Source organism: Alexandromys fortis, unplaced genomic scaffold, assembly GCF_014885135.2.
Source record: "Alexandromys fortis isolate MF-2015 unplaced genomic scaffold, M_Fortis_MF-2015_v1.1 scaffold_93, whole genome shotgun sequence".
Classification (NCBI taxonomy): domain Eukaryota; kingdom Metazoa; phylum Chordata; class Mammalia; order Rodentia; family Cricetidae; genus Alexandromys; species Alexandromys fortis.
In genome coordinates this window covers 687,761-759,849 of record NW_026067970.1, presented here as the reverse complement: position 1 = coordinate 759,849, position 72,089 = coordinate 687,761, and the positions used below count along the sequence as shown (strand labels likewise).

Sequence of the window (72,089 nt, the reverse complement as noted above, 5' to 3'; positions counted from 1 at the left end):
ATTCCAAGAATTCCCAGGGGCGTAGGAAAAGAGTAGAAGCATGGCTAGTTTGACCTTAACCGGCTGCTTTTTGAGTAATGCGGAGAATTTTCTAAGCCTCTCACCGACAGCCTTCGAGGCTCTTCCTCACCGTCTCCCTCCTCCCCAACTACAGAAATGCCCGCCCTAGAAGAGGAGAGTTGAATGACTGTTATCTCGGGCTGCGATCTTAGGAGCTGGTAGCTGGAAAATAAAGTCCCGACGAAGTGTCAAAAAAAAAAAAAAGTACCCCCGCAAGAATAATAACAAAATCCACCCCAACCAATCCACAAGCTGTCACCGCGCTGTCGGATCTGCCATCTACGCCCCCCCAGGTCCGCTGCCCGGCCGGCACAGAAGGGAGGAAAAGGCAGGCACCTTTCTGCTTCCAGACAAATGTGCCCAGGCTCCGAGAGCACGCGCTGAGCGGCGACCGCCCCCGCAGAGGCGTGTGCTCGCCCACGGCCACTTTGGCCAAACAACTGGAAACCTCGTGGCTCAGAAGTGGCAGCCGGAGTTGCAACAAGCCGCCTCCCCGGGAATCTCCGGGCCCCCAAAGGTGTCAGTCAGAACCGCCCGCCCGTCCGCCCCGGTCCACGCTGAAGCGCCAGCGCCGCAGAGGGAGGCGGCCGGCCCCGCCCGGAAGGGGCGGCCCGCGGGGGCGCGTGGGGGCCAGGGGCGCCGGCAGGACACGCCGTGGCTCCCGCGCCCAGGTGGCAGGGGCGGGGCCCGCGTGGCGCCTCCGGGCTGGGGCGCTCGAGCCGGCCGTTACCGCACCGCGTGGGGCCGCCACTCACCGGCTCACACCTCGGCCGCCTCCGCGCCGCCGCTCCTCTCTTCAGCCGCGGGTGCCGCGCAGCCCCATCTACCGACTTGGGGCTCGCGGTCGGGCGGGCGGCTCCCGCCGTCCCCGCCGGCCTCGCCCTCCGCCCGGCTCCGGGCGCCGCCGCTGCCCGCCGGCCCGCGCGGCCAGCCTCTCTCAGCCGCTCCGCTCCCGCCGCCGCCGCCGGGGCGCGCTCCTCCTGGCCTCGCGCGTGCGCCGGACGCCGGGGAGCGCGCGGGCTCGTGCGCGCGGAGCCCCCCCCCCCCCCCACCGCGCACCCGGCCTGGCCCCGCCCCGCGGCCGTGGCCCCGCCGCCAGGTGCTGCCGCCAGAGGGCCCCACGGCCGGGTCCCTTAGGGTCGCCCTAGCCGGGCGCGCGTCCGCCGCGGTCTGTGCGAGACGAGCGGGAACGGGCCAAGAGCTGCTCTGGCACAAAGGAGACGCGGGCGTCCTGGAGCCTGCGCCCGCTCCCCCTCACACCCCTGGCTCGGAGGTGGACTTGGCGGGGGTCTGGGTTTTCTCCCAAAGGCCCACCCCGAGAGTATGGCTCACACCCGACCTACGAAGGGCCACCAGCTCCGTTCAGAGCGCGGGGGCTCGGGCGAGATCCTGAAGCGGGCTGAGCCAGACCCTCCGAAACATCCGGCCTTCCCTGACCTGGAAGGAGGCGGTGTGCGGTGCCTCCAGCCGCAACCCTGCACGGAGTCGGGTGATGGTTGATGGGTGCCCTCTCCAAAAGTGTTCTTTTGACAAGCGTGTAGCTTTAATTTTTCAGCTGAAAGGAACTGAGCAGTTCAATGTAGCAGCAGACGCTTCTGGATAGAAACAGCCAGGCAGTGCGAGAGCTTCTCATGCCCGCGGAGATGAGTGCGAGCCCGAAGAAGCTGTCGTGTTCTCCCTAAAATTGAAGCAAGTATTACATGTTCTCTCAATGGAACAACACGTGTCCTCAGTGGATGCAGAAAGTGCAAGTAAAACTCTGTGACCATACATCCGGTGACTTCCCCTGTGTAGCCTCGCCTGCCTCTGAGCAGTGTGCACAGCCCCTCCACGAACTGGCAACGAGATTCGGAGATGGACTTCTGAGACGAGCTGCAGTGTCTCCTTCGTGAGTGTAGCAGGCATGGAAAGAAGTGGGGGAAAGAACACTGACTCGCTGTATTAAGAGGGCCCCAGTGAGTTTTGTCTTTAGCGTCAACCAAGCATCAAAGATTAATTTGCTCTGCCATGAGGATCATTAATTTTGCAAACCAACATGTAGGGGGACTTTGTAGAGCGTTAATTTAGAACCTTCTTTCTCAGAACAGCAAACCTGAGAAAGGGAAATTGGAAGCAATTAAGCAAAGTGGAGTGTGCCAAGAAGCACGGAGTGACTTTGGGTAGGTATTATGGCCTCCTGAGGCTAAACCTGCCTGGTGAACTGTGTTGGAGTGAGCCAGAAGCCCCAGTGGTGGGTAAGGCGTGGGCAAAAGGGCAGCGTGGTTGTCCTCTCAAGATGGCGTGGACTTTTCGGGTCTTCCTTACGTTTCTGGTTGCTCAGTGACTCCTGCCTGCAGCACCCTACCCCAGACCAGTCAGCTTTTCCCTAGTCTCCCTTCTTTCCGATTCCTACCTCACCACACTCTTTTCAACCCAGTTCAGTCCCTGCCCTGAGCTGCTCTGGAGAGGGGCAAGGAGTGAATGTCATTTCTGGGCATGTTGCTGCTCCCCGTGTATGTATTTTATTTTCTCAGAGGTCTCCTAGAGACAGTGTACTAATCTGTCGCACGGTACTCTCAGTCCCTACAAACAGATGCAATGACCTGAGGAAGTCTTGAGGAGCAAGCTGAGTCTTTCTCTACTTGTCAAATCACAGCATGTCGATTTTCTAGGTAGGACCAGCCCTCGCCAGCATCTAAGAACAGAAGTGTTTCATTCTCTAAACACTGACAGCAGTTAGAGACCAATCACTGTTGTAAGGCTCACCCTCAGGATCACAGAAATGATTTCGCTTCAGTAATCGTCTTCAATCACGTCTTTCCTGGGAGCTCCTGCCACAGAAGTTTTCTGTCAGTGTCTGTTTTATCAAACACCCCTGTACCAACTAGACTATGAAGCAGCACTTCATAAATAATAAATAAATAATAGCCCACCTTGTGATATTCTGCCCTTCCTTGAAACTAAAGTGAGACATGCCAGAGTCAATTGAAAATGGTCTGATTTTAACACTGAAAGCCCCTGCCCTCACTTGCCAGCCCAGCTTCCTGAGGGACTCTCATTCCTGAAGCACCACGCATCCATTTCCCACACCTGCTACAAAAGCTTCATTCTAGGGAGAGAGACATTGAGTCTTTCTCCTCACTGTTCTTAACAACCTCACTTTCCTTTTCCTTCAAGTTTAATCTAAACTTTATAAACTTTATAAAGTCTAAACGGATCATAATTTTGCAACAGCCTAGTTGTAACTCAATCAAAAAATTGGAATTTTGATTTTTTAAATATAAACACTCATGGTCAGCTTGTATTTTATTCCCTCAAATATAAATAAAAGTTGAAGTTGGAAAGACAGCTTAGTGATGAAGAGCACTTGCTCCTGGGGCCTGGGTTCGATTCCCAGCACCCACATAGCAGCTCACGATCATCCATAACCCCAATCCCATGTGATCTGACACCCTTCCCTGGCTTCTGAGGGCACCAGGAATGCATGTGATGCTTATACATACATGCATGAAAACACCCATACACATAAAAAGAAAAGTTTTAAGGTGTATAAATAAAAGTTGATATGATGGTATTGTGTCCTCTGACCACATAATAGAGAATTTGCTAACCGCAAGAGCCCCCAAAGTCTAGAAAAAAAAAAAATCCACATTCTATTTGCTCATTTCCCAAGTGATCCATCATAAGAACTGCTGTGTTCTAAGTGGAGAGCTTTGTGAAAAACTGCAGCCGACTGGCGTCAACATTCCAAGCAAGGCTCCCTCAGAATATTCTAGCCTCACTCTCTTATCTCTGCACGCAAAGCTAGGTCAGACTCCCCATTTCCAGCCCTCTGGCTAACCGTTCTAATTCTAGCCTGTCTCATACCTGCTTAGAGTTTACCCTACACGAAGAGAGACGTATCCTGTGTTCCATTTTAGCTATCAGAGTCACCCTAAGAACTTAACAACAAGAAGATCAAAACCACCACCGCTCATGTCTGTGTCCCTCCTTCCACAGTGACCTAGGATACAGCCTGCAGGTCAGGGTGCTTCAGAGCTCTCCAAGTAGGTTCCAGTGTGTAGCAGAGGTAGGAATTAGGGACATGAGTCACCTCCCTGGGAACCTTCACAAGGCGGGGATAGCTCCAAATTATCTCAAGTCATCAAATTAAAATACCTAAGCCTGCGCTGTAAGACTCTTTGCAGATTGACTAGAATAGTCTCCTTTCAAAACAGCTTAAATTTATCTCCTTTCCAAAGCTTCCCCAGATTAGTCTCATCTGGATGCCTGAGGATCTTCAGGTTCCCAAATCTCTGAGCATTCTAACAGCACAGGTTTACAAAGCCTGGGACTACAGCTGACTGTGGATAATATTGTTTTAATCTTGCTTTCATAGATAGCTGTCAGGGCCTTTTCTTGTAATCTTTATCTCCCTAAAGACTCACTGGTCAACAGACAATCCAAAATAAACAGAACCATTTTCTTAGCAGAATTTTCTCCTCTAAACTAGCTATCTAAAGAACACAATAGCAATTCATTTTAAAAGTCACCACAATTCAAGCCATCAACTGTAAGAACTTAAATGCTAGCTTTTTCTTTTTTACAAAAGAATACACACACACACACACATATATATATGTATATCTGTGTGTCATGTTCTTGTACTTTAGACACTGGAATTTGGTTTCTACGCCCACTTCTTTACTGAAACTACTCTATCTCATCAGCATTGACAATTTCATTCATATACTTGTTTATCGCCCATTTATTGGTGGAAAATGCTGAGAATAAAACATTACCATCAGCTCCTACCTGATGGTTCAGAATACTATGCTATTAAAATATCACATAACTGCTGCGTCAGACAGCTCAACAGGAGACAGTAGGATTATATGGGCACCAGAAGGTCTTTGCTTAGATAACATTCATTCATTTGACCTCTCTGCAGGGTTTAAGGAGGCCGCCCCCCCCCCATCTACGCCCACATTGTGACTTGGTGAGCCTTTCTCTTCTTTTACCTTCACTAGTGCTGTATAACCCGCAGCTCCTGCGCATCTGCCAGTTCTGTCCCTGCGTGCTTGCTGTGCTATCTTCTCCCACGTCTAAATAAACATGCTCTGCTAAGAACAGGGAGGAGTTCCGAGGGAAAATGTAGAATGGAAAGGTAGGAAGACTCAGATGCTAGAGGCTGCTGCTCCGGGGCTCCCAGGCTTCTATCTACTCTCCTTTTAGGTTTGTTTTCAACTCCAGATTGAGCTTTGAGTATCTCCATCTGGATAAGCCGATCACAGTTCCAATTAACATGACTGAAATAAATTTGCTATGCCTAGCTATCCTCATTCATCCCCTTTGCCTGTAGTCCTGCAGTTCCTTCATGGCATCCCACTGGCACATGTTTAGCCTGTCTCAGTCCTCCTGAAGCCCACCTGCAAGCTGGAGGAAAGGAAGTTTCTGTCCATGTCCTCTGACGCCTCTTTTTTACCTTAAGGTCTTCTTGCCCTAATTTAAACTGTACACTTCACCAAGGAGGCCAGGCATTTTATCCCCATCTCTCTATGTCTATGGACGCCACACCCAATGATCATGGTTCCCCATCAAGACATTAGTCACTCCAGTCTTGCTCCACTGTACATCTGGCCAAAATCCAGACCTTTATGTCCATCTCCCCCTCCTCTTTGAAATCTCTTCTGCATCACCCCAGACAGAGGTGACTGTCCTCCTTTGAGTTTCTGCAGTATGATTGCCTTCTCTGGCCCTTTTCTGTTCTTCTCTATAAAAGCATCAATTATTCATCTTCACTTCATCTGGGCCCCAACCCTAACTTACTCGCATGTGAGAATCCAGGGTGCTGTGCACAAGAAGGCCTGCAGCATTTGTCATGGTGCTGTGTATAGTAGGCACTCATTTATTGGAACCAAGTTGTTGGTTGGTGGACTGCAATTAAGAGCATTAAGTGAAAAAGGAAGTCGCTACTAGACTTGAACGCTTACTCCTGAATACACAGGGCACAGTTGAAGAGCTCTTAGAAAGAACATCAGTCTTAAGATAGGGAGTCTAGCAAAGCTTCTTGAGTTTATCCTGCTACAGCATGGCCATCTAATTAACCCTTTGGAGTTCTCCTTTCAAGTGGGTTTCTGAGCCTCACGACTCCCATGTATCTGAGAGCTGTACAAAGGGCAAACACTTCTACTCTGGTGTAAAAAAGATTTTTAACTGATACGAAAATGGAAATCAAAAACAAAAACCTGTAAGCATCTATCAGGTGTCAGTATAGTGTCCTGACCTCATTGGAGAAGCCAAGAGACTTAGTCCTGCAGGGCAGGGGAGGTATTGTCTTAATAGTGATAGCAGTAGAGCACAGCTCACATGCTCCAGAGACTCCGGAGGGTGCCAGGAGGGTGAAAGCAGGCCTTGAAGAAGCAAAGTAGAACTGGCTGATGATCAGGTATAGGTAGCAGAAACTAAGGTGGAGTGTGTGTGTGTGTGTGTGTGTGTGTGTGTGTGTGTACAAAAGTAGTAGTAGGGTATGGCCAGGGCAAAACTGTTTTGGTTGTTCAAAACCCTAGAAGTTAATGGCTCATTTTAAAGAGATGCTGCTGCAATGGTAGGAAGTACAGGGTGCTTACTTCCTCTTTAAAATATCCAGGCTATTTACAAATATGAAAGACCTTACTTGGTAGTCATACCAGCTAGTTCACACCTACCCGAAGACACAGTCTTATGCTTCTCAGAATGTTCCTTTGATTGGGGTGTCACATGCCTGAAATTCAAGCACTTGGGAAGCTGCTACGGGAAGACTTCAAGTCTCATCCAGTCTCGACTACCCAGTAGGTCCCAGACAAAGCTGGGCTGCATAGTGAGACCTCATCTTAGCAAAACAAAATAAAGAAACAGGTGGAGCACCCTGTTTCCCCCTTGACATCATTATACTCTCTGTTTTAAAGTGAGGGGGTGAATGAAGAGGAGCTAAGCTCAACTGCACAGGCTCCAGCAGGAGACAGTGTGGAAGGGGGTCCTGGGGAAGCCCCTGCTGGTTCTCACATTGCTTGTACAGAGCGCTTTGTAAGTCTCAGGCCCATTCAAGCAGAATGAATCATAGTACAAGTCACACAGTGAAGGGCGTTTGGTACCATGTTATTTAACGTGGATTCATCACCATGCTGTGCAAGCTGACGGGGTACGTGTGTATCAGCAACGTAGACTCTGGGGAAAGCTCCTCGGGTTTGATTGCTGCAGTAGAACTGATGTAGGGGGCTCTTCTAGCTATCTGTTGCTTTCATTGGTTAATTACTAAAAACTGCTTGGCCTGATAGGTCAGAACATAGGTAGGCAGGATGACAGAACAGAATGCTGGGAGGAAGAAAGCAGAGTCAGGCAGATGCCATGCTTCTCCTACCCAAGACAGACGGTGGTTATACATGAATGGAAATGGGTTAATCAAGATATGAGAGTTAGCCAAGAAAAGGCTAGATATAATGAGCCAGGCAGTGTTTAAAGGAATACAGTTTGTGTGTTGTTATTTCGGGTGTAAAGCTAGCTGTGTGGGAGCTGGGCGGAATGAAAAGCAGGCCTGCTTGCCTCATCACTACATAGAACTACATGCTACATGATACCAAAGTGCAAAATTTTCTAAACTGTTCTCAAAAAATAAAAAGGAATAAAAGTATTAAATATTATTAAATAATAATAAAAATAATTCTAGGGTGCACTGTGTTTGTGTGTTTCATTGAAATGTATGAGACTGAAGCCAAGGGTCCTGAGTATATTGGGCTTCACATCTCCCTCTGTTCTATGTACCCCCACCCTCAAATGGACTTTAAAACTGAAAAAAAAAACAACCAACTGTCTGGTGTGGTGTGTGTTTGTGTGTGTGTGTGTGTGTGTGTGTGTGTGCGTGTGTGGAGGCAGAGGACAACTTTGTGGAGTTGGTTCTCTCCTTCCACCTTTTTGGGATTCAGATAGCCTTGCTGAACCATCTTGCTGCCCTCCCAAACCATTGTTTTTCAAAGTTTCTGTTACTCAGTAGAGTGTTAAAGGGTCAACATGTACTAAAGATAATCTTGTATCACACTAACATAGCAACCACCCAAGTAACAGCTGAGACTGTCATTCAGGCCTGCTTTGTCGCTGATAGCTCGTTCTGCCCACGTTGTCCACTCTTGACTTCTTCCTCTGTTGTCGATCTAAAGCCACTTACTAATAGACACACCAAACCGTCTCAGAATCAGTTGCTCAGAGAATCTGGCAGGTACAGAGAAAGGGCCTCCTTTTGATTCATGCAGCAACCTTTTCTTAATCTTAGGGGGGAAACATAATTAACAATTATCTTAAGGGAGGTTTATGGCTAACTAGATTTATTTAATTATTTGTAATATAGTCTCTATGTTTTTGTTTATGCATTATTTGAATGTGTCCTATATGAATAGATGTTCACTTTACTGGTCACTCAGGAACTCAACTTGGAGGAAAAATTGCTAACTCAAAACAGGAAGCATGTGTTAGTCCATTTGCTCTGCACTATCTAAGGTATTTTCGGTTGGGTAATTTATAAATAGAAATATCTTTTCTCACATTTCTGGAAGCTGGAAAGTCCAAGATAAATCAGTGTACTCATTGGTTTAGTGACTAGAAATGCATCTTGTCACGGTGTCCTCATAGAAGATCACAGACTTCCTCCAGCCTCTTTTACAAGGTGGCCAATCCTATTCACATGGGCTCCATCCTCAGGTCCAGATGCTTTCTATTATGGACACACCTCCAAACCACATCACCTTAGGGGTAGTTTTCCACAGGAATTTTGCAGGGACATATATATTTAAATAATAAAGAGCTTGTAACTCATAGCAAACAGTTGTGATTTTTTTTAATGTAACAATGTTAAGTTCTTTATGTTGAGACAATTGTTACCCCTCTCATTATTTTGGAGAAATATTAATCACTACTAGTTGCATAAGATTCTGCCTGGGATGTTAATGATTATACCTTTTTTCTTAAATCATTGGAATGGCCATGTGACATAGGTATGGCCAATCAGGACACTGGATCACTGGATCATCCTCAGCCACAGAGAAATAGATATGTTACCTAAATCAAGGGCAGTTTAGTTCTGGTAGAGAAAAGAGTGTATGTGTTTTCTTATGTGTATGTTTGTATTCTCTTTTTGAACACTTGGAGAAATTCATTTTAAAAAGTGTCTTCATTTTGGATTTTTCTGGTTATACAAAGTCATGGAATCCTTTTAAAACTAAACTAATTTGAGCTGAATTTCAAACCACTTTTCAGCAGACCAGTCTAACTTAAGAACAGTTAATTTGAAAAAGTTACATATTTATGAAATGTTGCAATATAGAAAAATATATGATTGCATGATATAGTTAGGTAAATAATTCTAAGGCACTGACATTCTTTTTGGTACTGACAGGTTAGCATTTTTTGATTTGATTTATTTCATTATTTTAAATTAGGAAATGATTATAATTAATTTGTTCTAAGTCAATGTACAATACTACCTCTTCAAATAGTTACTCAGGAAGCATTAAAGTATATAAATAACTGCAACCATACACTAACTGTCCAATCAGATATAGACATTTCCAACTGCCACTCTTAAACTACCACAGCAGTCAGGTAACAGGTGGTAGGAAAGGAGTATTCAGAAGTTGAAGTTCTGCTCTGGGAACACTTCTTGGGACCTGAGAATGTTTTTCAGTGGGAAAACTCCTTCCTTTCCGCATCCTACCTTGCAGGATATTTAAGCCAATGAGATACCAATACCATTGCTTTCTGCAATTATTGTTTCCACAATAGGTATAGAAAAGCAAATGCTCATTCATTAATTAACCTCAATTATATACCAAGAATGCTCATGGTAGGGTTATTTTTCCTTCCAAAAAAGACCCAGTTCCATTTAATTTGCTATTTTCAAGCATTGGTCTAGAAGTGCTAGCCAGTGCAATAAGACAAGAAAGAGATACGTAAGAGAAATAGTATTAGCATTGAAGGGAGAGAAGGTATTTACTAGAAAAGAGATTGTCTTTCTGGATGAATCAAGATCAACTAAAAGAGCTATTGTTACATGTGGGCAAAGTCTATAAAACGCAATTCGTTTTTTATATATGTAATTAGTCCATATAGTTGTGGGCAGTAAAAAAACATTTCATTCACAATGACAAGTGTGCCCTATATTGAACTGAAATATAAAGCCAACATGAGCTTATAATACAGTATTTGTGGAAGGACAGCCAGCTTATTAAAGATAAATGGCTAGTGGTGCTGGGAAGACTAGTCAGCTAGTAAAGCACTATGTACAAGCAGGCGGACCTGAGTCAGACCCCCAGCACACATGTAGCAAGGCTTGCATTGCACCATGTGCCTGTAATAGAAGTGCTGGGGACGTAGAGACAGGGATGTTCTGGGACATGCTGGCCAGACTGTCTCACCAAATTGTTGAGATCCAGGTTCAGTGACAGACACTGTCTCAAAAAGTAAGATGAACAAGGATTGAGGAAGACACCTCTATGCTCCAGAAGCACATGCATGTGCACCTGCACACACATATGCACACACAAATATGTACATACACAGACATACAAAACAGCTATGAAGTAGGCTCTGCTCATATGGAGGTGTGAGAATGCCTCTTCTAATGAGTAGAGATAATGAAGTACTCTCAGTAAATGGTATGACAGTGATTGGCAAACACTTTTCAAATTGCAATCCCAATCATAAATTGTAGAGAGTATAAAATTTGCATACAAAATAAACTCATACAAGGAGTTAAAAGATAATACTATGTTGCACCAAGACAGGAACTGGGTATTATTGTAATTGTGGGACTCAGAACAACAAATACTGCAATTCTTGCTCATATGCGAAACTGAGCATTTGATTTTTAATATGTGTGTATTTATGGGTGTGAGTGTGGGCATAGGCCATGAAATTAGGAAAGGGATCATAAGGGGGGGGGCAAGAGGCTTGAAGGATGAGGGGCGGGGTGTACAATAGGATTACGTGACAGGGAAGGATCCAGAAAGATGTGCCGGTGCATAGGAGAGAGGAACAGAAAGGCAGGAGAAACCAAAGCCAAGTATGTGACATATGTATAAAAACCCATAATAAAAACTATTACTTCATATGTTAAATAAGACAACACATTTTTTTTTTACAGTTTAAAACTTGTAACTCCATGAAGTCTTTGGTAAAAAGATAACATAGACAAACAGAAAATCAAACAATAAATTTAGAAATAAAATTGAAATCTATGACAGAGTGTGATGAATATATTGAAGCCAGTATAAATAACTAAATCTAGTTAAATTTAAAAGGGTCAAATGTAAGCTTTGCAGAGTAAACTCATGTTCTTTAGGATTTACCTTTTGTACTTGATGGTATATGCTGACTAATGTCAACAAAGCAGGAGTGGATGCTTGATGCTTGAATTCTTTACATTTAAGACTTAAGATATCAGAAATCCTTTTATTTTTAAATGAGAGGTTGATTTGAATGAACTGATTTCCAAACTATGGGGATTGCCTTTGTTTTAATTAAAATCCTTCACAGGGCACCTAGCGCTACTACACGCAGATGGGTGTTCAATGCTAACGACGTGCCCTACAGAACGGCTCACACAGCGCGTGAAACAGTTTATAATCATGGATTCCTTCATGACAGCAAACATGACTGATTAGATCAATATCATTTGCATATCATTATGGGTTTGATGTTGTCTAGTCTCTTCTTACATCTTAATCACATCTTAGTATGCTAAGAGAATATCAGCAAAATTATGGAAACTTTCTCACATTCTATCTCTTATGGGATTCTACAGATGGAAAAAGTAGTAAAGTCTCGTGAGATGTTGTGTCACTAATTTGATGATATATTGCTTTGCAAATATATGATCCTTAGTTGTTTTTTTTTTTTGTTTTTGTTTTTTGTTTTTTTTTTTGATTTTCGAGACAGGGTTTCTCTGTAGCTTTTGGTTCCTGTCCCGGAACTAGCTCTTGTAGACCAGGCTGGCCTCGAACTCACAGAGATCCGCCTGCCTCTGCCTCCCGAGTGCTGGGATTAACTGCACTGTAAGCTACTTGTTCCTAAAAGTCGTCACTTTTCTTGTTTTCCTGGCATCGTCAATTATACCAGCTGGGTGCTTACTGAACTTAGCAGTTCAACTAATATCTTTTTAAAGCACCTAACACGTACGCATATGTAGGGAACTAGAGCAAGTAAGATAGATATGATTTTGACCTCATAGACTTGATAGTCTCTATGGGGAGTCAATGAGACTAGCGTGCTAGATTCAAACCAGGCATTGCTCAAAGAAAGTTCAGCAGCTGTCAGAGCAGATCAAGCAAGTAACAGGTTCATCCCTTGTTATCCCAGCCCCAGGCAAGTATTTTCAACCCCTAATAAAACACTCAAATTATTTTTAGATATTTGACTGTGCTCCAAGTACCGAGCTAGACACTTTGTAGATCTTGAGAAATAAATAATTATCTCATTTATGAGCGAGGAAGTTGCTAGAGTGTTTAATGACAAACCAAGTGTTGCATAATGGCTAAGTCATGGCCTTAAGGTCAGACAGCCTGGTGAATCTTGGCTACACTGTCAATTTACTGGGTGAACAGTTTCCTTTATAACCCCAAGCATCAGGCTTTTCTACCTATAAAAACAGAAATAAAACCAGGCAAGTTGATGCAAGCATTTGCTACAGAAAAGGAGGTAAGTTCAATTATGTAAGGCATTCAGAGGAAATTACTTTGTGTTGCAAATGCTTAAGGCAGAACTCAAGGAGTGAGTAAGTAATAAGGTGTTTGTTAGACAAGATTGGGAAAGGGAAGAAGATCCAAGGTGTGGGCGGGGACCAGGAAGTCTGGTGAGGAGTTCAGGAAGCATCTGAAAAATGATGCGGTGTCTAAAGGGAGCCTTGTCAAATGGCTTTGTCCGATGACCAATGGGAAAGTACAGTTGCTTTTTAAAAATCCAATTTCCGATGTCAAAAGGCTACTCTGGTGGTCATTTAGATGCTTGTTGAGACTAGAAAAATGTTAGGAGACATTGGTCAAAACCAAAGAACAAGAGTAGGGGAAAGTAACCACTTGGGGAGACAGGATGCAGAGGCCTTTCATGGCATGCATGTGAGGCAGGTAGGACCCCTGTTTTTAAAGAGAAATTGGGCTTGGAAATACCAGGCTATTGTTTCCAACACTGGTTAGCCAAACAACAGACGGAATCCGTGCACAGTCTGGTAGCAAATCAAATGTGCATTTCTTTCAGCAGCATGCAGCCTTTCCAGGGGACAAGCCGGGGGTGCTGGAATTGAGGCGATGACAATGATGATCAAATGCACAAAAATGACATAGTCTTTGATGTTTGATGTCTGATGTGGAGAATGAAGATGTCTGGATGACTCGCAGACAGAGGAAGGCATGGATGATTATAGAGGATCTTATGTGGAGTAGAATATGGCAGGGAAGAAAAGTGGTCTCTGGGCACTCAGTGTATTGGCGCAGCTTGCACTTAGACAAAGATGAGGGCCTTAGAAGGTCTTGGCTGCTATTTTTCCTTATTTTTAAAACAAATACAGACCTCAGAAGTGGGATTTGGTTTTATACTTTAAAAGCCTTGCTTTCCAGTGTAGGGCAGTGTTTGAATCTGTGTATAACCAGAGGTTATCTGGAGTATGAATAGCAACACCAGGAAGACTGGGTCCTCTCTCAGACTCAACCAGACCCATGTCTGGCCACTGACTTCAGAAGTGCTCAGGTGCTGTGGAGACCTTCTGGACACCAACAAGATGTCCTTACTTGAGTGAGTTTTGACCATTCACTGTCAAAAAGGGACAGGTATACCAGAAAATCTGTGCAAGCTGTTCAGGCTTTCATAAGGAGGTGGGCATGGTGGCGCATGCCTTCAATCCCAGTACATGAGAAGGAAAGGCCGGTAGGCAGACTGACCGCTGAATTCCAGGCTAGCCTGGTCTACAGAGTGAGTTTAAGGACAACTAGGGCTACACAGAAAAAAAAAAAAAAAAACGTCTTGAACAACAGCAACAAAAACAACAAAAACTTGAATTAGAGTAGAGAGAGCCATTACATTAGAAAAAGATAAATGGCCTGTCACATTAAAGACCCCAGTGCTGTCATTTATTATGAAAATGACTGGAGTAGCCTTGAGCCTCACCCTGAAACTTGTTTGAAGGAAAAATCTTGGGTTCTACCAGTGACAATTGGCTAGTAACCTGCCCCTGTCTGGGAAGAAAATCTGGTAATATGTACATGTCAAATTGCTTTCTATCTTTCTCCCTGCTTCACTCTCTGTCCCTGCCTTTATGTCCCTGACCGCTGCCACCACTCTCAAACCTGGAGACACTCAGAATGTGTCCCACAGGTTTTGGGATGTGTGCCTACAGAGTTAGAATCAAAAGTCAAGAAGAGAGGGTAGAGGACTTCCAAAGCTCCGAACTGGAACAGGAATTATAAAATAAAATTATCGGTAAATGTGGCTGCAGAAAACACAACCCTCAAGAAATAAATAAAACATCAAGTTACAGGCTGTGAAAAATTGCTGAATCATGTATAGCAGAAAAAAAAAGTCACTCTGCAATTTATTTTTTAAAAACCCATTCAAATAGATAAGCTCAGCAATAGAAAAATGGCCAAGGAACAGACAGACACGAAACAACAAACACAAGAGATGTACTCCAGTCACCAACAATGTTTCCCCTCACAGGAGACCACAAAGGCGTATTAAAACAAGAAATCAATTTGCACCTACAAATTGGCTTAAAATGTCTAATAATAGGTGCCTATTGCTGTTGGGTTATGGGAAAATAGACACTATCTTATGATAAATTTGAAAATATAAACGGGTATAAATATTCCTGGGGTGTGATTCAGCAATGTTTCAAAAGGCTTAAACACAGTCGTGTCCTTTGACCCCAAAAGAGGAATATATTGATTTGAAAGTACTTCTTCTGAAAGCAGTAACTAGAGATAGGCATAAAAATTTGCCTGTAAAAATATTCATCTTAGTAACTTTGTAAGAATACGAAACTAAAAACAACCTAAATCTCCAGGTTTATTAGACAATATATGTCATGTCTCTCAAATAAATTATTATTTAGACTTTAACTTATGGTGTAGATAAAATATAAATGCTTATAAAGTACTATAACTATAAAGGTAACATAATTAAAATTAAGTACAGTGATATGAAAATCTTATAAAAATGAACTCCTGTATACTTACACGTATTTGTATATCTGTATCCATATTTAAGTTAATATTTGCAAGAAGGAAAAACAGGCACATCTTTGAGAGCAGAGATTATCTTATCTTGTCCATGGGTTAGCTCCAAAGTTTCAACACAAGGGGCAGGATAATAATTTTCTACTGTATTGAAAAGTTTAAGGAAATAAACTGTCTTTTTTCCCCCTTATGATTCTTTAGTTGAAAAAAAAAAGTTGTGAATTCTACTCTTTAGTCAGAGCAAGAGAATGAATTTTAGTCTTGAAGAAAACGCTAATGAACAAAATTAACAGCTAAGGACAGAACCTAAGAGTGAATTGTCAGTATGGGGCTCACAAAATTGAAATACCACTTTAACCAAAGGGGAAGAGGTGATGCTGTAGGAAATTAAACAAATTCACATATAATTCCAGAAGCTCGGGCTTCACCTCCACAGCTACTTTGTGTCTTCCCTCTGTGACAGCATGGTGGCTTTAAAGCTGTTCTACGCAGCACCCTGAACGAGAGCTCTCAAGATGTCTCTCAAGCGTGAAATTCCTTCCAGGTTTACCTTTCAACATCTGCTTGAATTTTATATTCGTGTTCCATAATAAGACTATTTAATTTCATATAAAATCACTTGAAGTTGTTTAACTCTTAAATCACATTGGTTCTTTGGAAAATGTGTGTGTGCTCGCGGTCAGCCCTTGAGGACCTTTAGGAGGATGCCTCGTCACAGATGGACCCAAATTGCCTGCAAGCAGGTGCAGTGCTGTCTGGAAAAATAGTCCAAATGAGAATTTGCTAGCCTGAGTTCAGGAGGGGGAGTGGGCTAGCTGGTTGATATTAGCATGCCATCTGCTTAGCAGGTATAGCTCTGCAATGCGAAAACATCTCAAAGGGCAAGGATTAAATTAGATATGATGTGTTGAGCATAGCCTGATGTGCAGTATTCTCTAATTATACATTCCTGGTTATTTTCATCAGCATAGATGGGGTTCACACTCGAATGTCGCTGCCCCTTATCAGTAATTACTGTTACTCTGATTCAGTGTAAATCAAGCCATATTCACATGTGACTTGAATCCTCAAGGAAAATTCTCTCATAATAGTAGATGTGTGGCCACATTTATTTCTCTTTGGGAATTAATAAATGAATCCATCTAAACCACTGACCATCGCTCCGTGAACTGCATAATTAAATTTATTTAGTGATGAAATGGTGGTGATTTTTATCAAGATAATGCTGCTGCCTGAGAAATACCTGGGCTGTGATTCTTTTTAAAAATACATATATTGAGTAGTGGAGGCACATGCCTTTAATCCTAACACTTGGGAGGCAGAGGCAGGCCAATCTCTGTGAGTTCAAGGCCAGCCTGGTTTACAGAGCTAGTTCTAGAAGTGAAGCATGATTAGTAAAAACTCAGAGGAAGAAACTCTGGTTCAACCTGAAGACCCAAAAAGCAAAACAATCAGCCACTGGCTCTTACTTTGACCTCAGTCTGGAATGGCAATCCTACCTCTGGGAATCTCAGAATGAAACTGCACCTGTGAGAGCTACCTCCCCCTTTCTTACATTCCTTTCTAGGGCTAGGATTAAAGGCATGCACCACCGGGATTAAAGGTGAGTGTCGTTGTGGCTACTGGGATTAAAGGTGAGTATCATTGTGGCTACTGGGATTTAAGGTGTGTGTTACCATAACCTGGTCTATAAGGTTGACTAACCATCATGTCTCCAGCACTCTGTCCTTTTACGATTGTGTGTGTGTGTGTGTGTGTGTGTGTGTGTGTGTACCTGCACGGGCTAGAAGAAGACATCAGATTTCCTGGAGCTGGAGTTATAGGAGTTATATGAGTCACCTGACATAGATGCTGGAAACCAAACTTGTGTCCTCTGGAAGAAGAGCAAGTGTCCTTAACCACTGGGCCATCTCTCTAACTCCGTGATTCTTTCTAACAAATAACAGTACTTCATTTCCATATTCACCATTGGCAAGAACATAATTTCCTTGTGGCTCCCCTAGTCTGTAAAGCAGAAGCTTTTAGATCCTTTGTTATCCGTCAGAGTAAGAATGAATCTACAATGGGGTGCAGAGCACACATTAGGACTCTAAGAAGTAATGCTCGCCCTTCCCACACTTATTATCTAAGGCCAGAAGAGGCGAGCCTGACTCACGTGGAACCCACAGATGAAAGCAGCTTGGTCTACCATGCTAAGCCTCTCTGTTTCTTTCCTCTCTGTTTACTCCACTGACCAACCTGACTTGCACTAGTCTATGCCTTATACACACGTTCTCTGTCTGTGTCATTGTGGTTTAAATCACGGCTATCAGTGCAAGTGTCATTCAGCCTGAATTACGTCTTCAGCTATTCATCTTTTCTGGAGTTTTAAGGGACATTTTAATATATTTCTTTAGCTGAAATCCTCTAAGAATCTGCTAAGTTCTGACATCAGAGTATCAGAGTTAGCCAGAGACTTAGAGTGAATGAGGAAACTTTTTTTTTTTTTTTTTGCTCTATGAGATGCTCATTCATCCAACAGACATTTGTGTGTTGGGCATTGTGCTCTAGGCCACCAACTCCAAGTCACCCACACTTTGACCGTTCCAGCCTGCCTCCACCATTTGAACAGGGCCATCTCTGTGTATTCTGTGGGAACAAGTCCTTGCACTTAGTTCTTATGTTGTGCATGAGTTAATATGTGGATGTTAATGACCTAATATGGTATTTTATGTCTGGTTTTTTTGCAAACAAGAAAAATAAGTTTTGGATTCATATTGTTCTGGAGTTAGTCAGGGATAGGGTTAGGCCTGGGGTAGACTAACATCTTCTGCTTATCTATTGCCTCATGCTAAACATAATTTCTTCATTTGTAACCTCTTAATAAGAATTTTGTAAAGACTGAATAGAATAAATAAAATTATAAGTTTTTAAAATGCCTTATGATGCAGCTATTGCCTAATTGATGGCAAATGTTATTTAATTATTCCACTCACTGATTTTTCCCAGTCAGCGTATGTAAGGATGAGATATAGCACTGCACATCACAGTCTTCCTCTAGGGAGACTGCGCGTTCGTTTTCCAGCCACCCAGACCCGAATAGTCACACAAAGCTGTAATTAAACAGCACTGTTTGGCCGGTGGCTCAGGGGTATTTCTAGCTAGCTTTTACATCTTAAATTAACCCATTTCTATTATCTTATGCATCGCCACATGGCCGTGGCATTACCTCATTTTCTATATATCTTGTTTCCTCGGTGACTGGCTGGCATCTGCTTGATTTTGCCTGCTCTCTCTATATAAATATCTCTGTTTGGATTTCCTGCCTGGCTTTACTCTGCTAAGCCATTGGCCACTACAGCTTTATTCATCAGCCAATAAAAGCAACACATGCAGAAGGACATCCCACATCACACAGGTTAACACAGCACAGTACAGCATCATCATAAGTACTTCATGTAATTTACTATGTGAATTAAAAAAAAACTTGAATTGATTCTTTCCATTTTATCAATGAGGAAACCAAACTTATAAAATTCAATTTGCAGAGCTAGATTTGAACCCTCAAGTTAGAAGAATGTTCAAAGCTCTGATTCTGTGTGTGGTGTAGGATCAACTGAGGGTTAAAATTTTCCACAGATAAGATCCAAACTCCTCCTGTGTATACCTGTGACAGAATGGTTTCTGCCAGTACCAAAGACAAAGACTCTAGATGTTTCATTATTTTTCCTCTTCCACTAGTTTAGGACCATTTGGGAAACACTTGGACATTAAATAGTTGGAATAGATAGAAGATGAAACCATGTTTCATAATAAAAACATTTGTGACCGGTTTGCTTGTCCTTTCCAGCCACAGGTTACACTGCCCTGCAGCGTTCAGTGAGAAACATACTGACTAGCCGACGGACCTACAGGCCAAGCCAGTGGGGACGCCATCTGAGCATTTACTTACTGCTTGGCTCCCGGAGCTGCCTGCCTGGATGTTACGGCTTTCAGAGAGCTCTGTGAGTTCTGGAAGGCTATTAGGTTAGAGCATGCCTAAGCATGGTACAGCTGTTTGTTTTGGATAATAATGAGTGCTTTCCCAGCTGTGCATTTTTCTACCTTCCTTCTGTTTCCCCGGGGCCTGAGCATTCAGCAGTCCTGATTTTTTTTTTCTAAGCTGTTAAACTGAATCCAGAAATATCATTGTAGCATTTCAGGGGATCTTTTCTTGTCTGTTTTCAGTCTTAATGTTAAGCCTTAAAAATACATCTGTATGTACACACACATATGTACTCTTTCTCACATACACACATACATATCTCTCTTGTAATTTAACACCTAGGAACAGAGTTTAAATTATTTCCATTTGATGTATGCATACACGTTTTTCTTCCTTTTATTGAATCAATGTCTTTGCATATATAAAACCTACACTTAATTCCAAAGTTAAACATATATAGCAACATACATTCAGAGAAGTCTCGCTTTCCTGACCATTCTCTTTTCTCTGTTCCCTCCTGCTTTTAGATGTAGTGATTTGAAAATTTTCTAATTTTTTAAAAAAAAAAACCACAATATATATTCAGTGGAGTGTTCATCTTGTGAGCACGCTGCATGGTGATTTCTTACAGGCTAAACCCCCCCATGAGCCCACCATCAGGTGCACAAGCAGAATCCCACCAGCACTCAAGACTCTGACTTTGCACCCTTCTGGTCTCCGCCATCCCAGGGCAGCTGCTCTCCTGTGGACTGACTCTGCCAGATGTTGGACTAGGAGTGGGATAGCACAGCCTGTGAAGTGCTTCCTATTCAACAATACTTTGATGAGCTCCCTCACGGCTGTGTGCAGTGGGAAGTTCCTCTCTTCCATCTGCTGGTGTATTGGATCAGACTGTATGCATACTGTACCACAATGTAACCATGTTGGTGGTGGGGGATATGAGTGGCTAGTTTGGAGTTTAAATCCAAACTAGTTCTTTTTCTTAAATACATTAAGTTTGTTTCCATTTAAAAATATTTTTTAAGTTAACATTCAAAGTGATGGGTTTCATTGTGACATCTTCATACAAATGTGTCATTATACTTGGTTCTAATCCCTTCCCCACCCCCACTACACTGTCTCCTCTGTCACACTCTATACTGACCCTATTGTCATGCTCCCTTCTGCTTTTGTACCACCTGTATTCCATTGTGCCCTCTTCCCCGCATGTGCCCCTCCTTTAATATTTCTTTCTCATGGTCTCCTTTCTACTTTCATCACAAACACACACAGGCTTGAGTGCACACACACATGAGCAAGTACACACATGTGAAAGAGTACACATACAGGCACTAGCACACATGCACAAGGATACACACCTGTACATGAGTACACACACACATGATCACATACATTAAAAACATGCTGTATTTGTCTTAATGAGTCTGGCTTTTTACAGTTAACTTCTCTTTTAAGAATATGGTCATGTTTTCTGGAAAGAGGAGTAATTTGACTTCCCATTTGTAACCCTTTTATTTCTTTTTCTGTCTTGCTGATATTTGAATGGTTTGATGAATAAGGATGGAGAAAGTGGGTGCCCCCGTCTTATTTCTGGTTTTAGAGGGCGTGTGTTCATTTTCCATGGTTTTATCTAATGGTTACATGAACTATACATAGAGATTTGCCTTATGCGGCCTTCATTGTCTTGAGGTGTGTTCCTTCTGTCCCTAGTGCCTTCTGAGATTTACTAGAAAGGGAAATTGAACGTTGTGAAGGTCTTCTCTGTGTCAGTAGCACTGGCCACAGGATTCTGTTGCTGATCTATTTGTGCTGTGCTTCTGTGTCTTTGGACGTGTGCGCATTTCTAGTGGCTGTTTTGTGAAGAAGAGAATTGCTGTGTCCGCAGGCTGTCACAGACAGTGCAGTTTCCAGAATGTTCTGATTAGTGTTCCCAGTCTAAGTTTTCCATTAGGTCCTCATAATCACCAACACTTGGTAATTCTGTCCCGTTACTTTATTCATTTTGCAAATCTCTCTTTTTTACATTTATGTTGATTTTCCCTTGATCGTATCAGCTTTGGCTTAATAGCCCACTATTTATTTGTGCAAATAAATATACACACGTGTACTCTTCTGTCACACCAGAGGCAATCCTATCTATCTAGTCCTCTGTCTTGCACATTGTTTTTTTTTTTAAATTTCAACAATGTGTCCAGTGATTTCTGTGTAATTCAATGTCTTTTTTATAGCTACATAGTATCTGGCTGCATGAATATAGTTTAATTTTTCTACCATTCTCTTATCAGTGGGCACTTACATTATTTCCCCACATTTCCGATTATAAATATGCCATAACCAATGGGATTATTCACAAGACTTTTCACAGTTTTGCTACTGTGTCTTTGCATTGTATTCTTAGAACTGGTGCTGCCAGGCCCACGATGGATGCATTTGTAATTTAGCTGTGCATTGACAGATTTCCATGTTCTTCCATGGAGATTGTTCATTTTGTATTTCTACAAGCGCTCTGTGAGACATGCACTTATATAACTCTTGCAATACATTTTTTAGAATATATATAGCCAGGGAGTTAAAACAGTGGTACTTTTTTTTTAAATGAAGAATCTTCAAAAGTTAAGTATTTGATTTTTATCATATAACTTAATATACTACTTTAATATTCCTTATGTATATATTTTTGAGTTTAAAATATAATAAATATTCATGGTTTTTAAATCTTTTGGTTGTGAAGTTATGGAAAAAGTAAAGAATTCGTAGAGTCATGTAACTGGGAAATCAGAGGCAAAGACAGCCTGTTATTTTCAGGTACAGTAGGATCCAGGCTTGGTCTTCCGGTCCTCCCTCCCTTCCTTCTTCCTTTCCTCCCTCCCTCCTTTCCTCCCTCCTTTTTTCCTTCCCTCCGTCCTTCCCAGGGGACTGAGCTTAGTGCTTCCCCTATGCTAGGCAAATGTTCTCCCATGGGCTATAGCCCGACCTCAGTATGGTTTCTATACTGGCAGGCTTAGTCCCTGGTTTTCATTGCCTTTGCAACCTCCAACACCAGCAGGCAGGAGGGTGGCCTTTGTCCTGAATATGCAGGTATCTCCTCAAATGACTCTGGCCCTTACTTTGGGTCAGCCCCCAATGCATGTTTGTTTAACTGAGAACTCTCCTGTTTGGTCACTGCAATCAGTTAAGTCCCTCGTGGAGAGTGTTTCCAGGTTTTACTGCACACTGACAGGATTATTAATATTATTATGTTGCTGTTACACATCTTTTATATTCTACACTTTTATGTACTTACTATATGTTTCTACATGTAGGATTACGAGGTGAACGAATATGAACATTTTATAGATAGGATATGATGGAGGAAGGTCATTGGTTAAGTAATAAAGAAACTGCTTGGCCTCATAGGTTAAAACATAGGTGGGAGGAGTAAACAGAACAGAATGCTGGGAGGAAGAGGAAGTGAGCTCAGAGGCCATGCTCCCCTCTCCCGGGTAGACGCCATGAAGCAAGCTGCCAGGTCAGACATGCTGAATCTTTCCCGGTAAGACTGATGCTACACAGATTATTAGAGGTGGGTTGATTGGGATATGAGAATTAGCCTGTAAGGGCTAGAGTTAATGGGCCAAGCAGTGTTTTTTTTTTAATTTTTTTTCAAACTTTTTTTAATTTTATGTATGAGTACTCCCCATGTACACCTGCGTGTCAGAAGAGGGCATCAGATCCCGTTGTAGATGGTCATGAGCCACCATGTGGGTGCTGGGAATTGAACTCAGGACCTCTGGAAGAGCAGCCAGTGCTCTTAACCGCTGAGCCATCTCTCCAGTCCCTCCAAGCAGTGTTTAAAAGAATACAGTGTCCGTGTAATTATTTCTGGGCATAAGCTAGCAGGCGACCGGAGTGCTGGGGACGCAGCCCCGCCACTCCTACTACTACAAGGGTAAAAGTCTACCCAGTGTATTTTGAATGACATACAGTCTCAGTAGCCCTTGTCAACACTGTTGTTCTACCATACCACAGGGAGTATTATGAATTTTAATTTTACAAGGGTTATCACATTCTTTCATGCTTACTTTACATCAAAGAATATCTGTTCTGTTTATAGTAGACATTCAACATACAGTATAACTCTTGATTAACATGTCATATTTTCCTATATTCTTTTTCTGAATGTCTACACTCTCTCCTTCAGGTTTAGAAAGGAAAAAAAAACTGTGAAATTAAATAAGAATGCTGAGGGCAAAGACGTCAAGTCTTTTTGTTTCCTCACGTATGCTTAGGTTTTATCGAGTACCCTGAGTAGGTAGTGGGGCGTCAAGAAGTGGCGTGAAGTATGTTAGGCTGACCATCATTTCTTCAGTTATTCTATTATGGCTTCTCCAAGTAGACACAAAATTCACAGTGTGCTTCCTAGGTTAGCTGGCAAGGCAGATACCCATGTGCTTTTCCCAATCAGACTGTAAGTCCTGGGTGCATTATTCAGAGTTTCTGGAAATGCCCCCACTGTGTCCCTATGGTGGTTCTCATCCAAGATGACCTGGAGCTGGTTGGAAATTCAAGTTCTCAGGTCCAATTTCAGATGTACTGCAGCAGGACCTCTGGACACAGGACCTTGCAATACATGTGTGTGTCTGTTTCATGGTAGCAAAATATGCAAAGCATAAAATTTACCATCACAGTCACTCTCAAGTCTGTAATTCACCTTGGGAAACCTTCCTTTACAATTCTTTGCCTCTGGAAGCACTAAAGTCCTGCAGACATCTCCATGTTCTCTACTTCCTTGAGCCCTGGCAACCATCACTCTCTTTCCTGTCTCTGTGGACTGACTGCTCCAAGTGCTTCTCAGAAGTGGGATCATGAAACATCTCCCTCTTTTCCATTGTCTTGTTTCCCTCAGCATCATGTCCTCAAAATGAATCCATGTCGTAGCATATATCAGTAGTACCAAAATTCCCTTGTATAGGTATACCATATTCAGTTTATTCTGCCCTCCCAGGAATGGGGGACACCAGACTGCCTCCCCTGGCAGTTTGCATTTCCTCACGCCTACTAGGTGATTCATTTCAATGTTTAAATTTCAAAATTTCTGGGTACAAGGAATGAAGTGTGGTAACTGATTGTCATCTGGGCAAGTCTGGCATTGTTTTTAGAATGTTTTGAGCTGTACTTGACACAGCAAGTTATTTTGTGTAACTGGTGGGTTTGTGTGTCAGCTTGACACAAACAGGAGTCATCAGAGGAAGGAGCCTCAGCTGAGGAAATGCCTCCATGAGATCCAGCTTTAAGATCTTGTTTTCATTTAGTGACCAGTGGGAGAGGGCCCAACCCATGGCGGGTGGTCCCATCCCTGGACTGTTGATCCTGGGTTGTATAAGAAGGTGGGCTGAGCAAGCCAAGGGAAGCAAGCCAGTAAGCAGCACACCTCCATGACCTCTGCATCAGCTCCGGCCTCCAGGTTCCTGCCCTGCCTGAGTTCCTGTCCTGACTTCCTTCAGTGATGAACAGCAATGTTAAAGTGTAAGCCTAATAAGCTCTTTCCTCCCCAATTTGCTTTTTGGTCATCGTATTTTGTCAGAGCAATAGAAACCTTACCTAAGACACTCTGCATGCTTCATAGGAGGGCAGAACACCTCAGCTTCCGGGGATCCCACAAGGATGCAGAGTGGAGTCCTACAGTGCCAGGTCTAAGATCTTTAGTCACGTCTGAAAGAAAAATTGTTCAACTAAGCAGGACTCTGAATGTTGATAAACCGCCCTTCACTGAGACACTGGCTAATCTGATCTTTGAAATTGGAATTCCTTTAAAACCGTCTAAGTCAAAAGATGAAGAGAATAAAAGAGAAAGTAGAGAGAGAAAAGGGCGTGTGCCTTAAATAACGTCAAGATAAACAGAGCAGTTTGCATGATGCTCACATGGATGCAGTGAGCTGTTGCTGGAGTTGACAGGTAGAGAGCTATTTTGAATGAGCTGGATTCTCTTTCAGTTACCAGGGAACATTTGAGGTTATGTAAGCTGTCACAACAAGGACACTCAAATCTCACGAATCAGAGCACTAACTGACAGCCCGAGGTAGTCAGTCAGTTGAGGACCTGCGGTGATCTGCAGCTTGGCAAAGTGGGCTTTGGGATGAGGAGGTTCATTTTTCCCAGAGTCTAAGCCACAGTGTTCTGCTGGAGGCAGAATGCAATATTAGACAGGCTAATGATATGATATGATTTGGTACAAGGTTATTAATTCTAGCTAAAGAAATGAATGCATATATTTGATTGCAATGCATTTTATTTGGAAAGAGCAAATTATTCAAATGATGATATTCTTGAGGCCTGGCATGGGCATGTATCTAGATACAGTAAATCTGAGTGAATAAATGTCATAACCAATGAATCAATTTTGATCCGATTTATTGGGTACTTAAAACATGCAGGCTAAAGGGAGAGTTCATAATGACATTTCAATCCAAGACTTGCCATGTATGTGAAGGTGATTATATAAGATTGTAATGGAGTTGAACATGCCTGTTTCTAATGACATCATAACAGTTACAATGTCCTAGCACAACATGTGACTCACACACGCTTGTGGTGATGCCACATGGGCCAAGCCCACTTTACTTTTTGCATACATGTTGCATACATGTATAGCACACACAATTGCATGCAGTATACAACGCTTGGTAAGGATCACGAATGGTTATGCTACTGCTTTCTTTAGTACAGTCTACCATACAAACCATCATGCTAGCGTGCTCTTCCTCTTGTGGAAACTGTTCACTGCTAACAGCGACCTGCTTGTCTGCTGCCGCCTCACCCACCTCATATCCCCTGCCTCTCTTCCTGGCAGCATTCGCTTCAGGGCTTCATCTAATTTTCTGCTGTTTGGATGGCCATGGCACCAGGAGCGGGAGGCGGTATCACAGCAGCTAGGCATGGAGCAGCCCGTGCCACCCAGGTGTCTGCACATTTGCTTTACAGTGTTCACACCACGAGATCCCCTAACAGCGGGTGTTCCTGTAGTTACATGATCCAGGACTACAAATAGGTCACCAGACTCTCCAGAGTGTGAATACATACACGGGCAATGTGCTTTCATTGACGCAGCTCCTCTTGCTCTCACAGAACGAGCACACGACCTCGGACAACTTCTTAACCTCCCTAGTTAAAGCTTCCCAATGTTTGCAGCTGGGTGGATGCGAGACCCCAAGTTAAACAGCCCTACAGCTTTCTGCTTCTGCTTCTTATGTTTTATTTTCATTTTTGGGGGGGAGGGTAGAATTTTCATCTACTAATTCACTTCGCAATGTGTGAGAGAGCATGTAAGGCGCTGTGCTATAATTCTCCCCATAACTTATTAATCACTTTCCTTTCTCATCACTATAAAACGGCTCTGCTAAATGTCAGGGACAACAACAAAAATCTCCATAAACGGATCACCATAAAACTCATCCCAGAATAGCAAGCACTCTGCTTCCTGGCACAGCTCCCACCAGAGGTTAGCATCTCTCCTACCTTCCTGGTTCCCAAGGCCCAAGAGATGGGAGTCTAACATATGGCCCGGGTGCTACCCCACCCCTGTGCCCTTCACGGTCTCCTGACCTCAGCTTCATAGAGAAGCTTCTAAAAGCCTGGCGACCAATCAGCAATACCATGCAAAAGTTTTTGCTTTAAAAAAGCCATTTCAGAGGCATTTGGTTATTTAAAGATTTGAGGCTTCAAAAACACATCCGTCCCATGTGACAGAGACATGGGACTAGCAGATGTTGCCTGGTTTTTATTTTACCTTGGGATTTCATGGTATCCGTTTTTCAATTTCTAGCTAAGTATTAAATGCTTGTAGGATTTAAGTGGCTTGTTTAATTAAGCTTTAAAAAATGTATTTAAACTTTAGATCGGCCTAGATAATTCAAAAATAGAAACAAGTGTGGCAAGTCTGCCAGGTCAGGCTTGAACTCGAGTGCACTCCATCCTAAATGACTTGAGCCACGGGAAGTACAGTTCTGGGGGTCTCCGAGTAAGCAGTTTCAAATTCTTGACTTTTTCAGGGCTATTTTTACATAAGCAAGGCTATTATGCTCTCTTTCTGGCTCCCATCACTTAAAAAATAGCCCTTTTCAGGTCTGAAGTTGGGGAAGGAAGAGTGCGCAAGAATTAAAAATGAATACGACGTCAGCGGTGCCACACACCTGGGCCTCATTTTTATTGCAGCAGCGGAGCCCGGTGACAGCCACAATAAACAGGCACTGAAGAGCTGCCTTCAAGTGCCGAGCTCGAGCATCCCACTTCCTTCCGGTTTAGGGCTTATTGCTCGGCCGTCTGAAATAGAATTGAACCCAGCAGTTTGGACTCAGCCCAATGTGCGAAATCGCTCCTGTACTGTTTGTGGTATCAAGCGACGTCTCCAGATTAGAACTGGGGAGTTGACGGAAGCATAGCCGCGTGACTGTCTCCATCATTGGTCTTCTACTGAGATGCTGAGAGTCATATTTATGAGAGCAGACGGGCTGACTTCGCAAAGTGCAGCAATTCCTTTTTAATGAACATGTGTTCTAAACAACGTCTTTTCTCCTGTGTGGGGGCAGTAATTCCATAGTTTATATAATAAAGCTAACTGTATCCGACATCCGGGATGTGTTCTGGTGATGTAGTCCTTCCCTGTAAAGCCCACCTAGATGCGTTCTTTCTGCCGTTATTACCTTTTGGGAAGAAGCAGGCTGTGAAAGTCGGGACCTGGTTCACAGCTGGGGTTTTTCCGTTATATGGGTGCAGAGTCCTTCTGATCTCCTCAGCATCTCCATCGGCTGAGCAATTACTCCCAAATGGTCCTTTTCCTAGAAGAGGATTTTCTGAAAATACATCCGCCACTTCTCTCTATTGCTCCCAATCCTCTGTCCTCTCCTCGTCACTCCTGCTCCGAGGAGTACCTCCTCTCTGCTCCTGCGCAATCAACGGTGATTCCTCTGCACCAGGACCTGTCCAGGTGTGATCCATGCTCCCCACAAACACCAACTCTTCCCGACCTGTAAAATGTGGCCATGTCACAAGTGTGCTTGAAATCCTGAGTGGTTCCTGTCACATTCAGGATGCCGTCTCCATCACTACCACTCTGCCCACCTAGCCGCATTTGTCACCACTTGGAGGCTCCTGTCCTTTCGTCTTAGCGGAACCACAGTTCTGTCTCTTCTGTTTGCAGAACGTTTCTTCAGCTTTTTCACCTGACTGATGCAAACAAACTCTTTGCTCTGATGGGTGAGAATTAGCACTAATGCCCTTTCCCTCCGATGGGTGAGAGTTCCCACTGATGCCCCTCCCCTCCGATGGGTGGGAGACATCACTGATGTGTGGCTCACTAGGTACCTTCTCTCCTGGTGCCCCATGCTTAGCACAACATTCGCCGCCCTACTTAATCCATGGTCTCTTTTTTGTCTCTCTATGAGATGGTAAGCCTCTCACACCTGTAACACCAGCTATTGAATCTTCCCCCTTTATTTATTTTGTCTCCAGCATGCAATAGTAGTTTCTGATGTATAGAATGACTTCTTTCACTCACTTATTACCAAATGGTCAACTTTATTTACATAGAAGCTTGTTCCCAGGTGATTGCTTGTATAAGCACTATACTTAAGGCATCTTTCTCCAGATAATTCTTTGCATCATTGGTTTTATATTTTTGGTATTATCCTGCACTACCACCTGCAGATACCATACAGCAAAGCAACATATGCCAACATACCCTGATGAGAACAGATCCTGGATCCTTCAGCAAAAACTACAGAATGCCCTTTCCTACAGAAACTCCCATGGTCTGCTTGTCCATAGATTCTCTGGCAAACTAAGGGCCGTATGAGCATGACTTAGCCCATACCATGCTGGTTAATGACAACATCAGAGCTGATGAGATGGCTCAATGGGCACAAGCAGTTGCTGAAGGAGTCTGGGAACATGAGTTTGTTTGAGCTGCAGAATCTAAAAAACTGCATGGAGAGAACCAACTCCATAATGTTGTCCTCTGACCTCTATATCTGCACTGTGACATAGGCCCCCAATGCCATCCATACACACACACATGCACAATAAGTGACTCTCACAAACAGTCCCAACAAATGCTTGGACATGTACTTACAAAAATAAAACATATTTTTCTTTCTCAACAAATTGCCCCACACCACATTCACCTGAGCATGTTCATGGCTATGGGTTGGTGTGCATAGTGGAAAATCACTGAACCTGGGGTTATAATGTCGGCTTTGAACCTGGGACCTGTGCAGTCAGGAGACAGACCTTCCAGTGTGCAATCAGCTGTGCCCAATATATATATATGAATAGTGGCTCCCAGCTAGAGCATTTTTTAAAGTGGCCATGCCTGGAGGCATGTTTGGTTGATTTGGTGGAAAGCTGTGATGATGACCACAGCATTTAACACTTTATGGGAAGAGACCATGGGTGCTGCTATCCCTCCTACCTTGCCAGGGCAGCCTCCCCCACAATTATCTGGTCTGAAAGTATGGAGTTGGAATGGGAAATGAGAATGTAGGATGCCCTTAGTTAAATTTTCTTGCTTGATATATTTTTCATTTAGAGAGTGCTCCAGGAACCATGTTATGGTCCCTACTAGGTAGTTCACAAGAGGGCCATTTGCTTGCTCTATTTTGCTATGACGGGGTCTCAAACAACATAAGTAGCCATCTCCTTTGCTGCACTGAGCAATTGCACACCAGGTTCCACCTGCACTTAGGTCTTATCCCAAATGTGGACACCAAGGAAGCAGAAATTACCAGGCCTTCCCTAGCATTCATCTGCACAATACATGGCTGTCTTGCGGGCAGGTAGGGTGTTTCATGCTGGGTCCAGCTGGTTAATCCAAGGCACTTACATCCCTGTAGAAGAGATTGGGCGGCAGATGGAGTAGCATTCTCTCTGATGGTCCTTTACAGTCATCACTGCAGCAGTGGAGATATGCTGAGGTGCCCAGCTAGCTCCAGTTGTTCCGCTCTTCTTTGTTCCATGTCTACCCTTTGCCTCAACCGCAGATTCACAGCTGCCCCGGGCCTTTCCCAGAAGCTAGCTGAAGACCGCACAGATAATAACTTCTCATCTCCCTCCACCCCTTCTCTCTGTGGCTGACCATCTTGGTTTCTCAGATTAATCACTGAGCAATCCCAACTGCGCCTCTACACCTTCCTTCCTTCTAACAATAGTGTAAGGTGGCTGTTGGTTTTTTTTTTTACAAGAAGTCCCTCCATCCATAATTCTCAGGAGATTGTGCTTCCCTGACGCTGACTGATACAGATAATATTCCCCATGCAATCAGATGATTCTTGCAAGTCCTGGCTGTGTGTTCTAGGTACAGGCCAGGAATAACCATTTTCACAGAGAACTCACCAGAATGTAACACCTGCGTTTTGTTTACAGCTATATTGGTTGGGAATAGTGGGTATAGCTCCCAAATATCATTTTCATAAATAATGAATTAATGTGTCTGGTTTTGGTGCTATATACATGCATAGATATGTCCCATGTACATATATACATGCATATATGTGCATTATATTTCTATTCTACATGTAACATTCATGTGATTTTCCCTTTAATTTTAGCATTTAAATAATTTTAATATCTAATGACACAGCTGAATGTTTTACTATTTAGAATATCCTTTAGGGAAGGCAGAGTGATAAATGCCTAAGTATTAATGCCAAAAGAGAATTCCCCTTTGTTTGTATTGGCATCCCTCTGATGAAACTGTTTTCTGATTCCCTACATCTCCTCTCAACTCCATGATGCAAACATCTGTTCTGCCCCCTCTTAGTTATTTGTTTTCAGTACTTCTCATTTCAGATGTTCATGGTCTCTATCCCTAATGGACAATAATGTACTGTATTTATTATACCCTTTACAGTTAAAAAAATCATGTAAATACATGTTCCCTAAATCAGTTGACTTATTAGAAGTTTAAAGTCAAGCATTTCTTGTTCATGTTCAATATTACCCTGGTTCTTTATACAGAATTTTCAGTTTATACATAGGTATGGGATGCCAGGGACTAGGGAAACTTCAGGAACTAAAAGCGACAGTGAGCTACTTACAGTGGTGAACCCTGACTTTCCCAGAGCATATTCCGAAGAGAAAAATAGTTCAGGGGAAAGTTCTACACCAAAGGTGGTTTAAATGCTATCGAAGGTGATTAGGAAAAGAGTCTAACATTTGTATTCAAATAAATATGTAGAATTTATAGAAACTAGAGGGAAAAAATAAGAAAGAAGGTCTTGAGTCTAGAGAGTAGCTCAACGATAGAATGCCTAACCAGCTCATACCAACCTCTGTATTCCATCACCAGCACTATAAAAAAATCAATGCACACACATAGCAAAAAAATCCAATAATAATAAAACTGTATTCCTAGATCTTTGTTGATATGTATCCTGTGTAATGAGAGAGCATTAGCATTGGCCCCAAGGAGACAGAACCCGTCATGCACAGCGCCTTCTTAGAATGCACATTCCCCATTTGGGGAAGAAATTCCCTTTTGTCATTAATATTTTGTTGTAACTTAAACACAATAAAGTAAGAAACAGAGTCTTGTATTAGAAGCTATTATACCAATGCAGTCTTCATAGTCTACAGATGTAGTAACTGGGCCTGGGCCTTGTGGCTAACAAGTGAGGTAGAATCTAGAAATCAAAGAAGGTGTATCATTTCCAAAGTCTGCTGCTGAGTTGTTACTAATGAGTTGGGCAATTCCATGTTTGAAGCAGTAATTCAGGGCACCCTTCATCTTTGGAATCCTATTAGGACAATGGGATCTTGAGCGATAATAAGAAAGACCACTTAGGCAAGGGGATTCAATTCCTAGCACATGCTGGACCCACAGGATCAAAGTAGAACATGGAGGAGTATCTGGGTCCAAGGAAACTACCAGGAAAGGATCTATAGCCTCCCCCTCCTGAACTCTAAGAACACAGAGGGAGAAGGTTGCAGAAAGTAATGGCTCATACACATGGAGCCTGCCGAGCCAGGGGGCTTTGAGAATTCCACCTTTCAAGTCAGCATAGCTGTGCTTAAGTATCCTTTTCTTTCTTATTCTCTATTATTTAATCTCCACTCTTACATTTATGTCTCGTGGTGGTTTTCTTTTGTTTCTGTGCTGCTCGGGCTTTAATGCCGTTGTTTATGTTTCTCTACCAAGTTTACTATAAACATTCTTTACCACACTTTCCTCTAACATCACATCTACCGTCCCTATTCTTCTTATGTCTCCTTTCTCTCACCCTTTCCACTAGTTTCTTCTTAGTTATAACCTACCAGAGATATAATAACTTCTTTTTCATATGATATATTTTTTAAATTTTTACTATAATTTTTTTGAGGTTGGAATATAAGTATATAATTTCTCCCTTCCCTTTTCTAGTACCCCTTACTTGCTTTCTCTTAAATTTATTGCCACTTTTTTAAATTGTTGTTACATATATATGCATATGTAAATATGTGTATAATATGTATGTATCTTTTCCTAAATATATAAATACTAAACACCCATGCTCAGTCTGTATGTTTCTTGAGCATATATTATATTCAGGGCTGGCCATTTGGCTTTGGATAACTAATTGGTATGTTCCTCCCTGGGGAAGACTATTTCTCCGGCTCTCAGTATTCCTTAGCTCCTTTGTTCAGGGTTGAAGAGCTGTCAGCTTTCCTATTGCTACCTTAGTGAATCAGTTGGTGCTGCCCTTGTGGTCTTCTTTAGGGTGTCAAGTTGGTGAGGCTTCATGGGTGTAGCTTCTTTGACATTTCTAGGAGACACAGTCTCACAGCTAACTTCCTGTTCCTCTGGCTCTTACAATCTCTACTCTTTCTATTGCAGTCATCCCTAAGCCTGAGATGCTGGAACTGTGTTAGTTAGGAGATATATTAGTTGGGACTGGGCTCCATAACTCTACATTCTGATGGGTCATTGTTTCCTGCAATGGTTTCCATCTATTGCAAAGAGTTTTCTTGATGGGTTAAAGAACTACGCTTACCTGTGTGTATAAGAATAGATACTTAGAAGGTAGTTAAGGTGTATGCTGGCATAGTAGAGTGGTGTTTGTAGATTCTCCATTCTGGATCTCAAGATATATTGCAGAATCATAGTAATAAAAATAATATGGTACAGCCATGTAGCCCAATGGAATAAAATAAGTACACATAACTTCAGTCATTTAATGTTTGACAGAGGAGCCAGAAACACAGCTGGAGAAAAGAAAGTATATTCAGCATGCATTTCTGTGAGAACTGGATGTCCACCTCCAGAAGAATGAAATTAGGCCCTTATCTCTTCCTCCGCACATTTTCTAAAATCTGTGAATCCCAACTATTCCAATTGTCCCTTTCCATCTACTTTACCCATCTCAAGAGTTTTTCTTTTCAAAGTTGATCTAATACTTAACCCTCATTTTTGCCACCCTACATCCCTCCCACTCGAAAGCTTATTGACTAAAATCTGAGTGTGCGCTGTACTATCCTTGGTTATTGAATATATACACGTTTTGAGTTCTGTGTCTGGGATTTTATCTCACTTTATTCCTTACAGTTACTATGGCTGTGATAAAACAGTGGTTATTGAAGCTAATGGGATCACTGTTATTAACTGGCTAGTATGAAATTTCATAATGATAAGATCAAGTATCTATGGTACCTATTCTCCTAGTTAATAATTAATAATATTAAAAGTTCACATCAGGCACCTAAGATGTGGGACTGAGGAATTACTTTCTAGATTATACACTCTATTCTACCACATCCAAGTCTCACTTCAAAGTTTTAAATAGTTCAGCTGAAAGACTATAGCTGGTAAAAATCAAAACAACAACATAACACTGACAGATGTATGAGACTCAGTTCAGGGAGGCAGAGGCAGACAGATCTTTGTGAGTTTGAGGCCAGCCTGGTCTACAAGAGCTAGTTCCAGGACAGGCTCCGAAGCTACAGAGAAACCCTGTCTAAAAACAAACAAACAAACAAACATCATCTTGTAGACAAGCCTGTGGGACATTTTCTCACTTAGTGGTTGATGTGGGAAGGTTCAGCCCACTGTGGGTGTCACCCCTTGGCAGATGGTATTGGGGGCTATAAGAGAGCAAGTGAACAAACCATATAAAGCAAGTCCATAATCAACACTCTTCCATGGCCTCCACATTAGTTCCTGCCTCTAGGTTCCTGATTTGTGTTCCTGCCCTGATTTCCCTGGATTATGGACTACAAAGCTATAAGGTGAAATAAATCTTTTTGCTGTTTTTGGTCATAATGTTTTATCACAGCCATAGTAACTGTAAGGAATGCAGTAAGATAAAATCCCAGACACAGAACTCAAAATATGTGTATATTCAAAAACACAAAAGCTGAAAGAAATAAAGTCATGCATGATATGAAAGAATCAATAAGGAGATAGAACTACTGGGGAGAAACTGATCTCAAATGCTAGGAATGAAAGCATAGCAAGTAAAATAAAACCAGCACCCAACCCAGAAATCCCTCCGTGGAATGAACGTCTCAGCTACTGAATGGACCAGGGACAGTACAGAGCACAGGAACTTGAAGACAGGTTGGAGGAATTGGCAAATCCAACGACGTAATAAGAAAATACCAGTGAAAATCCCAAGATATATGCAACCCCATGAAAAGACAAAATCTATGTTATAGGTATAGAAAGAAGAGAAGTTTGTTTTAAAGGCATAGAAAACTTTCTCAGTGAATCATAATAGGACAGTTCTCAGAATTAGGGAAAGAGATGCTAATCTAGATACAAGAAGCTTTAAGATGCCAAAGAGACATGACCAGAAATAAACCTCCCCTCTTCACATTTCAGCTGAAACATTAAGTGCGTAAACAAAGAGAGTATGTTGCAAACAGCAGGAGGGACATACCAAGTCACATATAAAGGCAGACCACTGAGAATAACAGGAGATTATTAAGCAAAACTTTAAAAAAAGCCAGGAAGCTTTGAATGATGTATTTACAAGTCTAAATAACAGCAACTGCCAAACCATAACTCTCATACTCAACAAAGTTGTTGTATCAAAATTGAAAAAAAAACAACTCTCCATGATAAAAATATACTAAAAGAATTTATGATCATTAAGCCAGTTCTTTTTTTTTCTTTTTTTTAAATTTATTTATTAAATATTTCTGTCTCTTCCCCACCTCCGCCTCCCCTTTCCCTCCCCCTCCCCCAATCATGTCCCCCTCCCTCCCTCCCGTCCCGTGGGAAGTCCAAGGAAAACCCTCCTCTGTCCAGGTCTCCTAAGGTGAGCATCCAAACAGCCTAGGCTCCCACAAAGCCAATACATGCAATAGGATCAAAAACCCATTGCCATTGTTCTTGATGTCTCAGTAGTCCTCATTGTCCGCTATGTTCAGTGAGACCGGTTTTAACCCAGGCTTATTCAGACCCAGGTCAGCTGGCCTTGGTGAGTTCCCGATAGAACATCCCCATTGTCTCAGTGTGTGGGTGCACCCCTCGCGGTCCTAAGTTCCTTGCTCATGCTCTCTCTCATTAAGCCAGTTCTACAGATGATATTTAAAGGAATCCTTCAGACCAAAAGGAAAAACATAACTATCTACAAGACCACAAGAAAGAATAAGCCACATTATAATAAAAATTCAGCAACGTAGTTTTTGTGGGCTTGTTGCTGATGCCTGTTGTGCGATCCCTGTTTCCCGGGGGTAGGGGGTGAAGTGTATCTGGGTTTTTTATGGGGTCAGGGAAATTAAACTGCCGCAGGAATATTTCCGGTTGGTCCTTTTGAAACTGGTGGTCCCTGCTGGTGTGTTGTGATTGGCTAGGAGTGCCCGCAATTAGTTGGTCTGCTGACAGGTTGTCTTGGCCAATTTTGCTTACTTGCTGTGAGTTTGCATGCGCTTTCTTGTGCTTGTGCTATTACCCGGCCTCACAGCAAGACAAAAAGAGGGGGAAAAAACTCAACCACCACAAAACCATCAAAATGGCGGAAATCAACACATACATTTCAATAATAACATTTACAGTGGTGTCAATTCACCAATCAAAAGGCACAGACTAGGAAGCAGATTGGATAAGAAGTAGGAACTATGTATTTGTTGCTCCGCAAGAAGCACACCTCACCACAAAAGACAGATACTCACTTAGGGTTAAAGGACAGAAAAAAGTATTTCAAGCAAGAGACCTAGGGGGCAAATTGATGTCACCGTACTAATATCTGATAAAGTAGAACTTGAACCAAAACTAATGAGAAAGGATAAAGATCTCCTCATAGAACCATCCATCAAGAGGACATTATAGTTTTCATCATATGAAAAAGTCTTAATTAAAGGGAATTTGAACAGAGGTATCCAACATGGGTGAACATTGACAAGATGGATCATCAAATAAAAACATTTAAAAAAGTTCCAGGTATGGGATACCCCACACAAGCTTTTTCAGGGCGGCACCAAAGTGGTGCAAACAACACAGGTTATTGTTGCTGCTCTTTTCTGCCCACTACAATTACACAGTAAAACACCATCGCTAAAGACACCATACACTTCAGCTTCAGGACATGGAGAAATCAATTTGGAATTGACCTAGAAACTTCCCTGCTTTGTGTAGCTTTCATAGTGCTGGAAGTTGCAGTGTGAGAAAAGACATCAATGGTCCTACCCAACGCCAAACCACGTTACAATTCCAACCCACCAAGATGTACCTACTGGCATAATAATGCCATGACAGTTAGCATGGCAACCAAACACTGGTTGGATCTGAGGCCTGTTCTACAGAAGAGCTTTATGCCTGGGTCTAATGCGTATGGCTAGGGAGATCATAGGCCCTGGCAGAGTAGGGTGGTTAGAGGGGTCAGGTAGGAACTTACTGCTGTTTTGCTAAATGATCATGCTGGCAAACAGCATTCTAAAACCCCACAGATAGTACTGCTCGCAACCTTGGTGAGATAAACTTCTTTTTTGTAATGACCACTGGTTAACGCAAAGACTTGTAAGGGGTCAAATTGTTGAAAACAAGCAGCATCTATACCACCCTCCAATACACACGAGTCCTGGGAAACATTCTAGGAAGCCGCAGAAAATATGTAAGAGAACGAGGATTAGAAGAAAGGCTGTGAAATGCTGTCTTCTAGACATGACATGGCTATTGCACTTGCCACATCACAGTAACCATGGTTACCTGCATAAGATATACAAAATCAAGACAGCTAAAATTCCATCATGGAGATGAGAGGGACCCACAGGGCCCAATAACTTCCATATCTGAGGAGTTATTAGAGGTCCATGGCTACTATAGAATCATTTTTAGTTTGGGGCTTTGGTCACCTGTAGGTCACACATGTCCCAAGAGGCTGGTCTCACACTCATGTGCATATGAGCTGCATTAACTGAACTTGGTAGGTGTTAAAAAACAAAAGAGGACCTGAAATTAGAAGGGGGCATTTGGAGAGGTTCAGAATTGGACTTGGGCAATGGAAGGAAATGATCAAAATACATTTCATACATGTATGAAATTTTCAAAGAATACATTTGAAAATTCTATCAAGAAATAAAGACCAATACAAAAAAAATATAAAGACCAGGCTTTTTATGGAGGCATGTGATTCATGTTAACTAATGCATTTCCTTCCAGAGGATTTAAATGTCTTTAAGTATTTTTTATTATGAAGGTGTACGTTTTTGGATATTAAACAACCATACAATACTTTATAAGACATTGTCAGCACCATCCTACCTGTCTGCTATAGGAGTTAAAAGGTTACAATTAAACTCTACTTTCTATAATGATAAAGAAAAGCCCCTGGAGTAATTTAACAAAAGGAATATTCTACTTATACATAGAAATCAGCAAGCGCTGCTGAAAAAATAAAAGAAAACCTAATAAATTTTGAGCTAGATCACATTCATAAACAAGAAGACGAAGTGTTCTAAAATGCTCAGTGCTGATATTTGCCCTGTTCAGTTACTGTAAACAAAAGAAAAGAAACCAGTACCTCCTAGGGAGCAACCCCTACGGAGCACCCTCCACAGGACTAGGCCCAAACCAGAGACCTCTGCTAATTCAGGCCCAAGTGAACAACCTTCGCAGGAGCAGGCCACAGCCAGGGACACCTGGGGAGAAGACCTGAGTCAGCGACATCCACCAAGGCAGGCCTGACCCAGTGATTTCCACAGGAGTAGATATGAGAGAGCAACTTTCAAGGGAGCAGGTCTGAGCCTGTGACCTTTGTGGTACCAGGCCTGAGCCAATGACTTCCATGGCAACAGTGACCTGAGTTAGCAACCACTGCAGGAGCAGGTAAGAGAGAGCTACCTTCACAGGACCAGGCCCAAGTCAGGGACATCCGCAGGACCAGGTAGGAATCAGCAACAGCCACAGGAGCAGGTACAAGAGAGCAACCTCGAGGGAGCAGGCCTGAGCTAGTGACCTCCTTGAGACCAAGCCTGAGCCAGCGACCCCCATGGGAGCAGGGCCGAACCACCTCTGTGATTGCAGAGTGACCTCTGGGAGTGCTGAGCAACCTCCAGGGTGACTGGAACCATGGTCCCATCTCCACCATGAGGAGCAACCATCTGACACTTGCATCCATTGGCACCTGGAAAAGTGATCACCAGAGACACGACCCCAACTACATCAATCAGAGGAAAAGATGGATAGACAAGGTAAGAACAAACTCAATACCACAAAGAGCAACACGACACTAACAAAAACTAGTGTCTCTACAACAGCAAGGCTTGGACACCCCAATATAGATGAAGTAGAAAAAAATGACCTAGATAATAACTTTGGGAGAATGTTTGAGACCTTAAGGAAAAAGTAAAAAATTCTCTCAAAGAAATGAAGCAAAAGGCAAACAAAACATTGGAAGAAATCAACAAATCCCCAAGAAAAAGCAATCAAGCAGGTGAAAAAAAAATTATTCAGCACTTGAAAACCGAAATAGAGACAATAAAGAAAACACAAACCAAGGGAATTCTAGAAACAGAAAACATGGGGAAAAGATCAGGAATTACAAATGTAAACATAAACAGCAGAAAATAAGAGATGGAAGAGAGAATCTCAAGCACTGAAGATATAATAAAGGAAATAGACCAATCAGTCAAAGAAAACATTAAATCTAACAAAAGTGTAATGCAAAATATCCAGGAAATATGGGACACCATGAAAGACCAAACCTAAGAATAATAGGGATATACGAAGGAAAAGTCCAACTCAAAAGAACAGAAAATATATTCAACAAACTCATAGAGGACAGCTTTCCAAACCTAAAGAAAGATATGCATATAAAGACACAAAAAGCTTACAGAACACCAAATAGACTGAAGCAAAAAAAGTACCCTCATCACATAATAATTAAAACACTAAACATACAGAATAAAGAAAGAATATTAAGAACTTAAAAGGAAAAAGGTCAAATAGCATATAAAGGCAGACCTATCAGAATTACACCTGTCTTTTTAAGGGAAACAATGGAGACTAGAAGGTCTTGGTAAAGCATAATGAAGACATCAAGAGACCACGGATGCCAGCCCAGACCACTACACCCAGCAAAACTTTCAATTACCATAGATGGACAAAACAAGGTATTTCATGACAGAACCAATACTTAGCCACAAACCCAGCCCTAAACGAAGTACTAGAAGGAAAAGTCCAATCCAAGGAAGTTAGCTACATCCACAAAAATATAGAAAATAGCTGATCTCAAAGCAACAAACTCTAAAGAAGGGTAGAACACACACAATAACATCACCAACAATGAAACTTAAAATAACAGGAACTAGCCTGTTATTAATGTCACTGGTCATTAACATCCCTTAATATAAATGGGCTCAACTCACCTATAAAAAGACACAGGCTAACAGATTGGATATGGAAACAGAATCTGTTCTTCTGTTGTATACAAGAAACACAACTCAACCTCAGAGACAGACATCACCTCAGAGTAAAGGGTTGGGAAAACTTTTTCTAATAAAATTAACCTAAGAAACAAGCTGGTGTAGCTATCCTAATAGCTAACAAAATAGACTTCAAACTAAAATCAATCAAAAAAAAAAAAAAGACAAAGAAGGTAATTTTATTAGTTACAAAAAAATCCATCAAGAGGAAATCTCAATACTGAACATCTATGCCCCAAATAAAAGGGCACCCTCATATTAAAAAAAAAAAAAACACTACTAAAGCTTAAATCATACTAATAGTGGCTGACTTCAACATCCCATTCTCACCACTGGACAGGTCTGCCAGACAGAAACTTAACAACGAAAAAAGAAAACTAGCAGATGTTATAACTCAAATGGACTTAACAGACACCTATAGAACATTCCATTCAAACATGAAAGAATATACTTTCTTCTCAGAACCTTATGGAACCTTCTCAAAGACTAACCACATATTAGGTAACAAAGCAAATCTCAACAGATACAAAAAACTGGAACAACCCCAAGTACCTTATCTGATCACTTATCTGATCCACGGCTTAAAATTAGAATTCAACAGCAACACTAATTTCAGAACTCCACAAACACACGCTCACCTGAATCACAAATGGGTCAAGGAAGAAATAAATGAAGAAGTTAAAGACTTCCTAAAATTCAATGAAAATGACCTCACAACATACCCAAATTTATGGGACATAATGAAAGCAGTATTAAGAGGAAAGTTCATATCAATAAATGCCTGTATAAACAAGTTGGAAAAAATCCCACACTAGTGAGTTAACAGAACACCTGAAAACTCTAGAACAAAAAGAAACAAACACACCCAGAAGGACTAGAAGGCAGGGAATAATCAAATTGAAAGTTGAAATCAACAAAATAGAAACAAAGAAAACAATACAACAATTAATGAGGCAAAGAGTTGGTTTTTGGAGGAAATCAACAAAATAGACAAACATTTATTCAAGCTACTCAAAATGCAGAGAAAGAATATCCAAGTTAACAAAATCAGAAATGAAAAGGGGGCAAATAACAACAGACATGGAGTAAATCCAGAGAATCATCAAGTCATAGTTCAAAAACCTGTACTCAACAAATTGGAAAACTTAAATTAAATTGACAATTTCCTGGATGAATATCACTTACCAAAATTAAATCAAGACCAGATAAGCAAATTAAATAGGCCTATAATTACTAATATAGACAGAAGGAATATTGCCAAACTCTTTTTTAAGGCTACAATTACTCTGATACCCAAGCTACACAAAGACATTACTAAGAAAGAGGATTACAGACCAATCTCACTCATGAACATTGACGCAAAAATACTCAATAAAATACTGGTAAACCAAATCCAAGAACACATCAGAAAAATCCACCATGATTAAGTAGGCTTCATCCCACTTAATCATGGGACGAAGGGATGGTTCAACATACGAGAATCTGTAAATGTAATTCAACATATGAACAAACTGGACAAAAACCTCAAATGAGATGCTGAAAAAGTCTTTGACAAAATACAACCCACCTTCATGATAAAGGTTTTGGAGAGAGCAGGGATACAAGGAACATACCTAAACATAATAAAGGCAATACACAACAAACCAACAGCCAACATCAAACTAAATGGAGAGAAACTCAAAGTTATCCCTCTGAAATCAGGAACAAGACAAGGTTGTCTAATCTCTCCTTATCTATTCGATATAGTTCTTGAGGTCCTAGCTAGCGTAATAAGACAACAAAAGGAGATCAAGGGGATACAAATCAGAAAAGAAGAAGTAGAAGTCAAACTCCCACTATTTGCTGCTGATATGATAGTTTACATAAATGACCCCAAAATTCTACCAAGGAACTCCTACAATTCATAAACACCTTCAGTAATGTAGCAGGATACAAGATTAACTCAAAAAAAATCAGTAGCTCTCCTTTAAACAGATGATAAATGGGCTGAGAAAGAAATCAGAGAAACATCACCCTTTGCAATAGCCACAAATAACATAAAATATTTCAGAGTAACTCTAATTAAACAAGTGGAAGACTTGTATGCCAAGAACTTTAAATCTTTGAAGAAAGAAATTAAAGAAGACACCAGAAAGTAGAAAGATCTCCAATGCCCTTGGGTAGGTAGAGTTAACATAGTAAAAATGGCAATCTTACCAAAAACAGTCTACAGATTCAGTGCAATGCCCATCAAAATCTTAGCAAAATTCTTCACAGACCTCGAAAGAATGGTATTCAATCATATGGAAAACCAAAAAACCCAGGATGGCCAAAACAATCACATACAATAAAGGGACATCTATACGCATCACAATTCCTAACTTCAAACTCTATTACAGAGCTATAGTACTGAAAACAGCCTGATATTGGCATAAAAACAGACAGGAGGACCAATGGAACCAAATCAAAGACCCAGATATCAATCTACACACCTATGAACACTTGAGTTTTGACAATGAAACAAAGAATATAAAATGGAAAAAAGAAAGCATGTTCAACAAATGGTACTAGGATAACTGGATATCAACATGTAGATGAATAGAAGTTGATCATATCTATCTCCATGCATAAATCTCAATTCCAAATGGATCAAATGGATTAAACCAACCATACTGAACCTCATAGAAGAGAAAGTGGGAAATACACTTGAACACGTCGGCACAGGAGACCAGTTCCTAATATAACCCCAGTAGCACAGACACTGAGAGCAACAATTAATACATGGGACCTCCTGAAACTGAGAAGTTTCTGTAAAGCAAAGGACACGGTCAACAAGACAAAATGGCAGCCTTCAGAATGAAAAAAGATCTTCGCCAAGCCCACATCAGGCAGAGGGCTGATCTCCAAAATATACTAAGGACTCAAGAAATTGTTCATCAAAAGAACAAATAGTTCAATTTAAAAAATAGGAAACAAACCTAAACAGAGAACTCTCAATAGATGAACCTAAAATGGCTGAAAGACACTTAAGAAAATGCTCAACATCATTAGCCATCAAAGAAATGCAAATCAAAACAACTCTGAGATTCCAATTTACACCTATCTGAATGGCCAAGATCAAAAATACAGATGACAGCTTATGCTGGAGAGGATGTGGGGTAAAGGGAACACTCCTCCATTGCTGGTGGAAGTGCAAACTAGTACAGCTTCTTTGGAAATCAGTATTGCTATTTCTAAGAAAATTAGGAAACAACTTACCTCAAGACCCAGCAATACCACTTTTGGGTATATACCCAAAAGATGCTCAATATTATCACAAAGGCATGTGCTCAACTTTGTTCATAGCAACATTGTTTGTCATAGCCAGAACTGGGAAACAACCTAAATGCCCCTTGCCTGAAGAATGGATAAAGATGTGGTACATTTACATAATGGAGTACTACATAGCAGAAAAAAATAATGAAATCTTTAAATTTGCAGGCAAATGGATGGATCTAGAAAACATCATATTGAGTAAGGTAAACCAGACCCAGAAAGAAAAATACCATATGTCCTCACTCATAACTGGCTTTTAAACATAAGGCAAAGAAAAATCCAGCCTACAATTCACAACCCCGGAGATCCTAGACAACAAAGAGAACCTTAAGAGAGACATACATGGATCTAATCTACATGAGAAGTAGAAAAAGACAAGATCTCCTGAGTAAATTAGGACTGTGGGGATCATGGTAGAGAGTAGAAAGAGGGGGAGAGAAAGGGAAGGGATCAAAGAAAAATATATGGCTCAATAATAAGTATTTGAAAAATAAAATATATAATCACATGCTACTACTAACTAAAAAAAGAAACCAGAAAACCTGTGGTCGTATGCATTAAATGGATGAATTTGTTAGTGTGTGAATTATATCTCAATAAAACTGTTACTTTATATAAAGATATGTGTAGTTTACTTACATAAAATATTTATATATTTATGGTAAACAATAAATATATTTAAACCATTTCCTGAACATTTCTAGTGTGCTTACTGTGTAAGTACATAGGTATAAAACCAGAAGTCCTAACCTTTTTGGTTCCTGAGAATTTCTAGTTCAGTGGATAGATTCATCCTTTCCTGTGGAGCCATGGAAAGTCATATCCAACTGGTCGACCAGTGTCTCTCTTCCCATCAGACCTCAGCCTGCGGTGAAAGGCAAATCAGCCCCAGTGTGCACTCTGCAGTGTCCTACTTCCTGCTGCCTCCTTTATTCTCCATATATTGAAATAACTTTTTTAAAAAAGACAAAAAAAGCAAAGCTGTACCCTATGACATCTCAGCATGTACAAAAGGGGACACTTTAAAAAAAAAAAAAGAAGCATTTTATTTTGGCTTGCTTTCTTCACATCCAAAGGCTCATTCAGGCAATTCTGACTTTAGGCCTTATGTCAAGGTCAGTAGAAAAACTTATTTGTGTTTGCTCGCTACTTAACTACAGATTATAAAACAGGGATGCTGCATGCAAACTCTGACAGCCTCTGCCACTGCTATCAACGAAAGATACCTTGCGCCATTCCTTGGAGCAGTGTTGTAAGCTCTGGGCTGTGTTGGTGCCATGGGTACATCACTGCCGAAGTAGGTGCCAGACCCGTCCTTAGGGAACACTGAGGGAGTGAGGAACACATACATAGACAATCACGGAGGGGAAATGCTATATGCTACAGGGCAGCCAGTAACCTGTGGAAACTAAATATGTGAGGTGCGCTTTCCACTAAAACCTGAGCTTGAGCCCTCAGTCAGGTGACGGTATGAAAGGGTAAGAGAGGAGGTGCAGGAGGTAGAGGCTGGGGATGCTGGAATAGGGCTGAGTGATGAGCATGAAAGCATGGTTGGATGTGGAACTGGAGTAAGAGATGAGACCGGGAGTTCGACAATCATGGGAGAGGCAAGAGATAGAGGCCGCAGTGAGTGGTCCAGATGAGACCAGGAGTTAGACAAGCATGGGAGAGGCAGGCGTTGAAGGCTGCCGTGAGGGGTCCGGACTTTACTGATGGTCAGTAGGAAAGCGCTGAAGCAATGGAGAGCTGTGATCAAATTATCAAAGAGGCCCCCGAGAACCCTGGGTAAAAACTTCAAATCTGCATATTGTGGCAGGAAAAAAATGCTTAGAAGAAATTAAATTACATGTTTTAAAATTCCAAGATTTCCAAATCCCAGATGAAACTCAAGCTTTCATTATAAGAAACTGTAAAATGTCATGCTCTATTGTCCCATTTAAGCCCCTGGTTATTCAGGGACAAAGCGCAGACAGTTTACTTTTTCAACAATATGTTTCTTCTTTCCAGATATTTGGATTTTGAATTCAATACAAACATGAACAAAGATGCTTTTTGACTTCAAGAACAAATGCCGCAAAAATAAACACACGAAGCACCAGGACAACATCTGAGAAGCAGTTTGTGGGGTGGACAGTGGGTGGCAATTTGTGGGTGTCGGTATGCTGAAAATGCAAGCATTCTCTTGACTTCGGTGAAACTTGAGTAGCCTTCAATCCAAGTCCTAGACAGGCCTAACCATACCTCCAAGAATCGCCCGTTCTAGGCAAAGGCAAAGTTGTATTAGCCTTAGTGAAAGAGAAAGGGCTTGGCTCCTTTTCTCAGGGGCTTAAAGACACTGCTCTTCGTCTTTAGTCTCAAGACCACTTCCTGACGTCTGTTTTGTGTATGGCAGATAAATGAGCGGCAGCAGCCATCCGTAGACAGGCCACACTTTTCTACAAGTGCCATTCTTAGTTATAGACTACTATGGTTTGCTTAGAGAATGTGCTAGAATAGATGATACAATCTCATTCGAAGCAATATTCCTCGCATGTTGTTCACAACAATTAATCTGGCTACCCAGCAGTCATGCTTCCAAAAGTTGGGATGCACAACATTGATGTGAAAAACATAAGATAATAGAGTAAGACTTAAAATCCCAGGGGTTCACGGAAATCTTCGGATGCTCTATCATTTATGCCTGCTGCTGTAGCACCAGTCCTGTGACATTAGAGCTACAAAAGGACTCCATTGTATTCCTGAGAGGCAAGCATGACTCTGAGACCCACAAGGGTTTGATCCACACAGCACCCATTAATCATCTGAATGCCTCTTCCATTCATGAAGTCACAGAGCACACACCATATGAGGCAATGGACAAATTTTCACCTTTTATCACAATTTATACCATTATCCAGACTTCACTGTCGTGTCTTTGGAGAAGGTTGGTTCCATTCACATTAGCTGCCAATCAAACTTTTCTCCTTTTGTCCCTCTTTCATGTCTGAACGGAATCAGACAAGGGCAGAAGTTTAAATACCAACACACACACACACATACTGATCTTTGGCTGACATTATGATCATATGCACTTCTTTTAAAAACATAAGCCCTATAATTAGAACTGACAAACAACAATGAAATCTTGTCATTTGAATCTTTCTTTCTCACACACAAAAAAACCTGGGAAGTTGGTTGGAATGGAAAGTGATTCTTAAGGCTCAATCCTTCTTAAAATAGTGACTAAGACTGAATATTCACACAAGGTAGTAGCTTATTTCAAAGCATTTATTTAGATTATGACCTTATTTTAATAAATAGGTCCTCAGTACTATCCTGACTTTCAAGAGTCTTCATTACTTTCCTTCCTGGAAAGGTTGTTTATTTTAAAAGAAGTTGTGGGTTTGCAGTAGATTGGGATACCCATAGAAATTCTGGTTTTCTAGGAGGTTAGACTTTCAGACTTAAAAGGACAATTTTCTTCAGGGACAAACCTTTAGCACACTGATTCTCGACCTTCCCAATGCTGCAGCACTTTTCATACAGCTCCTCATATTGTGGTGACCCTAACCACAAAATTATTTTCATTATGAACGGTAAGATAAATATCTGTGTTGTCCGATGATTTTCGATGACTATGGTGAAGAGATTGTACAAGCTCCGCGAGGGTCGCGACCCACAGATTGAGAACCCCTGACTTAGTTACTGAGTATTATATGTCAGGTGTGGTGTTGGAATTTGAAGTACAAAAGACATTAAATCACAGTTTCCTATGTGGGTACACACATGTATACTTGTGTGTGCGGGCATATGCACACACAGATATACACTTACACATATACACACATACACATGCGTGCATACACACACACACACACACACACACACACACACACACACACACCCTGAATGTGCTACCAGATGATGAGATTCAAACATGAATGGCAAAGGCAGTGAGACTGAAGCTTGGAACCTGAACTCTTACAAGATAAAAGGTGCTTTGTGGGTTGGGGAGGGTGAGACAGGAGCAGCATGTGGCAGGCTCATGGAAGACTCTAGTTTTTCCCAATATGGACTTCAGGGGGACGTAGATCGAAATGATCACAAATGACACATGAGTGGCATTTCAATTGCATTTTCTTAAATAAAGACTGCCTGAAGATCTGAAACAGTCCCACTGGTCAGCCTTACAGACCGGGTTATGGTAACACACCCCTAATCCCAGTCGCCACAGTGACACGCACCTTCAATCCCAGTAGCCACACTCGTTGTCATAGAAACCGGGCAGTGCATGCCTTTAATCACGGTGGTGAACGCCTTTAATCACAGCCCTAGAGAGGATTATAAAATGGGAGGAAACAGCTCTCAACACACAGTCTCGTTCTGAGATTCCTGGAGGCAGGATCGCCATTTCAGACTGAGGTAGAGGTTAAGAGCTAGTGGCTGACTGTTTTGCTTTTCGGATCTTTAGGTTGAACCCCAATTTCTGACCCTGAGATTTATTAATCGTGCTTCAGACACTAGTGAGAGGCTTGGAGCAGTCTACATTTTCTTGAAAACTGTGACTCAAGATTTGTGAAAAAAAGATGTGTCAAAGCTCCTTCCATGGTTTCAGAAAGACCAGAAGCCACTAAATTTCTAGTAGTAAGAGTAAAACTAGTCTCTACTGTGCAATAGGATATTTTAAGGCCTGTAGAAATTGAGCATTTATTTATTTGATTATTTAGTGTATGTGTGCATGTGTATATGAGTGTGTAAATATGTATATATGTGGTGTGTATTCTATGAGTGTGTGTGTAGTGTGTGTATAGTGTTTGAGCATATTCTGTGAGTGTGTATGAGTGTGCGAATATGTGTGTTTGTGTGAGTGTGTGTGTATGTGTTTGAGTGTATTCTGTGAGTGAGTGTGTGTGCATAAATGTAATATAAGTGTAAATGCCTTAGGTTGAGCTTCTTTCTTAGTCTCTTGAGAAGAAAAGAGAATCCTATTTGGAGAGACTCAATGAGAGCCCCTTTCTGATGTGGGCATAGAGGGTCATTTTCATCATAATATCCAGTCTTCTGCCCTTATTTTCAAAGTTGCATTACACCCTGCCTGACTCTGTCTTCTCAGAAGCCAGACCTCAGGGTCACTGCCAGAAAAGCATCCCCAGCACTGGGCACACATGTGTGAGTCCGATGCATTTCACACACAGAGTGAAGTGCTCATATTTCTGAACTATCTAAGTTGCGTAATGTGGTTGAATTCTTTAATTTGAGGGAACACATGTTTTGTGTTAGTCTGTGTGTGTGTGAGGAAGGCACACACCATAACATTTACTGCTGGAACCATTTTTAAAACATGTCTTAACGGCATCCATTCACCATGTTGTATGCTGTGCTCTCTCATCACCTTCGTGGTCCAGGACATTTTCCACACGCTGCGATTTTGATGGGAGATGCACAGCTGGTCATGAGAGAGGGCTTCTATGGAATCTGCCGTTCTTAGCTCTTAAGACAGATTTTCTTTGCTCATTTAAATCAGTTGCAGCTTGCAGGAATCACCTGCCCCGAACTGCAGCTGGCCAGAGCCAGAAACTCAAGTCTATCAGACCAAATTATTCTAAAAGAAAATGTGAAAATATCTGGTTCAAATGTAAAGTATTAAACTAACACATCCACAAAATAATGAATTCAGCCTCACAATAGTGTACACACACTCATACTTTGTTTCCTTCTGTATTGCTAGGCTCTCGTTTTGATACTTTTATTGAACATCTATATTTGAAAACAGACAGCTGAGAAAGTTGTTGCAGCCCTATCTGGAAAAGCCCGCCCCCAGCCTCATTAGCCAAGGCCAGAAACATGGTGATATCTCCACTCAGCCTATTTCAGTGACTGACACAAACACTTAGTGCCCTGCTGTGTCTCCCAGGCTGTTCAAGAGTCATTCAGTCAAGGATTGCATGCAGGAGGACTCACCCTTTCCCCCAGTTCTCTCATTCTTTGACAGTCAAGGTCCAAGTGTCGTCACTGTGGTTACCCAAAACCCAATGCATTCTCTACTTAGATTCTGCCGTTTTCACCCTGAGTTCAGGTAAAACCTACATTTTCCTGTTTCCATTCATTTACTCAGTGTACAAAGATCTCATGTGGCAGGTTGAGCCAGTGTCCTGCTGGATAGTGGGGTACCATGAACGAGAGAAAGGTGGGAAGAAGCTCAGCCCAGTGGGAAAGGCTGCTCTTGAAAGTTTAACAAGAGGAATGGTTCAATGGGAGAAGTCACTGTGTGTGCATGTGTATGTGTGTGTGAGTGTGTGTGTATGTGTGCATGTGTGTGCGTGTGTGTGCGTGTGCATGTGTGTGCAGGGGAGGGGGAATTTCTTTTTGAAGAGGTGGTAACGGATCACATCTCTAAGAAGGAGCTGGTTTGGTTTAAATGGGAATTAAAGGCGTGAACAGATGGGGTCCATTTCTCCAGATGTTGAGAATAATGTATCCGGAGTTCCTGAGGAGCAAGAATGAGAGCCTGTTTCCTGGGAGGAAACGAAAAATAAACAGGAGTAGCACAGAAGGTAAAGGTGCTGTTGAATCTGGGTGGATTCTTTGACCAGACTGAGCAAGGATTTGTGAATCATTGTTCTAATAAAAAGAGCACACCAAAGCATCATTCACGCATGGAAGTGACCTGGTCTGAACTGTATTTTTCATTGACTCATGAGAACAGATTGAGATTCTGAGACGCGGAATCTCTGGTTTCAGAGACGAGTGATGGGACGTGGTGGTGAGCGAGAAGGGAGACAACCGTTTGACTCCATCCCTTCTGCTTGAGTCCGTACTCTGAGCCAGAGCTAGAGCAGCCTTTTCAAGACACAAGAATCTGTACGGTACAGCTTTAATCTGCACAGTGAGTATCCATTATCTTCTGAGTAAAATGGGAGTTCCTTGACATTTTAAACATTTCCTGGGCTGGTACCAGATTTTTCTTTACTTATTTTTCATTTTTCACTGCTGCATCTGTGCACAGCACCAGGGACTTGACCTGCCTAGGGGTGCGGAAGGAATGCAGAAATGACAGACAGACACACAGCAAAGCAGGGGTCTGCTGGAGTGGTACTGGGATGGAGAAACCTCAGCATCCTGGGAGCTCAGAATGTGTATTACATACAGTTGAACGGAGAGGTGGGTTTTGGTATACAGCTGAACAAGGAGGCAGGGTAATTGAATATAGATAAAAAGAAGGCGGGGTCTATGGTAAACGGCTGAGCGAGGAGGTAGGGTTAGCTCGTCTCAGCAGGGGCTGTCTTTGTAGGGGGGCAGTCTTTAGTCTGTACATATCTGGGGATGGGGAAGCATGGTGGCCATTTTCTGCACACACTGTCCACATCCCCACACAGGACAGAAGGGAATACCTCTCCATTTCCCTCTGAGCCTTACCCCTGGGGAGAAGGCTTTGCCATTCCTGCAAGGCTCTGAGGCCATAGGGTCCTTGACAGGGCCATGCCCATGTCAACAACACGCATCACTCAGGACCTCACTCATTCAGGCTCTCTTCTGCTCCCTACACGCCACCTTCTTTCTCACCTTTCCACCCTCCTGAGTTGGCTGGCAGGTCACTCAGTGTCCCTTCCCTGTTTTGTTCCTACTTCTCTGAGAGCACAGTGCTCCTGGTCTTGGCTGAGTGGTAATCAAGGCAGAACTAGGACTTCTCCACGTTGCCACAGTGCCCCATCCTTTCTCTACAGTCGTGGCTTTCCAGCTCTCACATCCGTCTTCCCCAGTGTCCTGGAAGCTGCCTGAGATAATGATGTGTTTGCATCTCTGCGTCCCTTACAGTGTAGAGCACGAGGATTGAGTGGAATACTGAAAGAGCGTGTGGGTAATGGGAGAACGAGAGCACATTGAAGGACCTGGTCTGATAGCTAAGCGTGAAATCTTAGCTTCAGCAACACCATTTCACCAATCTAAGAACCTCGAGACGTTAGATCAAAACAAACTCAGTTTAGAACAGATCAGGAAATATATTTATACTTCCAGGAAATTATATTATAAATATAATCTATAAATTCAATATTGTTCTACTCAGTGATGCTTTCCAAAAGGATTTAGGATTCTACACGAAGTGTTCAACATCAGATCAAACAAACAACTTTTTTTGGACAGATCCTTATTGCAAACCAGGTTGGAGTTTGCTATGTACCCCAGGCTGGCTTTAAATTTGTGGTTTTACTGCTGAGAAAACAGTGCTTGGAAAAGTTAAAAGTTTTAAACAAAGATTGCCTTTATAATAAAGCTTTAAAGTTGTGTGATGGTTGAGCATGTCCTCTTGTTGACAGAATTTCTGTTAATGTGAAATTGGAACAAAAGATGAAACACACTGTTTTGTCATCCAGGAAGGAGGACATGGGACAGAGAAGCTGCACAGCTACTGCAGCTGCAGAAATAGTTACACATGCCTCGGTTTAATTTTTGCAACAGTTTTTATTTTTCACTGGAAATGACACTTGCTTCCTTTTATTCAAAATGTCAGTGTGTTGGATCAATGCCTTTTAGACAGACTTTGGCTAGTATTTTGTCAATACTCTGGCAGCTCCCTCCCACTTCAGTGAGTTGCCATGACAAGGGAGCTGCCTGGCGCCAGGATATAACACAGGGCAATGGCCACTCATTCAAGTCAACAGCCTTTTAGCATTGTTGGAACAAACTCTCACTACATAGCCTAGGCAGGCCTCAAGCTCTCCAGATCCTTCTGCCTCTGCCTCCTCATTTTTGATCCTTATTTTTACATATCCAACCTTAATCAATCAATACTTCTGTTGACCCTAACTTCAGAGCATATATAGAAAGATCTAGAAACTTCTTTTCCATTTTACCATTCCCACCAACATCAAAGTCTCCATAATCCCTCTTGGATTGTGGACATTGTGCCATCTTGCTCTTCTCCTTGTTTCCACTCTTGCTACTTGCCTGCTCAAGGTGGATTCTCCATGCTGTACTCAAAAACCACTTTAAAACAAGACAAACCATAATAGCCTTTGCTTCAAACTCCCAATGGCTCCTAATTTGTATGAGTCATGGCTTTCTAGAGAAATGGAACCAATGGAATCTATTTATCTGTCTGAATCTATTAAATGTATATCGTTACCTTTAAAATAGTAGCAATAGCAGAATCACACCTGAGAGTTGAGAATCCAGTGGTTACTTAGTCCTTGCACCTCACCAGTTCAAATAGGGCCATAGCAGTTGCCTCTCATTGGGGTAGGGGTAACAACCCTTAGTTGCTCAGTCCAAAAGGCCCAGTTCTTATTTGGCACTGAAATCCCAGAAGGTTCCTGGAGAACTGATGGTCCCTAGTCTATGGCAGCTTGACTGCCCTAGTTCTGATATCAGTGGAGGGTAAATGAACTCAGTGGCAAGAGGGAAGACCAAGTCAGCAAAAGGCAGGATGCTCTTCCTTTTGCTATATCCCCTTTAAAAAGAAACTAGATTATAACCACAAGATGCCCTACAGTTGAGGTGGGTCTTTCCATGTCAATCAAAGCAGTCAGGACAGTTCTGCGGGGAGGCTCCCTACCCAGGTGATCCTAATTGTGACAAGTTCTCATTAACCCAACCTTAATACCTTTCTGGCATTAAAACCAACCACAATACTATTCCACTCAGAGAAAAAACTACCACCCTCACAATTGTGTGGGATGCTGCAGCTAGTACCAAGACGACTTCCAGGAGCCCTTCCTCTGTGACGTTCATAATTGCAGAAACGCTTTCATGCAGAATCAGGACTCGGTGTATGACTTCCGAAGTTAGGCCATAAAAGGCATTGCTGTGTCTGCCTCAGTTTCTTAGATTTCCTTTTCCTGCAGGAGCCAGTCACCTTAAGAAGATCCAGGGCGAGAACCCCTGGACAGGAACTGATCTCCCCTTGCGACAGCCAACACCAAGTCGCCAGCTGTCTGACAGACTTCCTCCGGAGCTGCCCAGTCCAGTGATGGCTGTGGTTCAGTTCCAGACGACACTGAACTGAACCTCAGCAGGAACAGCAAGCCAGGCTGCCCAGCTGTCACTCCCAAATCCTCACTCACAAAAGCCGCAGAGAGGAAAGCAGTAGCTAGTGCAGTTTGAAGCCACCAAATTCGGAGTGATTTGCTCTGCAATAAAAGATGCTAGTATCCAAGTAGGCACGGTGTACATGACTGTAATCCCATAACCTGGGAGGCTGAGGCAGCAAGTGGTCAGTTTGGGGCCATCCTGGTTTACACAGCAAGGCCTTTTCTAAGAAACCAAAACCCAAACCAAGAGCTAGTTCAGTCTTCCCTGCTCTAGCTGCTTTCCCTAGTTGGTTTCAGCCACACAGACATACTTCTGATTCTCCTCTTCGGTCCAGCTTCCCCTTCACGTGTTCCAGCAGCTCGCTGTGTATGTCCTCTAAGGCTCTGTTCAAATGGTCCAGCGCTCCATGGATTTCTTCTTTGACCCTTTGTTCCACCTATTTCCCCAGCACCTACCCTCTGACATACTGCAAGCTTGCTTGCTTATTTGTGTATCGGCCATCTTCTAGAAGGTAAGACCCTAAGAGGACAGGGGCTCTTTATACCTGATTCAGTGTTGAGTCCCTAGGGCCTAGGGTGCTTGTTATTTCAAAACAACCAACAAATAATTACTGGAAATACTGAATGAGACAAGAAATGGAGGAAATGTCACTGTTGCATAAGGGCATTGGAGGGCACATTGATTGCTAGCACCAACGGACGGCCATGGGAGGATTGTCCTGTGTGTGCTTGCCCAGGATCACATTAAATAACCCCACACACTGTGTATTTACATTTTGATACAGGTGCCCTATAGGGAATTCTTATGGGTAACAAGGATTTTTAACTTCACCTGAATCCTAACTATATGACTTAGGTCAAGTGCCTACATTTTCAAGCCAAGAAATAACAGCTTGTTAGCAGAATTGTAATAATATTCTTAAAATTATTTCAAAATATGGCTTGCATAAAACGTTCCGCAGCTAAGTAATCTTTAGAAACACTATATATTTTTCTTCCTCTAGAGGACTCTTAGAGTGCATGGCACATGCAAAGTGGAGAAATAAGTCATCATTCCTCACGTTTACTTACCTAAAGCATGCTTTCTTCTTGGCTGGAATTCCAATCAACAATTCTGGTACCCAGTGAGGTCTTCACGTGTCAGGGTCTGTACCTATCATATCTCATCACACCCTGTGCCTGGATGAAGTAACTAGTACTACCATCACCCCACTTCCTACATGAGGGCATGGAGAGAGATTAAATAACCTGCCCGATGTTCTATTGTAAATCCAACAACAATAACAGGATTGGCTTCCAGAGCACATCAGCCCAGCAGGATTGTGAACGAGAAACCCTAGCTCCTTAACTGATATTGAGACTTTGAAAATTAACCCCCTTTATTAGCACTAATAGTAATCATGTACTCCGCTTTCAAGGAAAACAACATCTCAGTATGTTTACTCTGCAAGGAGGCGTTTGAACCGCACCCTGTATTAATTACGGTTTTATTGTTGTGATTAAGACACCCTGACCAAGGCAACTTACAGAAGAAAGGACTTATTTGGGCTTACAGTTCCAGAGGGTTAAAGTCCATGGGGGTGGAGGTGGCAGGCACGGGGGCTGAAACAGCAAGTTGAAAGTGCATATCCTGAACTGCAAACCGGAATCTGAGAGAGTAAACAGGAAGGACAAAGAACTTTAAAACCGCAAAGCCTACTCCCCGCAGTGATATTCTTCCCCCAGCAAGATTACACCTTCCAAACCTATCCAAACACCTGAGCCTGTGGGGGACCACTCTTATTCAAACCATTACTCTCCCCCGACAGATGGATCTCAAATGCTTTGATTACTGATAAGAGCTTGAGCTATTGTATTTCTAAATTTGTCTGTTTTGTGTATGTATATATACATGTTATGTTTGTATGTGCGTGTGTGTTTGATTGCATGTGCACATGTGTGCACATATGTGGAGACCATAGCTCGACACCACACTTCTTCCTCAATCGTTTGTCATCTTATATTTTTAGACAAGGTCTCTTACTGAGTCTAGAGCTCACTGCTTAACTAGACTGACTGCCCAGCAAGCCCCGTGTCCTCCTATGTCACCCCAGAAACCCTGGAATTACAGATGTATGCTACCGTGTCTGGTTTTAAAGCTTATGCTGGGGATTTTTGGTCAAGCATGCTTTTGTGTGGCAAGCATTTTATTCACTGAGTGTCTCCAAAGTCCTTGTTGATGGTTTAACATGAAGAAAGTCTGTATTTGGAAGAATTTGACCTAGTGGTAGAGAATCATATAATGGCGGAATATGAGATATCCTAGGCTTTGGGCTTAGATTTCATATATAGTGGACAGTGGTTCTCAGTGAAGTCTCTGGACCACCACCATCACCATCACCCACCACCATCATTACCATCGCCGCCACCATCATCACCACCACCACCACCACTACCATCACCACCATCACCTACCACCACCATCACCAGCATTGCTATAATAACCAACATATCTGACAAATGTAAACCCTTGGCCTTAATCCCTGGCCGACAGAATCAGAACCCCTGTGTGTATGGTCCAGCCACAGTGGGATAGCAAAGCTCATGGGCAATTCTGATGTACCCTCATGGCTGAAGCGGTTCTTAGTGCACCTGTGTGCAATTCGGCTGTTCTTAAGAGTCCGCCAAAGAGAGGAGGTTAGCGTGATCTCCTCAAGCTCGCTGTGTGTCAGAATATACTAACTGGTGGATTTAATTCCACTGCGTCTTTAAAGCATATTTTAGTTGTCTATCAAGTCTCCTTTCCTCAAATAATTCGTGCAGGCCACAAAGCCAAAAGCATTGAAATGTCCTTGGTGTTTAAACAGAGCCGATTTAAGACTAGGAGGGCCTTCTTCAGGCTGTGGCGGGAATGCATTTAAATCACGGCCCCACTTTATTACAGCTAATAAGATAGCTATGCTTCTCTTGTCTGGCAAGTGATAATTGCCTTTTAATGTTTTCCTTTCCCGTGTTGTGAAACACGCAGAAGAACACCCGCAGTATAATCTGTGGTACGGGAGCTGTTGCGCCTGCCAGCCCGGGCTGACGTTGCACGGCTGCTAGCTCCCTTTCCATGGTTCTCTGGTGGTGTCTTAGAATTACATTGAGTGGGGGGTATTTGTAGCATGAAAACAGGCAAGATGTTAGAAATTGTGGCTACTAGTTTTATTTTAGAGACTCAGCTACTGAACTTTACCGACACAAAATGAAAAACTGTGTGGAAGGATGCTCACTGAAGAATTTATAGGAGTCAGGGATTATCTCTAGGGGAAGGCAAGTGCCAGAGAACACTGCAGCTATGTAGCCCCAAATCGAAGGGACCGGGTCTATCACCAAAGAAGATTACTTTCAGTGAGAAAAATGTGCAGGATAATATGTATGTATGATTCTATTTTTGTAAAACACACACACACATATATATATATATAAATACTCATATATAAATACTCATATACAAATACATGAGAGTATAATGCATAATCTATGTGTGAAAAGATTCATAAGGGCATAGGAGAGGCAGAAAAGCAAGGTTCTTTCAGTGTGTGTGCATGTGTGTACATATACGCACATATAAAGCATTTGGGTTTTTAGTTTTTAACATTTATTTATTTATTTATTTAGCATGGGTGTGAAAGGTCAGAAGGTAACTTGTGAGAACTGGTTCTCTCTTTTTACCAGTTTGGTTCTGGAGATCAAATTCAGGCTGGGTTGCTAACACCTTTGCCCAGTGAACAATCTTGCCAACCCTGACATCTGGATATTCAAGGAACATCCACAGGTGATCTTATGATAAGAACTTCTGTTTTGTGTGATTGGTTTTTAGAAACACCCTCTTCTGGTGGAGCCATTGTTGTTTGTAAATGCCTGCCTTCTCTTACTGATTGGCAGATTGCTCAAGGTCAGGGCTGGGTGACCATTTCTTCCTGTTTTCCATAGCAGATGAACACACTGAAGAATCGTATCGATATAAGCCCTATGTGGGAAAATAATCAGGTCTTTCATGGTTGCAGTAGCAACACGACACCGCAGAAGGAGCAGACAGAATCTGTCCAGCTCAGTAACAGCTGGGGTGCGATTCAGAAGGCTGCTTCTTTCTGAAGGAGGGAGGCTGCAGGGACACCATCAGGGAGGTTGCTGGCACACCAGGGATTTGCCACAGCAGGCAAGGGAAGACTGCAGAATGTTCCTGAAGAACAGGAGCAGAGAGGATTGCTGAGTTTTGAAATGGTCAAGGGTCTGGAGACCAGAGGATGGGGCAGGGACACCGTAGCAGCAGCAATACTGAGGCGAGGTGGGGAATATGAGACTAAGATGGTTTGTCAGCCTTCCTTTCCCTTCATAGTTAGAGGGAGAAAGGCAAATTTTTGAGAATTTGGAGAAAAGAAATAAAAGGCCATGGGGACTAAATAAATAAGGAAGGAAAAGAAAAGAAAGTAAAATAAAAATCTAGACACACTGAAACTAAGGTTTGGGGCCAGGGAATCCAAACATGCAACACAGCTATATGGCAGTTGAAACGGGAGGTCATTCTGGAAGACGACACAAAGACATTGATTGACCCGGAGATACTGTGCGGCGTGCAGGAGGACCGGTCCTGGAGACCACTGAAAGTCAAGGTTGTAGATACACTGCTAGTGACCAATATAGGCGTGGGTTTCTAAACTAACGATGCATGTACTTCTCCAAGGAGGAAGTGGAGCTACCTGGGGAAGAAAAAGGGGGACAAAGGCAAATGGGCCAGCCAAGAGAGGTGGCCCAAGAGCAGTGAGAGAACTGGGGCGGGGGATGGGACACCAATGTTGGGAAGCAACAGTGTCACAGAAAACTCAGTTTCAAAGAGTGGGTGGACTGTTTTGTCAGAAACAGGAGGAGAAAAACACTGGAAGAGGCTCTTGCTTCAGAAAGAGGTCAGTCTCAGCGTCTCTGGGAATCTTTGTGTGTGGGCATGTTAGGGGCAGGTGGAGTAGAAGGCTTAAGGCATGTTATTTATCGAAGGATAAACACGGTGGACTGAGTTTGGGAGGAGGTTGGAGGAGAGAAGTAAAGAAGCAGAAAGCTCCAGGAGACCCTGAGATACACTGTGAGCTTTCACACGCGGGGAGAATAGAAGGTATTTGGGAGACTTGATGGTCATGTCTTCTGATCATGTAGAGGAGTTAGGAAGGACGCTGTGATGCATCACGGTGAAGTGGTGGACACACACACAGCTCACAACACAGGAGTGGGTCTCTCTATGATGCAGGAAGCCACTGTCTCCCAATCCTAATGCCAGAAAGACAATAGATGGGGTGTAGGAATGAAGGAGGGTCTGGAAAACAGGTGCTATGATAAGAAGTCAATCAAATATGCTTTGGGGCTACAGACCCCCAACCAGGACCAGACACATCCTGGACCACAGATTGTATCACAGACCGAAGAGTGTGATTTTCCATGGAGCAGTGGAAAGAATGCAGGCTTGCAAAGACCAAAACCAGGGACCAAAACCGCCCTGGTAGCATAGACCTGGCCAAGCTTTTGAACTCGCCTGGGTCACTCTTTCCCCATTTGTGAGGGACAGATTCAGGCTTCATTTCTTAAGGTGATTATGAGACTGAAATTACAAGTTCATCTGGTTCTGAATATTAGTGTTTTGTCCTCCAAGATCCTAGTAATAGCAGCAAGGGAGGCAGGCAGTGGGTATAAGCCTGGATAGATGACCTGTGCACGGACATGACATGACAAGGGTCAGGGTTCTAGGAGGAGGGTATGTCAGATAGTAGTCATTTATAGAGTCTAGAGCTCAGAGGGTACAAATAAATGAATGAATGGAGCCAGGCGATTTTAGGGTTTGGACGGACAAAAGGAGGGTGAATGGGATATATGGACGGGAGGAACAGGGTCTCACAGGGTGACATAGCCTAAGGACTTATGATTTAAGGACTGATCTTTTACACTGGTGCCTTAGAAATATGATTTCATCGAATCACCAGATCCTGAGAATGGGATATGTCAAGAGTTAGGAGACTTTGGTTATTATTACCACTAATAATCCAATTCAGAATTATTTTGAAATGACAATTTGTAGTGGAAAGGTCCTAGTGGGGCACAAAGCATTATTCAGCCCATCCGGTACCCATTCCAGCCCTCCACAGCAATGTAGCTGCCATGCGGATGGAGGGAGAATCCAGGCTCTGAGGGAAGGTTCTGGTAGTTATACCCACTATGCAATCCCTTCTCTTCTACCCCTGATAGAGAAAGTTCAGGGATAGGCAAACCTCCCTCAGTCTGGGTGAGTGCCGCACTGGAAAGATCCAGCATTGCCTTTCGGAGAACCAGTGAAATCCCGGCTCTCCTACTAGAACTGAAGGAGGAAGTGGGTGGTTCTGATGGCTTTAACCAGTAAGTAGGAGAGCCTGAGGCTGGGATGAAGCCTTGTGGGCAGTGAAACAGAAAAGGACAGAACTCACCTCCTGGTGAGTCATTGAACTCAGGCAAGGTGCAGTTGACCCCAGAGTCTCTTCTTCCCCTCGGGTTTCTACTTTCTGAGGCACACACAGTTTCCATGGGGCTTACGGCAGTGGATTTTCTGTTGCTTGGTACTGAATTTACCTTGATTGGTAGGGACCAGTTTCAGACTGCTCTGATCCAGGCTCTTGTTTCTGTCCTCTATGGTTGTCTTGACCCCACTCCTCGTGTGTCTCTTCTCAGAACGACTTGCCTCTTGGCAACTGTATTAGTCAGAGCTCTTCAGAGGAAGAGAACAAATGGGGGCAGAGGCAGGGGCAGGGGCAGGGGCAGGATTGAGATCCGAAGAATCTGTCTACGCAGTTTTAGGAGAGCCCTGGAGGAACAGCTGCTGCAGCCCTGTGTGGAGGCAGCGTGCAGGAAGAGTCCTGTCTTCAGGCATCCCTGCCCCCTTTCACTCCACAATCTGCAACGTAGTTTGCATTACTCTAACTCTGCCAATTCAAAAATTATGTACGCATTTGAAAACCCTCCGCAGCAGCATTTCCCCCACGCATGCTGGTCTAGTCAGACCGATGTACAGAATTAAGCATCCATCTGGTAACAAACCAGTTTCCTTTACACCCAAGGCTATACGCCATCAGGAATGGGAACCCCCTTAGTTCTAGTTTTCTAGGTGATAGTCTTCTTGGATTTGACTGACATTAGAGTGGATAGGCCCTGGTAAGGTGTGAAGATTGACTTAAAGCAGGCAGCACCCACATGAAGCTGAAAGTCAGACCGGTCAGTTAGAAGCACCAAGGATGATGGTGAGGGGAGAAGCAAATGGCTGGAAAAGTGGACTGCCAGGAGGCAGAAGAGAAGGATGCTGGGTAAACCACAAATGTCAGAGATCAATATGGCATTTATGATGACAACTGCATAACTTGTGGTAGATATAGAAGTACCAATTAGAGTTGAATATTTTCTTTCAGTCAATCAGAACAGGTTATGCTCATACAAAAAAATAACTGAAAGGCTGGAGAGATGGCTTAGTGGGAACAGAGCTTGCTGTATAAGGTATAACAGAGAGTACCCGAGGGCAGATTCCCAGCACCAATGCACAAAGCCGAGCTAGGCAACATGCGTCAGTCGTCCAGTACCTGGGAGGGGGAGAAAGGAAAATTCCAGGGTTTCTCTGGTCAGAACGCCTCTCTGAACTGACAAGTTCCAGTTTCTTTGAGAGACCTTGTCTCAAAAGGGAAGGTGGAGAGAGACAGAAGAGTGTCCTAGATTTCTGTCCGGTGCTGTGATAAACACCATGACGAAAGGATTTATTCCATCCTATAGGTCACAGACCATCAACTAGGGAAGCCAGGCAGGAGTGCAAAGCAGGTACCAAAGCAGAGACCATGGTACTGGATACTGTTGCTGGTTTTCTCGGCTTTCTTTCTGACAGAGCCCAGGACCACCTACCCACTATCCACAGCGGACTAGGACTCTCACATTAATCAGTGATCAAAAAAAAGGCCCCCAAGACAACATGCCACAGTTCGATCTGTTGGAGGCAGTTTCTCAGTTGAATTTCCCCTTTCCTAGAGATGTTTGTCTTGGTTTGTGACAAGTTGACAAAAATTAACCAGCATGAAGAAGGCACGTGATGTTGACCTTGGGCGTTCACAATGTGCTTGTGGGCGTATGCACCTGCACAAACAAATGCACACACACACACACACACACACACACACACACACACACACACACACTCACCCCCAAAACAAAACTCACAAGAAGATCACGTATACTCAGGAAGTTGTTTGGTGAGTGTGGAATCAAATTTAATCTAATTCACTGTAAAGAAATGTATATTGAAAGCCCATCAAGTGGAATCAAGTGTTGGTATTAAATTCTAGCAGACAAACTCACCAACTCGGTTAATCTGCACTTCTAGTTCTGTTGGTAGCGAGGGCTCAGCTAAGCATTCACTTGCTAGTCCTACTGTTTAGTCCCAGGCTGACAAGCTCTTGCAATGCCACCTTACTTCAGACTCGCTGTAACAAGGCTGAAACAATTTCAACTTCTTTATTTTGCAATGGCCTCACACTCAACATACTGCTCAAGCTGGCCTTAAGTTCTTGATCTTGCAGCTTCGGCTTCCAAGACGTCAAGGATATCCCATCATGCCTAGCTTGCAGTCCTTTTTCTTGATCCAGTGTTTGAAGACCCAGCATCTCTCACACACTTCAAAGCCTTAATACCTAAATGCTGGGGTAATTTGTCACTGTGAAGAAGTTTGTCCCTGTGACTATCAAAGTCATCTAGCTCCCAATCCAAACTGTGCATAACACAGAGGAACTGTCCCCTTTATAAACAAACAAACAAACAAACAAACAAACAAAACCTTTACAAGTATCGGATAGCTGTTACCTTAAAAAATCCCACACAAAATCAATATATACAATCTGATAAGCTTGACTCTTGAAGCCACTGCCACAATCAAATCGGTGAAATATTTCCATTATCACCTGAAGTTTCCCATTGATCTCCTCCCCCCTCCACACACATATTTAAAAGGGCGGCTTCCGGTGGCCTGGTGGCATCTCATGAAGCAGCTCCTCTCCTTCTGCTGCCCACTATCCCCAGTTGCTGGTGCCGCTCTTCTGACCTCTGCTTCTGTATGTGAGCATTTTAACTACTTCATTTGGGAGTCCCATGTGGTGTTAGTGCTTCCGAGTTGGGCTCGTTACACTTAGCACAATGCTCTCCAGGTTAAATCCATGGTACCCTGGATTAAATATGGCAGAATTTCAGTCTGCAGTCATTTTGAAAGGTTTTGTTGTTGTTGTTTGTTTTGTTTGTTTTAGGTAAAGGCTATGCAGCTCAGGCTGGCTTAGAATGTTCTCTCTAGCCCAGGCTGGCCTCTATCTCACTATCTTCTTGCCCAGCCCACCGAGTTTGGCTGACTTTCATCTTTTTTGAGACTGAATACTATTCTGTTAGGTGTCAGTACCACAGTTTAAAATGATCATCTTCCCATCCACAAGCATTTGGTTGCTTCTACTCTGGAGCTACAGTGACCAGTGCTTTCGTGGACATGGGACCATCGATGTTTCTTGCTTCTTCATGGTATTAAGTTCAGTTCTTTTGAAGGTACGCCCAGAAATGAGGTTGCTGGAGCATACGGTAGTTCTCCTTTCCCGTTTTGAGGATCCCTACTGTACCACTGTGGCACCATTTTGCGCTCTCCCCATAGCGCACAGATTTCCTGCTCTTCTGCCTCCTTGCTGCCACTCGTCCGGTGTCCTTCATACTGGCCTGCCTGGCAGGCATGTGGGGCTCTCTGAACTGATGCTTTGCATTTCCTGGCCAGAGTGATGCTTTATAAACAAGAAGAGATCTCACTGCAGCTTTGTCTGAAGCCATTGAGTGGCTTCTGGTATCCTTGGTCCACTATTCAAGTACTCATACGTAGCCAGAAGGCCCTTCATCGCCTTCACTCTGCCCCATACCTGAGTTCTGGCCTCAGATGTATGCTGCTTTCTCATCTCTTGGTCTTAGTACTGCTAGCTAGCTTCCCACCTAGGACACACTTTCCTTCTCTTGGTTCAGCCCTTCCTCATCTGCTAGATGTTCCACTTTGACCTTTCCCCAGGAATCCTCTGCCATGGTGCCCCGGGTCTGTCCCCCTTGCTCCTTGCTCTATACATCTTCCTGCAACACCCTTTGTTCCCTTTAGACTGAGGCAGGACAATGTCTCTATTGCTCATATCACACACCTACTATCCATCTTGACATCCCCAGAAAGATTATCCAGCTGAGTATGTTGGGAAAAACCTGTGATCCCAACACTCAAGAGGCTAAGGGATGACCAAGAGTTTGAGGTCAGCCTGAATGACATAAAGAAATTTTTGTCTCCAAACAAAAAAGGAAATGCCCCTTAAAAATCAATAAATATCTGTGAGGTCAGGATAGAAGATCTGAATAGGGACTGCTCCCTATTGCTATACTTACTAAGTATCTTTCTTGTGGAGGGTCTTGTGCTTAGTTGCCGGGATTGCGAAGTATTGGATTAGCCTGGTATTAGACAACTGAGTTCGCAAGGCGGGATGTTAGAAGCACAGAATTCACAATAGGTCAGCAGTGTTGAACACTGTATGGTGTACATCAGAATTTCCCAGGACAGCACTGTGGGCACTTGTGGCTTTCTACTGCCTTCTCATAGGGGGTGACCCTGGAACTGCATTGCCCTTCAGTAGTATCCCTGGCCTCTCCCTTCCAGATGCCATTAGCACCACCACTTTTAATAGTGACAGGATGTCTCCAGACATTCCCAAACGCCCCTCCCCCTGCAGCAAACTTATCCCTGCTTGAGAAGCTCTGATGGGTACACAGACAGCATGCAGACTGGAGTGAGGATAGAGACCCCAGAGGCAGGAACCTGGGACTCACAAAGTCCAGGAAATGGCTCTGTTGGCTGGTTCATGCCATGCCAAGAGTTCAAAGCAAGCAAATACTAGCTAGAGAAATAGCTCAGTCAGTGAAGTGCTTGCCTTGCAAGCCCGAGGACTTGGGTTTGATCTCCGTATCCCAAGTGTGAAAAGCCAGGTGTTCTGGCATGCGCTTGGGAGGAGACAGGGGGGTCCTATGGGCCTGCTGGACAGTCTCGCTGAATCATCAAGTTCCCAGTGAGTCCCAGTAGTCTTCTGAGGATCACCCAAGGCAGGTGGGAAGAAGCAGTGCAGAGATATTTCCGGTTGCTACTCCTTGGTACCTGAGGAGGATGGCTGAGATCTCAGGTCTCACAAAGGCTTCCACAGCCAGCAGTACACACAGCACCTCCCAGAAGACAGCGCCGTAAATGTTTGCTGAATTGAATTGAATTGCCTTAATGAACTTCAAACAAGGTTTCAGGTGACTTTGAATTAAACCAAGCCTGTTTTCCCCAACCTCTTGTGGCCCATCACCAATGGAAGAGAACACATTCCACATCTGCTCCAAAACAAAAAGCCTGCTGGCTCTGAGGCAAGTCCTGTTTTGTGCTTCAGTAGCAAGTTAAAAACCCATCTTTCAACAGTCCTGTGATTCATGCGCCTGGCTGTGTTCGGCAAATGATTTTTGCTGTTGCGGTGTGTATTGCTGTCTGTGTTATTCCAAGGTGGAACAAAGAATGGTGCTGAATGGCTAACCACAGGAGGAAACCTAGAACTGGAAAAATAAAAAATCGAATAGATCAGATCCCCAGAGGTCGGAAATGATGAACCAAGTCTTGGGATGTGTTTTAAAGGCCTGATGAAGCCCCCTCTGGAACCAGAAGGCCCTCCACACCCAGCTGAGACTTTTCTCGCTGCATTGTCTCAGTCAACTGGGGTTCTGCTATGAGTTGGCAAGTTTCTATTATGGGTCTCTTAAAAATCTAATGCAGTCATGTAAACAAGGAAGCTTTTAGAATTTTTCTTTTGTTATAAAAAGTGAACAGCCACACTTTGATTGACGGCTAGCTGCCTTGCAGAGGTTGAAGAATTTCCCGTCCATGGATTTCTTCAAGGCCTGACATCTTCACAGCTGTTCTTTCCCAGCAAAAAGATATCATAATATTTTGGATTGGGGGGAGGTAAAGGAGAGGAGAGGGAGAGGGAAAAGAAGATGGAGAGGGAGAGAGAACTTTGGGGGCATTTGGAATAGTCATGATAGAACTCGTGTATGTAATATGTAATTTTCCCTCAATTTTCTACCTTGACTTCCCCCTCACTACTGTCTCTGACTTTTTTGTAGTTAAACCAATCTAGAGAGGAAACAGACTTTTTTTTTTTAAACCAAATGTGCTCTCTCTCTCTCTCCCTCTCTTGTCTTTTATTTTAAAAACTGCTAAGGAATTTTCTGATTGAAAGAAAGCATCAGTTGTAAGGTCAAAAGACACCAGAAATCCAGGAATAGTATTTTGTGGTTGTTCTCATGGAGATGAGCATGGCCTTGGTCTCCTGATCTTCCTGTCTCTATCTGTCAAGCGCTGAGATTTCAGGCGCATGTCAATGTGCCTTCCTTAGGATCAATCCTTAGGGAGTCTTGGTCGATATGGTGGTTAATGTTGTCAGCCTGACAGATGGAATCACTGAAGACACTCCTGTGGATGTGTCTCTGAGGGATTATCTGGATAAGACTCATTGAGGTGGGAAGACCCATCCTGAATGTGAGTGGTGTCATTCCATTGACTAGAATCTGTACTGAATCAAGAGAAAGCAAGACTCTCTGCTTCCTGACTGTGACCAGCCACCTCTGGCTCCTGTCTGGGGATGTGGTGTGACTGTCACCTTGGGCTCCTGCAATCAAAAGCAAATGCTCTCTCCCCTAAGTTGGTTTTGTCAGAGTATTTTATCACAGCATCGAGGACAATAACACACTAGGGACGTTGGCTCCTTTGCTCTATGCCCATCCAAGTGCATTCGCTCTGTCCACCTCTCAACAGTGACAGCAGAGATACGGGGCTTTTAGGCATGCACACTCAGGACAGTCAGAGATGGGTGACACATAAGGAGCCTTGGGATGCTTTACCACTGAGATCAGGACATGATTAGGCTCTAATGCACTCGGAGGGGAAATGAAGTCCATGTAAGACGCTTCGGATAGAACGCAAGGTCTGCTTCTTGGTCTGTGTCCTAGAGGAAGAAGCTTCTCATTTGAACCCGAGACTGCCAGGAAAAATCTGAAAGCTAGAAGGCAGGATGCCTTGGTGTAGCTGATAAACAGATGTCACTGACTATAGTAAGCAACTGATGTCATTGACTTTGCACCTTATGAGACAGGTGTAAAGAACACACCCGGAAGTACTCAGTCTTTGCTGCAGGAGTGAACGAGTGCACGAATGAGTGAGCGAGCAAACACTGAACTCGGGAGAATCTGTCCAGTTTGACGACTCTTAACTGCTGTGTAAAGGCGGCTGGTGTGATGGGGCAAGTTAAGACATGCAGAAGAACTGGGTCATAATTATAAAATATCGGGACTCCAGAATTTCGTCTTTTCTTTCCCCTTTAAAGGAACATGGAGTTGATTGCAGACAGGGCTGTAATGTTGTTGCTTCTTTCTCTTTCATTCGGATGTGATTTATTTTGATGGCTGCTGATGTGCTGTGATAGTTGTGATTACAGATGACTGTGCAACTTACGATGATAGCTATTTCTGTTTATTTTTTAATTTTACCCATGAATAAATTTTTAACGAGCTAGAAGGCAAGGGTAGATGAAGGGTGTATGTAAAATACATCTATGTGGTATTTCAACAGAGTAAGAATGCACTTGTCTGTCAGTAATAACACGAGAGACAGGACCGCCCAGCCAAAAGCACAGTTGTGTGCAGCTAGAATTTCTAATGTATGTATTATAAGGCATTTTGATTTTATTTATTTTTTAAAGTAGAGCACAATGGCTATATTTGTGCTTTATTGGTATTATCTGATCTTATTAATATTAACTTTGAGTGGAAGCTTAAAAAATTTGAATATTAAAATGTTCAGTTAAATAGTCACATTAGTTATATACATGATGAGAAGGGTTTAAATGATGGATTTCATTGCACTTAGAAAAGGACTTTAATGGATTACATGCTACAAAAAGAAGTATGTGGCACTATTTGCTTTATTTTGCCATAAAATCAGAAGGGGTGTCAGAATCACGACCTATGATTCACGTGCTTTTATAGATGATCATATCACATCTGCCAGAGGGGGTGGGGCGGAGAGTGCATGATTGAAGGTTCCTCGGAGGAAGGGGCATCCAGACAGTAACAACCCAGGCTTAAGGGAAAGACTGCATGGATTTAAATGCTGGCTTTGTTTGTCCCTCGCTGGCTCCTTGACCTCGGGGACACTGTCCCCCTCTCTGTTCCTTAGTTTCTGGTTCTGTAACATGAGATCATACACAAACCCAGAGCATGCCCAGAGCATACATGGCAGGTAGGAGCCAGCCAGCAAATGCTAATTATTGCTTCCTGACTCAGACCTCTAGCTGACAATCATCCCCTCGTCTTCATTCCAATAATCTCTCCCTCCTCCTCTTCCTCCTCCTCTCTCATCCTTCTTCCTCTGAAGCCTTTATTAACAGCATGCAGTAAAAAAATGTTTAGTTCAAGGACCGGTGGTGAGATGGCTCAGCAGTGGGTAAGGACTTTGTGCCAAGCCTAACAACCTGAGTTTGCTCCCCGAATCCCACATGTTGGAAAAAGAGGTTCCCGCTAGTTGTCCTCTGAATGGTCATTTGTGTGCCCCAAGTCCAAAGGTAAATAAATGTAAAAATTTTTAAAACAATATCTCCATATTTTTAATTTAGACACTGTTGTGCAGGACCTCGGTGTCCATGAAGCCCCACAGGAATGCTCTCGTTTGCTAGCCCAGAGAGTGGCTTCGGTAGCCTGAAGAACAGCCAGTACACCTCACTCCATGGATCTTTTATGCTTAGGTCTGAATCAATAAAAAAGGAAGGAAGGAACAACTTTCCCCTTAAAGCAGCTTGGAATGTCTCCCTTTGATCCCTGCGGGAGCATCAAATTCCTGACAAATTAAGAAAAAAAGAATTATGTTCGTGGCTCTTTATTATCTAGCCAAATCGGTTTTAATTTTCGGTTGGCAAGGGTAGTGGTCCCAAGAGCTTGCAGAGCTTGCTGAGTTTGAACTGGATCCAGAAAAGTGGGGGAGGGTCATTTTCATCACGAACCCTTTAGCACTCGGGCGATCACTCCGAGCGCACAAACAAGCCAGCATTTGTCTTGGCACTCACAGAGTGTTCGGTATTGGGGGAAAACGTCCACTCAAGACAGACCCCAAGCTGAACGCTAGATGAGTTCAGCTTACACAAACAGACCTGCTGTCCACAGATGTCAATTCCTCTGAGGCCCTTCCCTGCCAGACTGGGCAGCAGGCCCCTCTTGAGAGCTACGGGACCCGGGTGCACAAATCTCTACCCCTTCCTAAACTGCCATATTCTGTCTGAGCCTGTTTCAACAGCCATTTGCAAACTAAAACATCTTACCCAGAAGGGGATTTCTATGCTGGTTGGTTCCCAGAGTTGTGTGGTTAAAAAAAAAAAGAAAGGAAAAAAAGAAAAGAAAAGAAAAGAAAGAAAGAAAGAAAGAAAGAAAGAAAGAAAGAAAGAAAGAAAGAAAGAAAGAAAAAAGAAAAAAAATCGATTTCCCCTGAGCTGAGCTGTGTAAACCTAAAGGCATGAAGGATGCGGCCAACACCTCTTTCCTGGGGCTGGTGTCTGAGCCAGGCTCTACTTAATCACTCCTCGGTGCCACCCACCATTCTGTGTTATCTTCCCTGGTGCCAGCCCGAGAAGTCGCGCTCTGCACACTAGATGATGCTGGCATGCACACAGGCAGCACCTCCGTGCTAGGGACTGCTCAGGGACTACTCAAGAGTGGGCGGCTCCTTACAGAAAGGCGCTCCTAACTGCTGACAGGAACCAAACAGGTTTGGCCACCGCGGCAGAAACACGAAGGGAAACTTCATTTTGAAGGGTATTTGATGGGTCTTTGTCAGCGCTGTCACCAGGGGGGCCATTTGGAGCTCGTTCTTTGAATGGCACAGCAGCTTGACAGCTTCAGCCTTTGTACAAACCCGCTTCCTGAGACTGCAGAAAAAAAAACCGATCTGGAGCTTGGCCCACGGTTTCCCCAGTACACGGCCCTGGTGGGCTGTGAACAGAATCGCTGCCTCCCCCTGGCTAATTTACAAACATCCTGCGACTCTCTGCCTGTGGTCTTGTTTTTATTGGAACTCTCAGAAACCTACATTGTTAGCATCCGAGGTTACAGGTTCCTCTATAGTAAGAATGTCTTCATTTTTCCCTCTGACTATGAAGCCAAAGCAGAAGAAGACCCGAAGCTGTTCAGAACATGGTTATTTAATTTTCGAGCTTTGAGAGAGAAAAGGAGGCAGGAACTTGACCCCAGAATGTCCCTGGCTAGGGAGAAGCTCTCCGCTGGGAAGCCAGGCTGCCTGCTGGGTAGCAAAGCAAAGATGTCAACCAAGGCTTTAAAATGCTGCTCTCTCAGCACAGTTATCTAGTTTATCTGCCAACATATCTTGGCAGTTATTGGGAAGGTAGTTTCAATTCAGCACATTCCAAAATCATTAAATTTGTCTCCTCTGAAGAATTACATACTTTAGGGGCTTGGCATCATGGCTGATACCTGCCACCCAATGCTCAACTACAAAGAAGTAGTGCTTGTGACTTGGTCCTCAGGGAAGCATTCCTAGATGCTTCTCATGTTTCGGATCTCCAGGAGGAGATGACTCTGCACAGTTTCTAATGAAGGAACAAGAGTTCTAGTCTGTGCGCACAGCCTGCTAATGTCACACGGAGTCACACCTGTCTCCATTTGCTATGAAATGGAACGACTCCCTCAAATATTAGAAGGAAAAACATAAGAAGCCAAAACCTTGCTTGCCCATCTATGACTTTTAGAATGATGCAACCATTTGGACCAACCACAGACCTGTTTCCAAACACCAAGTAAGCAGTGACTCATGAGCTGTCCATGTATATAGAATCCATTGCAGCCAGAGTGCATTCAGTTAAGATGAGAACTTCAGACTTGAGTTGAGGGTTTTTTTTTTTTTTTTTTTTTTTTTTAAGATATAGCATGTTTTAAAGAGCAGATGGTTTTAGTGAAGTTGTTTTGAATCCTGGCTGGGCTGGAGAAAAAGCCTCAGGACTGAGACATCAAACACCCAATCTTTTAGCACAAAAAAAAAACTACATTCCAAAGGTGAGCCTTTTGTGATTGCCACTGACTTGGGGGAAAGCCAGAACGTTGTCTTTTCTTTTTTCCTATTCCCTCTGTGTCTTTCTGGGGCCTAGAAGAACACAGAGGCACACAGTACCAGGCAGGGGATGAGCACTTAGGTTTGTTCTCTTGCCTCAGGTAGTGTCTAAAAGAATATTCTGGAGTCACCATGTCACCAGAATTTCTGACCTTCCGGAATCTGCCTTCTCATGTCAAGGTGGGCTCCAAACAAAGTTAGCTGTCTTCGGTCATGGAAGTCACCTGCTGAACAGCCGGAAAATAATCCATGCTCTTCTGCTGGCAACATCACTGCCCTCAGCTGTCACCCCATGGGACTTCCAGGGACCGTGATTTAAGAGTGGAAGGACTGTGGGGAGAACAAAATCTCTCAAAGATGACAACCCAGTGAGGCTTCAGACTCCTGCATTGTGATTCTGGCTCTGTCAGGGACTTCTTTCTAAGCAGATGCTTTCTGCTACCTCTCCAACAGCCTGGCACATGCTAAGCTGGACCAGAGTCCATGAAATACTACATGTCCGCTGGCGAGTGCTGCTGTAAGCCGCGGTGTTGTCTGCACAGAAACCATGTCCAGGTTTAACGGTGAGGGGAGGAGACTCAAGGCAATACTTGAAGAGAAGGAGTCTGCATGGGAAGCACACATAGTGTGCCTCAAGGAGGGGGTTGCCAAGTCACACACAGGTCTTCCAGGTGACCCTGAGTTTCATGCAATGGCAGTGTTTTAAAGTATAAGATGCCCAAAATATTTTCTAGAATGTACTTATTCTAAAAAATATTGTTTGTTTATCTGGAATTCAAATTACTGGCACTCTTGTATTTTCATTTGCTAAATCTGTCAAGCCTGGTATGGAACAGAGGTTTTTCAAAAGAGAAAGGGGAATATCTTAGTACTGAGATGTGTGTGTGTGTGTGTGTGTGTGTTTGGGGGGGTGGGGGATGGTGGTCAAACCAGAGACTGTTCTAAGTTGAGGAGTTCTAAGTTGGCTTGGAGATGAACTGCTAGAATAATTAAGACAGTTTGGTCTCCTCCCTACCCCCACACACATAAGTGCTACCATAAAGCAAATGACAGTGACTTTTCCTCTTCAGGAGAACGGCTTACTTCAGCCATCATCCCAGGAATGCCCCGTGAGTATCCACCGTGTCCTGAATACAGTGCTAGCTTCTGCAGAGCAGGAAGAGTGGGCAGAGCCTGTGCCCCAGTGGGGGTAAGAGCCTCTGGCACTCGGAGCCATCAGTCTGTCTCCTGGATTCAAAAGCACAATATGGTCTCTTTGTTTTCCTGCAAGTTTCCTTGAGGTTTGGTACCAGTAAAGCGCAACTCAAATTCTTTGGGTAGACGAGAAATAGAAAAGCACCACATGTCAGGAGCTTGTGACAGTGAACGCAGGACCCTTCTGTCAGCAGCTGTAGTGGAAGTTAGGATCTGTCAAGAATGACCAA

The 72,089-nt window shown here is 43.0% G+C and overlaps 1 protein-coding gene and 2 long non-coding RNA genes across 15 annotated transcripts in view; 2 read left to right on the top strand and 1 right to left on the bottom strand.

Annotated features, from left to right (window-relative positions):
• Positions 1 to 964, bottom strand: part of Pals2 (protein associated with LIN7 2, MAGUK p55 family member) — a 107,999-nt gene extending 107,035 nt beyond the window's left edge. Inside the window, exon 1 of one of the 2 annotated variants that reach the window (XM_050155452.1) lies at positions 816 to 964. The gene's annotated coding sequence lies outside the window, so the exon portion shown is untranslated. Of the gene's footprint in view, positions 1 to 396; positions 607 to 815 lie in introns of those variants that run through there. The other variant, XM_050155453.1, reaches the window with a different exon arrangement.
• An 11,654-nt stretch (positions 965 to 12,618) lies between these two features.
• On the top strand, positions 12,619 to 27,952 carry LOC126509586 (uncharacterized). Of its 6 annotated transcripts, XR_007594198.1 has the most exons (5): positions 12,619 to 12,741; positions 16,837 to 16,872; positions 19,099 to 19,274; positions 19,865 to 24,738; positions 27,334 to 27,952. It is a non-coding gene; the product is annotated as an uncharacterized lncRNA (long non-coding RNA). The 6 variants fall into 6 exon arrangements; XR_007594202.1 differs by having other exon boundaries at positions 19,099 to 19,252; positions 19,865 to 27,952; XR_007594197.1 differs by having other exon boundaries at positions 19,865 to 27,951.
• Positions 27,953 to 49,328: 21,376 nt separating this feature from the next.
• LOC126509598 (uncharacterized) lies at positions 49,329 to 55,520 on the top strand. 7 transcript variants are annotated; one of them, XR_007594213.1, is made up of 5 exons: positions 49,400 to 49,453; positions 49,838 to 49,931; positions 50,119 to 50,263; positions 50,384 to 50,538; positions 53,220 to 55,520. It is a non-coding gene; the product is annotated as an uncharacterized lncRNA (long non-coding RNA). The 7 variants fall into 7 exon arrangements; XR_007594211.1 differs by having other exon boundaries at positions 50,084 to 50,263; XR_007594209.1 differs by lacking the exon at positions 49,838 to 49,931 and having other exon boundaries at positions 49,329 to 49,453.
• The last annotated feature ends 16,569 nt before the right edge of the window (positions 55,521 to 72,089 follow it).